The following is a 72,089-nucleotide window of genomic DNA, read 5'->3' as shown; positions in this document are numbered from 1 at the left end:
GACACAGTGGCTCATTCTGCAGATAAATCCACAGAGTGGGCTTTGACAATTAGAGAAAAACATTTGTAAAACAGAGAATCAACTAGAACTACTTTTTCTAATCAAATGATGATCATTGTGATTTGAGCTTTATTTAGCCCAAATTTTAGTCGACTAATTCCCATTGATACCCACATTGGCATTAAGACCATATGTCACTTATCCAATAACTTCGAAGGAACAATTGTGGCTTTTCATGTAAATCTTGCAAAGCTCATGGATCACTGACCTGTTTTAGGTGATGTGTGGCATATCAATTCATCCTCAAATATACACAATAAACCCACCCATTCTGAGATTTTATTTATAAAGGAATTCATGAACATACACTCACTAATTTTGAACCAAGGTAGCTTGACCATTTTGATTTTCTTTCGCCTGTCAAGATGCCAAAAGCATTTAGAGCACTTTACTAACGTCCCCCTTGCCAAATTTCCATTTTAACTTCAAAGCAATAGGAACCCAGAGACAAAACACAAAGCCCTCTTAGCTACCCAACTCCTATTGTTCTGCTTTACACTGGTTAAAAAAATAAGTAAATGAATGGTGAAACAGATTGTTTTTGAAACTGATAACACAATTTGTTCTCCTGCTTCATATGTTAGATTTCTGCCTGCAGCAAATATTTACAGCAGAGTTTTAACCCTCTCAAAATCAGCTTGGTTATGTAAGGGCTGAAACTGTCTTTCATAGAATACCCTTGACAATATGGCTTTACAAAAGAAAAAGTAGTGACCTCAGACACTGTCCTATGTGTATGGTCAATGTTTAGTTACAAGGAGACATGCAGATAGAAAACAGTCAAAAACTTGTTGTCAATTATTTAGCATTCCCATAAACCATTAGATGGTCAAAAATATCTTTAATTGATTCCATCGCTACCTATGCTACTTATTATTTATTACTATAACAAACTTCTCCATGGGAACAGCTAATTGTACCTCCCTGGTGGCCACTTCAAGTGGAATAAGCCCTGCACAGTGCAGCCTAAGATATGCTGAAAGGTCTTCAGCTTTGGGGATTTGATTAAAACTGTATTACATGAACACATCAGCAACCATTGCCAAAACAAAACACTAATTTAAAAAATCCTTCTGCTTTACTGCTTAACACAATTGAAAGGAGCTTTGTGTGCATGTGTGCATGCATTTGTGTGTATGTGTATGTGGGTGTGTGTGCGTGTGCGAGACAGAGAGACATGGGGAGTGGGAGCAGGAGGACGGGTTGCATATGTGGTCTCGTTTGAAGACAATCATATTTAATGGAAATAATGTGGCATTCTGTGGCATAATAAGGCAAAAGAAAAGGGCAATCCTGCCAGCTGCATTGTGGGTATAGGCAAAATCCCTGACCTGGTGATAAGACTGCAAACTATTGTGCCAGAAAGAAAATAGTACAAGAAGCAAATTATCTTGCCCAACTCTCCCTACACAAACACACACACACACACACACACACACACACACACGCACACCTTTAAAAGAAGCATAATTGTTAATCTGCTCTTTAGTAGAAAAGACAGATGTTATGGAAATAGTAAGCCACACTCTGCTAAGAGTGTTCTGTGGAAAGAGATTCCATAGGCAGCACTCTACACGGAAAGATTTAGACAATTAAGCAACCGTTGTGAGGCATGCAGATGAATAACACATGCTAAATTAAATCAATACCAAACACTGTGTTGGAAATAGGTTAATTGTTTATTTTAAACTTCATGGAAGGAAAAAAATAAAAAAGAAGCAACAGTGGAATTTGTCAACTACTTGGAGCAGTATACTGGCCTAGATTAACCACAGCAGCCCAAAGCACAGTGTGCCCCATAAAGTCATGTGTACGGGCCTTTTAAAACATTGTTTCTACACTTAAACAATAATTCCAAATTCATTTTAAAGAAGGTGGTGAGTGCATGTGGGATTTATATAAATTTAAATATCAAGATGTTGAAATATTGCCCGGTAATTATGGATATTCAGGCTGAGTCTAAGCCCTGAAAGAAATTTGTGCCAGTTTACCACATTTATCCACGTAGACTCAGAGAAGAACAGAGGACCTTTCCCATTTCTCGTCTAAACTGATTGATAAGTAAGAGTCTGCAACATTATGTGAGTGAGTCAAAGGCAACAGCTGTCAAGAGATATCTTTATGTCATTTCAAAGAGTTAGGAATTTTAAATATTGTGAGGTACAAAAGGGCTGATAGCTGATGAATTTCTTTAGTGTAATGTTTACATGTGCAGAATAAACAAATGCAAGCTCTGCTGTCAAAACAACAGAGACAGCAACAAGGGGATAGCCTATAGGTTTTAGTTTGTATCCCATAACCCCAAATGCTCATTTTTGCATTTGGAAGATGCAGAAAACAAGTAAGAGAAGAAGGCTCTCTTACTGAGTGTGTGAAGACTGCTACCATGCTACATAGCTGTACACAGTTATTATGCTTAATTCTCTTCACAAGTTTGTGAGAAGTGAAGTATTAGTCTCATTTGTACCACTGAGAAGACCAAGGCTCAATAAAGTTAAATGACCTGACCAAGATCACATGCTGGTCAATAGTGAAGTTAGGCTACGAAACCTGTGTCGGACCAACTCCTAAGCCCAGGATCTTTTCATTACTCCAGCAAGCTGCTTAAAACAATCTCAGGAAATGCTTATAATTAATTACAGCTCTGAGCCTGTATCATGATCATCTATATGCTGTGTGACCTTGTATTAACTATAGGAAGGTAGTTCTGCTCTAAGATAATCTCAGGGTAAGTGAATATGTCTCATATACCCATCTCATCACTTCATTACCAAGATAATCTGGCCAAATTGAAATAATGACATTAGATTCATTAAGCACATATGTATTAATTTTGATTCCTTTCTATATATTTTTACAACATCAATTAATGCAGCAGACTCATCAAGACATAATTAGTAACAATTGCAAAATGATTTATATAAAATAGGACTATTCAGATAAAAGGTGTAAGTACTACTGGGCATCTAAGGTGACCTGCTTACAGGATTAGGGCCTTGAGTGCCCTAGCAGTAAAGTGGAAAAGGGAAACATGTTGTATTACTGCTAGAGTTCCACCTCATTGACCATAATGAAAAGAGCCACCTGCAGGTTCAGTTGCACCCTGGCTCTCGGCCAATGACAACTGAGTTTGAAGATAAATTATGTATGTCTTCACCACCAGCAAATGTCAGGAGAAAGGGCGTTGTGGAGTTACTATGTCCTCTTTCAGATCCCTCATTAGTGGCATAAATCATGGTATTAGTCTGGGGTTCCCATGTTAGGTCTCCTGACACCAGGGTGTCTTTATGGGTACCATTCATCATACGTCTCCTTTGTTCTTGCTGAAGCAGGAGATGGGGTGGAGGAGTGGGTAAGTGGGAGAGGATTTATTTCTTTTACCTCCAGTCTGTGATGTCCTGGCCTTGTTTCTATCTTCTCCTTTCTGCATCAGAAGTTCTCCCAGGATAACACTCAAGTAGGGCATGGCACTTGCAGTTAGTATGAAAAATACACATTTTTTGCTGGCAGAGATAAACTTTTCTTAGAACTCAGGAAAGTATCACATGAATTCCTGAAAATATGTATTTTATTTAATAGTAGACAATATATTCAACGTGGATTTGGGCCACCAAAAAAAAAAAACACCCGAAAAAATAGTACAAAAATAAATGGCACTTCTGTTCCTTAAAATGACTAAGGATTTCATTCATCATTACAAGTTTCAATATAAAATTCCATACGTAGGACATTAAAGCTGGATCATTTTAGTTCTTTACCAGTTTCATTCTGTCATAGCTTATACGTATCCTTTGTCTATTTAAAAGTGAAGGTAACAAATTCTGGAACTGTGGAAACTTAGAGCTAGAGAAGAATTCAAAGGTCATTTCATCCAGCCTTGTCACTGACCAGTGAGCCAACGAGAAATAACAAACAAACAAATCCCCGCAACACTAAGAGTGTGAAGGAGCCAGAATGAAAACAAGGAAACCTTCCTAACCCCACAGGTCCACCTGTGAATATACTCTTTTAGCACCGTGCTGTCAGGAGGCAGTGCCAAAGATTACATTAATGAATGGGTAGACTTGGAAACAGATTCCTACTGTGTATTAGAAAAAAAGTTTGATAAGAATTCTTTTTTTTTTTTAACTAAGCCCTTCCAAGAGTGCCTGACGCATATAAGAATCAAATATTATTGTTACCTTCCACCCGTTGTAACTATTGCTATCTTACCACAGGCTGTGTGATACCTTGACAGGGATATGCCAAGGAGATTTAAGCATCAAATGAGTAATTGGAATCAATACCATGCCAGCGAAGAAATATTCAGTGGTGATGGTGTCACACAGTACCAGTGACATCTTTGCTGATTTGCGCAAGCATCTTACTTGTAGAACGAGATCAAAATATTCCTTCAGAGACCCTGCTGTTCCCGTGTGTGTGTGTGTGTGTGTGTGTGTGTATAATATATATGATTGAATTTTAAAATTATTAATATGAGGGATGCTTTTAAGATCTTTTCTTTCTTTGTATTCAACTCCTTTGTTGTCCCTCCCTCCCAAATCTACCTCCCAACATCCAGGATTTTCCATGTCAGTCAGTGACAACAATGATTATCCAATTTCTCACACCAGAAATTTGGAAATTGATCTGGATTGCTAATTTTGTCTTTCTGGCATTTTCAGGCCATCAACAAGTCCTATTGATTCTACCTCCAAAATTTATCTTTCATCTTCTAGTTCCTCTTCATTTCCATTGCCACCACCTAATCACCATCATGTCTTACCCAGGCTATCGGGACTGTCTCCCCATTATGCAACAGTGTTTCAGCTTTTTTTCTTGCCCTGCTCCAGTCCATTCTATTGCAGCAGCCAAAACTATATTCTTAAAAATCAAATTAGATCACGTCTCTTTTCTGTGTAGAAAAACACCTAGTTCATTTCTACCTCAAGGTCTTTATGTTCTGCTATTGTACTAAAATGATTTTACACTCTTCACATGGTGAGTTCCTTCTCAGCTTCCATATTCCAGAATAAATATCACCTCCCCAAAGGCCTTTACTACCCATCCCTTCTGAAGTTGGTGCCTCTGTTATTCTCTCTCATATTTGTTTCTTTTATAGTGTTTGTCACAGTTAGTAATTGTTTGGTTTCTTTGTTTTTAATCTGTCTATTCTACCAGAAAAATTAAGGTACGTGAGAGGGAAGGACTATGTTTTTTTATTCATCACTTTATCCCCATAGCATATAATGAGGGTACACAAATATTTACTGGACAAATGACTGAATAAATAAATGAATGAAGTGGGTCAGTGGCCATAAGCACTTGGAGCTACTTTTAAAAAGATGATGATAAGACAAAATGTAAACTGAGAAACATCCTGTGAAATAATATTGAAGGTTTCTGCTTTCTTGTGTTGAGGAACAGTGACTTATTCATTTATTGTTCCAGTACTTAGCTTAGCACCTAAAACAGCACACAAACTTCAGAAATATCTACTCCATGAATGAATGAAGTAACAAATGATGGGAACTTAAAGCTAAAGGAAATGGTGTACATCCTGCCCTTTGGATGAACAGCAATGTGCAAAAACATGGAAGTTGTTTTGCAATTAAGGGTATTGTTGAATATGTCATTATGCAGACAGTGATTAAGAGTTCTTTTATTAGAATTCATTGTGCCAATCAGTGGTAGGTTAAATATAAATGGATATATTTTTATATCCCCAGGTTACCTGAAACGTTTGGAAGAGCAACAGATTCCAGGAATCTTCTGAGTAGCAAATGCCAATTTCAGCATCCCACTCTGGAAAAAATAGGCTAAGAGGAATTAGAACCGCCCCGGGGCCTACATTCTGCCTCAGTACTTCCCAAGATGGATCTTCCTGGTTGCTGTTTGCCTCCCACTCAAGAATCACCACTCCACCTCCATCCATGTCCCACTGTTCTCCATTTGAGAACAGGGAATGGAATGAGAATGGAAACCACTCACCAGTGATGCTACATTTGAATTTTCTTTATGACCAGGGCTGTGACTATAGTGTTGTACTAACTACATTTTCTCAGCAATTTTTAAGTTTTGTAATATATGTTTGGGGTCATATTTGTTGCTGGAATTCTCAGTCCTCATTAACCTGAAAACAATCCAGCCTCAAAGCCTTTCATAAAATACCTTAATACCTTTCATAAAAACAATTATTATATCACAATTTTTGACAATGCATAGAAATTCGATCATTGATATGCAACATTTCTCGGGATTAAAATTATGACTTGTATTAGAGTATTACATACCATTGTTGAATGTTGCTATGGTACAAAGTGTGTGTGTGGCAATAAGGATTTGAGGATGGGAAAGGAGTTCAGAACAGAGAATATTCTAGGCATAGGGAAATATTACACTTCACTATATTTCTTTGCTTATTTGGCTCTTTTCTTTGTAAGATTATAAGCTTGTTGATGGTGGGACATCATACCATTTCTTTTTTTTGAGACGCAGTCTAGCTCTGTCGCCCAGACTGGAGTGCAGTGGCACTCCAGCTCACTAGCACTCCAGCTCACTGCAAGCTCTGCCTCCGGGGTTTATGCCATTCTCCTCCCGAGTAGTTGGGACTACAGGCGCCCGCCATCTCGCCCGGCCAGTTCTTTGTATTTTTTAGTAGAGACGGGGTTTCACGGTGTTGGCCAGGATGGTCTGGATCGCCTGACCTCGTGATCCGCCCGTCTTGGCCTTCCAAAGTGCTGGGATTACAGGCTTGAGCCACCGCGCCCGGCCTCTTTTTTTTTTTTTTTTTGAGATGGAGTCTCCCTTTGTTGCCCAGGCTGAAGGGCAGTGACGCAATCTCGGCTCACTGCAGGCTCTGCCTCCCGGGTTCACGCCATTCTCCTGCCTCAGTCTCCCGTGTAGCTGGGACTACAGGCGCCCGCCCCCGCACCCGGCTAATTTTTTGTATTTTTAGTAGCAGGGTTTCACCGTGTTAGCCAGGATGCTCTGGATCTCCTGACCTCGTGATCTGCCCGTCTTGGCCTCCCAAAGTACTGGATTACAGGCGTGAGCCACCGCGCCCAGCCCATTTTTTTTTTATTCCTTGAGTGTAGTTTAGTGTTTCACACATAGTGTACTCTCAAAAAACTGGTTGAAGGAATACATTATGACAAAACAGAACACACAATAATGTGTAAGGGAATGGAATGCAAACAGCTGTCAGAGAAGAGAATGTGAGCGACAGAGAAGCTCCATTTGCTCACCAGTTGTTTGGCGTTTGTGTCTTATGTTTCTTGTTTTCTTTCTTTCAAAAAATTAACTCCAAGGGCAATATCCTCAGGCTGATCAGTTTTATCATGCCCGGGTTGAAAATTTTTCTCAAAAAGAGAGAGAATTATATCAGTATAAATTATATAAATTATATAAATATATAAATTATATAAATTATATAAATTATATAAATATATAAATTATATAAATATGTAAATTATATCAGGCCAAAGTCTTGCCTGAAAATGAAGGTTAATGCCTAGCCAGTCATATTATGGTTCATGCACCAGCAACATGGGCACAACCTGGGAGCTTATTAGAAATGCAGACTGTTGGGCCCATCCAAGACCTCCAGAATCAGAATCTACATTCATACAAGATCCTTAGGTCACTCACATGTGCTGCATTAAATTCTGAGAAGTGGTCATTTAAGGACTCTGTTGGCACATTAGGTATGATATATAGCATCATGATGAGGTCAGAGAAGGCTGTGGTTTCAAGTCTGGCTGACTGGGAGAAGGATAGTTGCCTTAACTAAAATACGGAAGGGAAGATGAGGAACTTGTTTGAAGTGGCATGACAGAGAAGCAGAAAGATATTATTAGGGACTGGAAAAGAGGAACTATGTTGCTCACACTTTTTGCCAATCAAATAACAATAACAATGAAATGTAGTTCACTTCCAATATCAAGAGTTGGCAAATGTCTAGAAAAAACTGCAAGAGAGGAAAAGCAAATGAAATATTTTAAGTTGAATATACATAAAAGGCAATTTCTTATTGTTTAAAGATATTTGAACTGCTAAAAGCCCAGAGAGGAAGTAATTGTTACACCTTCCCTCTACACTGTGTGGCTAGGTCATTTTTCTGAGCTGAATTCTATCAGCCAGCTCTCTATCTTTTTCATTATTTTTCTTCACACACTTAATACCTTGAAAAACAATCCTTTTAATATCCTCTGAAACCCATTTTGGATACCTACACGGTGTAAAATGAGTGTAAAAAGCCTCTTAACACAATTGTTTTCAAATGACACTGTCAATGTATTTTTCCTCATTTTTTGAATCATTATTACTCACTGTTGCTTATAATAACCCCATACAAGCCTAGAACAGAAATCTGTTTTCTTATGGATTTTTACAAGACTTTAACCTTCATAGTCAGTCACTACTATTCTTTTTATTTTTTATGATTTTGTCAGGTTCTGGAGAAATATCACAACATTAATTTTTTAAAAATCAAACAGCCTGGAGTCATTTACACGAACTTTGCAAAAATATTCATATGATAGGAGTATAGATTATCTGCTGGGGGTAAGGGGACGAGGAGAGAAGCAAACACTACTTAGTATAATGCACCTTTTATCATCAGATCTCAAAGTGCTCCACAAATATTAATATATCACATTACTTCCCTGGGAAACAAGTCAATATGATTAAACACATTTCACAGATGAGAAAACTGAAAGCACAGATTGGCAAAGTGATCTGCCTAAAGCCGTAACAAAGGTCACAGTGGAGTGGGGCCAGAACTTAGTGTCCTGATACTGGTAATTCATATCACTTGTCATTAGTTACTTGGCTCTTAGTATTTTTTTAAAAGGGGGGAAAAAGCTTCTAGTCCATCAACCCAGCATAGAGTGTTTGTTGCAAGGTGTGGTTTTTTTCCTTGCTCTTCCCACAGCCCCAACTCTCTATCATTTTCTGCTAACCAGACTCTTTAGCCCCAATCTCTTGCTGCCTCTTCACCTCAAAATGGAGTAGAATAAATGTAGTTTCACTTGAGAGAAGGTAAAATAAATATTCTGACTGTGTGAGTGTGAGTGTGTGTCTGTGTGTGTGTTTATGGAGAGAGGGAGAGAGAGTATATGTGTATTCATTCAATATCTAAAAGGATAGTAGACATTTCTACATTTTTCGAGTAAGGCCAATTTTAGAATTATTGTTATTTGGGTTAAATATCATTATGAAGACAGAAATGCTGTTCTAAATTTTATTAAAGGCAAAGGACAAACCCCAAACAAATTCTGAAGTTTTTGTGCTTAGAGAAAGGCTAGCAGGGCTCCAGATGAGAGACTAGAACTTAGTTTTGCTTTAGCCTTGCCCTGACTAAACCTCTCCCAAAATGCAGCCTTGTGAAAGTAAAAGCAGCTCACTTGGGCTTCCCTTCTCACAATGTCCTCTGCAGCCTGCCCCTGTCATCTCCTCCCAGCACTGTGCCATGCCCCTGGGGAACTAATATATGTTTAGGTCACTTGGAAATTATGGTAAAACTGCTCTTAATGAGTTTGTGATTCAGACTGGAAGAGATAGCACACAGAGGAGCAGAAGAAAGTTTGCATCCGCAAAGATGGCCAATGAGGACTAGAATAACAGTAGACAACTTCCATTGAAAATAATCTATAAGAGATTGTCATCATTCTTTGTAGACTGTGTTTTCCCCCCTATAATTTTGTTTAATCCCTACTTGAGTTTTTATCTATTCATCACCAACATTTCAAGGAACGTCTTGAATCTATCTTGACTTTTCATCTTCTAGTGAAAAAACACATTCATGGTCAAGAAGTTCTCTCTTCTCAAGTCACTGAAGGATCAGGCCCCAAACTGTCTGCTCTACTGATGTCTTTCCAAGATGTTGAGCAAGTGTAACCACGCTAGACCAGCTGTCCATCCCATTTTCAGGTGCAGTTTGGCACAATGACCACAGTGATATACACACTGAGCCTCAGATTCAGTCCAAATCTTATTGTCTGCCCTGAATTGTTAATAATAATAGCTATCATTACAGCTGATTATAACAATAACTCTCTGAATCTTGCTAATGATGATTATGAAAATACAAAGAATTCTAAACTAAAATAACAACATAATTTCAGGTTTTAATCCTCACAGGCTGGAAATTAAATGTGGGCCCAGAAGTCAGAGGCATAGTCTACATAATGGTCCCCAAAACATTATTTCTTTCTCATGCTGGAAATTAAGTGGCAAACAGATTCAAGATTGCTATTGTGACTGGAATTTGGTGATATGAAAGGTTTTTTTTTTTTTTGGAAGCAATTTTCAGAGGATTCAATTCATCGAAAGGCTACAAAAAGTCCTACGGTTTCTTATTATGGCACGGAAAACAGTAAGTGTACTAAAATCATTGAAGAGTGATTAAGGTCAAGCCGTAAGGTACACTTTAACAATAGATGTTTCTTTGCATACGTTTAAAAAGTGTTCTGTACTTTTATGTGCTCTTCTTTAAAATAAACAAATAAATAAATTTAATATAGTAAGTAACATTGAGGTCTGAAAAATAATTCCAGTTATCTTTCACTTCCCAGTATATGATAATATACAAATAGCAAATTAAATAATGTCAGATGACATTGAAAAGGTCAAGATAGATACATTTAAAGAATGTTAAATTGCTTCTAAGAGCATATTACTCTCCTTAGTTTCACCTGTTCTCCCTGTTTCCCTTCTTTTCTTTTAACAGAGGTGTTAAGACAGACTAAATGAAAAACATAAAATCAGATAAAAGAGGGATACATTAGCTAAATAAAGAGCATGTTAAAGGATAAAATATACAAATAACTTGTGTATGTAAAAATAACTTTGCAATATAATTTTTTCCTCCTCAAAAAATCTGTTTTCCAAAGTATCTCCTAATGCTACCGTACTGTCATTTCTCTCCATCTCTATTTGTAAGATGCATATTGGTCTCTCTTTCCTTTAAATTTTTAACATTCACCCCCACACAGACAAGAGTCAGTCAAGAAACAGGTGAAAATGTCGATTTCAGACTCCCCCTTGCCAAGAGTTTCTGATTTAGTAAGCTTGGGATTAGACACAGAAATATGCATTTCTTAATGAGCACATCTGGAGACCTATGAAGCAGTTGGTCCAGGAACTCCAACTTTAAGAAACACAGTACCTTAAAATCAAAACAAAGACATTTATGATCTTCAACAGGCCACCAGTCAAGGGAGACAAACCTGTAGAGTAGAGAATAAACCAATTCGCAACTCAAAATATGTCACATATGGATCTTTCTGATTAAATGCTTCATTGAAACTGTTATGTAACGAAACAAAACAAAGCACACCAACACTCTCTTAATGGAGGGGATACAGAGTTTACAGCACCAGGGAAAAAAAGTGACAGAAATGATTGTGTAACGAGGTGGGTGGGCTTGGGGATATCAATTTTTTAAAAACATTTTTCAAAGTCTGAGAATTATGAATTCTGAAAGATTTTTTTACCAATTATTTTTCATCAAGTCCTAGGCTATGGAATTATTTCAGCAAGTAATAACACATCATGTAATTTCATCATGTAATAAATACATCTGAGAAGAGCAATTTAATGCCAAAACCACTATTCTTCAGTTCATTTAAGGCCTTCCTCTTAAAAACAAGAAACAGCTCTCTCCTACGAAGATGACCATGGTTCAAAGGGTTCACATTTAGCCTCAATTTAAAACTCACAATGGTAAAATGTAATACCCAAGGAAGGAAAGGAAATTTACATCTCTAGGAGCTAGTGCTTAACGTCTTTTTGAAATTATTTGACTGATGCACACTCATATTATTCTATAAAGACTCTTTAATGAGGCATTTCCCAAGAAATTTTGATGATAATCTGTGGTGGACTGATTGGTAGTATTTACGTACTTCTGAGGGACCACAAAGTTACATTTGTGTGAAAGAGTTACTTCCTATTAAATGACTCTTCTTTCACATGTTTAATAATACTCAGACTTCGCTTTTTTCCTTCTGCTCTCCCAGAGAAGTTTCTGTCTCTCCCGTCAATTGTTGTTATGGTGGTAAAGTTATTTTTCTTGACAAGTTCCACCCACTCACATTTAACCTGAAGGTCTTTTCCACTGTAGACACGCTGTGAATGCGCAAAGAGGAAGCTTGTTATCTCAAGATCAGCAACTCAAATTACAGCGTGATCAGAAGTGACATCACTATGTGGTTTCATTAATGATATTAGAGGAGAACAAACTATTTTCAGTCATTTTTTTAGTGTTGAAAAACTATATGCATTTTCTTCACTTCATTCTATATCTGTTCCCCTCCCTGAACTGCATCAGGGGTTTCTTCACAGGATCACTTTTTCTTCTTTATTCCCAGTCTACCGTGAAAATGTCTACCTCCTCGTGTTTTGCCCATGTAGAATAGAGCAAAAACAAAACAAAACAAAGCACATTAACACTACTGACCTGATAACTTTCTTTTCCCAGAATAAGATCTGAAAAGAATTCAAGAAAACCACAGATAGTAGAACTGCTGAAGTCTACTTCCTGTGAATCTGTGTGGCTTGCTCATCAAGTCATGCCCCTTTTTCTATTCTTATTCTTTATTCTGTAGTCACAGTATTTCTGCAGTTGCCTGTGGACCTCACTGAGCACAAAGCCATGATTATGACTCATGGGAACCTTGGCCCGGTTCTAGTCCTACAGCAACAAAGACCTGTACATTGGTCTGCCTTTTCACCCAGGCTTCTGTTTGGGCTATGTAATAGAATCGGTTGGTTTGAAACAGGTGTGCCCAGGAGAAATAATTTGCCTTTGCTTCTTTAGTGAACTCTCTCTGTATTACTTTTCCATGATGGAACTGTGTGCACATATGTGTGTTTTGGTGAGCTGGGGACAGTGGGGTGAAAGCTGATCTGTGGAGAAAATAGAGATTCTATACACTCAGAGTAGAGGGATTTGGAATGCTGAGAAAGGAGTGTAAATACTAAGCTGTCTTCTGGCTGCTGGGATGGTTTAGGATGTCATGATAGATCAACTGGAGCAAGAAATAATGTTATCAAATCCTACAACCATAGACAAGTAATTTAAGCCTCTCTAAGCTTCAATTTCCTTAAGTCTAAAATAGAGGGTTTTTTTTAAACCTCATAACTATTGATTTTCCTGGATGGATTGTTTCTTGCTGTAGGGGACTATCCTATGGTCTGTAGAATATTTAGTAGCATCCCTGGCTTCTACTCACTAGAAGCCAGTAGCACCTACCACCGGTTGTGATAGTTTCCAGACATTGCCAATTGTTCTCTAAGGAAGAAGCTGAGGGCACAGTCACCCTCAATTGAGAACCACTGATTTAAAATAAAGCAGTTAAAATTTATGATAGAATTTATGACAGATAAAGTTTCTGTTCTAAAATTTCATAGACATAACATTCTGTGACTCTAGATTTACAGGCAATTTGTTAATACAAGAGATCTCTTTTTTTTTCAACTCCTAACTCATGCCAGTAAGGAAAAGGAGAAAGAAACTGAAATTTTTCTCACTTGTTATTAAAACAAGTACTAAAAAGTTAATGGCAAAAGAAGTTTCATCATTAGGATGATGAAATTGAGATTTCATCAATTAAGATTTAGCCCCAAATATTTGTTGACAGCCTATCTCATGAAATAATGGCAGTAGGTAAAATTTGTTGAACAGTTACTATGCTAAATGCTTTGAGTGAAGTATCTCACCTAATGGATGAAGGTTAAAGGAGGCATAATTATTAGCTTCAACTTACAGAGAGGGAAAACTAAGGTTTAAGGACAATGGATGTTTACAATTTAGGATTACGCTGCTAGTAAACAGAAAAATGAAAACTCAGAGTCAGATATGTCTTCCACAGCAGAGCCTTTTGACAAGCACTTTACATTGCTTTTTAGGTTGTTGTGCCAGATATTGTTTTAAGCTTTTAATATGAACAGATTTTTTCCTCGTCTCATGGTGCCTATGAGGTAAGTACAGTCATAATCTTCGTTTTTTAATATATGGGCAGAAAGGGCTTATGGACAGAAAGAAATTGTGCTACTTCCCCTAGGTCACATACTAGTAGGTGGCAAAACTGAGATTTCAACTCAATCCGTGATCTCAGCCACTACTCTCTGTTGCCTTTCAACATAAAAAGCTTCGGTATCAGTCCTTGGCACCCTCTGAGTCAATGCAAATGAGTATTCTTTTGGGGTTGTTCAATATGTGGTGAGAATTTTTAAATGGCAAAGGGTGTCATCGGTCTTTTTTCTGTAAAGGAGTTGATGCTATGGAATAAGAATAACACTGAAATTATAGTTGTTATAGTAAAAGAAATTCTCTCTGTATTTCTACATTTAAAAAAAAAAAAAAAAGAGATTTGACCCGCATTTCTCCCACTCAGTCAAAGGGTGAGATCTGCGAAACACCCTCGCTGGCAGTGCTAGCCAAGGTCTGGCCATAGCCATCCAGGTACTTCCTCGTCACAACTCATCACTCACTGTGTCCTAGGCACTGTGCCAGTTGTGGGAATGCAGCCACAACTAATCTTCATTCCTGAAAAGCTCAAACATGAGTAGTAAGAGAAACACACAATAAGACATTTATAAAGGGCTGGAAGAATCACAAATAAGAGAGCAAAGAATTCTAACTTTGAGAAAGCCTGGCCAGGACACATTTCTAAAGAAAGGAGACACTCGTGAGATTGTAACAGATCATCAACCATCCCAGTTGAAGAAACAAGTATGAGGTGTGAAAAGAGGTTGCAATGTCAGAAAAACATTGTTCAGTTATGGCTTGAGAAAACATACTGCAGAGGGTGAAAGGTAGCTAGAAAAATAGATTACGGTAAGAAAGAGAAAAGCTTTGCACTTTATTCTAAGAAGACTGGGCCTTTTTCTAGGCAACACAAGTTTATCGGAGGGTTTTAAGCAAGAGAGTAGCAGAATCAGACTAGTATTTTAGAAAGACAGACTGCTTCTTGCTCACCTATGTGGAGGGTAAATGAAGTTGACAAGTACACAAACATGAGTTTATCATTGGGTAGCCCCATTTTTTTCATGGAGTTTATAGTTTGTCAGATAAACATGATGGTCTAAGATAGAGCAAAGTACCAGTTTGGCCCCAATTTTTCTGCTACTGTTCTACCTTAGGGCTAATTAAACTGCCCTATAGGAATCTTCCTGGGACAAATTTCTTTAAGCAATAGGGTCTAGAAAATGCAGTTACAGCTTAACCTTCTTGTTCCTCAAAAGAAGTCTCCTGCATATAAATGGAAAAGCAAACATCAAATGTTCTCACTCATAAGTGGGAGCTAAGCTATGAGGATGCAAAGGTATAAGAATGACACAATAGACTTTGGGGACTCAGGAGGAAAGGGTAGGAAGGGGATGAAGGATAAGAGTACAAATTGGGCCGGGCGCGGTGGCTCAAGCCTGTAATCCCAGCACTTTGGGAGGCCGAGATGGGCGGATGACGAGGTCAGGAGATCGAGACCATCCTGGCTAACACGGTGAAACCCCGTCTCTACTAAAAACTACAAAAAACTAGCCGGGCGAGGTGACGTGCGCCTGTAGTCCCAGCTACTTGGGAGGCTGAGGCAGGAGAATGGCGTAAACCCAGGAGGCGGAGGTTGCAGTGAGCTGAGATCCGGCCACTGCACTCCAGCCTGGGCGACAGAGCGAGACTCCGTCTCAAAAAAAAAAAAAAAAAAAAAAAAAAAAGAGTACAAATCGGGTTCAGTGTATACTGTTCAGGAGATGGGTGCACCAAAATCTCACAAATCACCACTAAAGAACTTACTCATGTAACCAAATACCACCTGTTCCCCAAAAACCTATGGAAATAAAAAGGTCTAAAATATAAACAAATAAATAAAAGAAAGAAAAAAGAAGTCTCCTGAGTTTAGTACTCTAAAAAGTCTTGGTGTTGGCGAAGGTAAAAGAAACTAGTGCCAACAGCATTAATATTTTACACCCATGAAGCAGCTTTATAGCCAGAGTTCTCAAAGCATTAATTAGCATGCAGTTTTAAAATCCTTCTTCCTATGTGGTGAAAACACAGAAATCTGGAGATAATGATTGAACTTGCCGTACTCTTACAGTTATGTGAACAGAATCTGGAAGTGAGTCCCTCTCTTTCTCTCGTGCTGCCCATTAGGCTGAAGAAGAGTTCAAATGGGTGGAGTTGGACCTCTGACTAGAGAAGTGGAATGTTTCAAGAGAAATATCCCAAATGCATAGGTCTTTATGGTCTCACCATTAATTCACTAACAGTATTGAAACAGTTTTCCATCCTAGATGGCTGCAAGAGACAAAAAGAAATTAGACAATTGGCATAAACTAATGAAGTCAGTCCAAAAGAGTCATCCCATGAGAAAAAGGAGCTCTGCAGTTTCCTCATCTGAGTACCTTCTCACCTTTGGTAACCACCAAAGCAGAAAGGAGAAGTCAGGTGGATGCACACTTGGTTTCTTACACTCACCAGCGTCATATCAGCAGTCAGGGAAAAATATGTTCAGTCCCCAAGAATTTCCAGTGTATGCAGAATTAATATAAGTTCTTTCATTGATAACTCAAGTAGATCTTCTCACTGTCAACTGCAAAGAACTCTCCCAAACTCTTTCCTAAACTCAAACTCATGGTGGAGCTAGTATGCTGCTCCATCCATAACGATGGTTTAATTGATGTATGGCTTTTTGTCTGTACAACTTCTTTCATATGAGGAGAGGCCCTGTAGCTATGCAATGAGAATGGGTCCTGGTAGTTCAGTCACCACTGTATCCTCTACTTCATTGGACTCTTTTTGTGCTTCTAGGAATGTATACAGTCTGCAGTTTCCTTCCTCACATCTTGTCTGTTTCTCCTGAGTTCTCCAGAATCCCTCTGAATTCTCTGACTTAACATGTTCAGTGTCTACTGAGTATACTAATACTGTATTGTGAATCTAATCAACAAAACACAATGCAGTATACCAGGAAGAGGAACTTAAATGAGAAGACCCAGTCTCACTCTCAGCTGCCATTTCACTGAGATCAGTGGGTAGAATTTCTTCACATGTCCAAGATTCCTAGAATATTAGTTCACTGAAGTCATTCTCTCAAGTTTCCATGGCCTTTAGCCATGCAAGGAATCCTGTCTCCCACCCCTGTTCTTTATCTGGGAATGATGGGGTAGAGAATAAGAAAATCATGGGAAAAGGTTATTTTTCTGATAGGATAGCAACATTTTGTTGCTATAGAACTGCATTTCCATTCTGTGTTTTAGGATGCTCACATCAATATGACATTTGGTTAAACTATGGTTATCATTTCAAGTAGAACCACCTAAGAGGTAAGTGAAACCCACTGAAATTTAAGCAGAGCTCTATCAGTAAACAGATGAGTGATTTTTGAACAAAGCACTCATGTCCGTTTCTGGGCTTGGATTTTCTCAGTTATGAAATGAGGGGGTTTGACTATAAAAGGAGCCATAGGGCAAAAAAGTCATGATTACTTCCATCTCTAATGCTCCACTGTTTTTAACATTTTGGAATCATTGAGTTCCTTTGAGAATCTAATGAAAGCTATGGAACAAATCATAATGTTTCCAAATTTGAGACACAATTTAGGCATTCACAGACATTTTCTTCTCCCCTGACTCCAACCCCTCTCCCTAATCCTGAAACTGCTCCCCTGTTATTCTATAAGAAGGGGAAATTTTTCAGTGTGCCAAGGATGAGCACACAATAGGTACCCCAAAATGCTCCTTGAGCGAGCAAATGAACTGCATCTATCACATGATATATATATTCTCTGTCTTCACAAATGCAATCATGCCACCATAAATAATTTATAAATACCCACTTGCTTTATTGTTCAGTTATATGCGAAGTATGTAGTATTATTAATTCTAAGGACTGATTCATGCTCTATAGAAAGTAGATCAAGGATGCACAGAAGTGAGAATGATCTGGAATGTCAATCACTTCACTGATCACCCGGCTTTCTTTAGCTATTCAGGCTGGTATGTACTCGTTCATGAAGTTCTCTATTAATTCAAAGAGTACGCTCTCTCCTGAAAGAGTGGAGCCCTTCTTACTCATGGATATCTGAGCAGATTTCCTCAAGAATCCCGACTGAAGCCATTACTTTGGTACAGTTTTCCAGAAGGCATTATGACGATACCTAACTCATTCAAATTAATTAGCCCTTTTTAAGACATTAGGCCATTTTCCTAGTTATCTTTCTATTTTCTTATTATTTTTATTACCTCAAACACTATATAATTTTAATAGAATCCAGTATCATTTGAGGGAAAATAAAGAGTAAACCTCCTAAAGTACTTAGCACAAGTGATAAGGAATGAGGGGTTTTTGCCCATGGATTAAAAATTGGCTGTCACTGTAGCATTTGATTGTAGTTATGATCCTGTTTATTGCCAGGTGGTTTGGGTGGGAGGCTTTTTTTTAGCTGTATCAGTAATACCAACCAAATGCCACCTTGGTTTCTCATTACTAAAGTCTGGCTTTTGACTCATCTCAGAAAAATCTGGCATAAATTGTGTATTATACAACTGCACTCCAAACTCTGACTGCCTTGTATAAGCTAATCCAAAACATCTGTCCTGCACTTTGTGCTCAAAATCCCTAAAAGAGGATATAAGATAATGGGAAATAGAAGGTCTGCCTTCTGCGCTTTAGTTATTCAAAACTTAGGGCCTTAAACAAACATTCAGAAACAAATTTGTCTTCTATAATCATTTCCAAGCACATGTTGAAATAAATAAATAAGGGTGCATAGCCCTTCTCCAATACCCACTGAGTTGGAAGCAGTCTAGTCAATCAATGTGTCTTCCAGAATCACCAAATTCTTATTATTCAGAAGATATTGCTTGTGGCTGACTGGTGCACTGGTAACCCCCAACAAGCAACCCTCCTGGTATTCATGTCCTTGTATATGCATGCTCCTTAACCCTTGACACTAGGCTTGGGCATGTGACTTGCTTTGGCCAAGCAAGTCTGTCTTTAGCAAACCTGATACAAACAGAAGCTTCATAAGTGTTCACACTGAGTATCCTCTTAGAATGTTCCATCTTGGAAGCCAATTGCTGTACCAAAAGAAGTTCAGTTTGACTACTGAGTGATGAGAGTTGGTGGAGGAAGGCCCTGGAAGAGGGGAGAATGTCTTGGAAATCTTAGCCCCCCAGCAAAGCTCCAGGTTGAATGCAATAAAATGGGTGACTTCAGCTAATCCAGATGAGATAGAAAACTGCCAGTTCAACTTAGTCAACCCACAGAATGAAGAGTAATAATAGAGTATCATTGTTTCAAATCTCTAGGTAAAGTGACAGAAATTATTATACAGGTTTAACTTCATATTTCAGTTCATAAAAAATGAATGTATCTCATGTGTCATATACTACAACATATAATATAGTATATATAAATAATTTGATATGAATGTCATTTCTTGTCTTTTCTTATTCCCAAAAGTCCAAACTCGAATGTCCATAGTAGGGAAAAAAAAAAAACTGTCAAGTGTAAGTTGCACTTTAATTCCAAAAGTATTTTTCTCCATGTTTGTAGTCAAAGTAAAAGCATCAACTAAGAATTCTTAAATTATAAAGTACTGACAGATTGGCTGGGAGTGGTGGCTCATGCCTGTAATCCCAGCACTTTGGGAGGCCAAAGCGGATGGATCAATTGAGGTCAGAAGTCTAAGACCAGCCTGGCCAACATGGTGAAACCCCATCTCTACTAAAAAATTACAAAAATTAGCTGGGTGTGGTGGCACGTGCCTGTAGTCCCATCTACTTGGGAGTCTGAGTCATGAGAATCGCTAAAACTCAGGAGGCAGAGGTTGCAGTGAGCAGAGATGGCACCACTGCACTCCAGCCTGGGCAACAGAGCGAGACTCTATCTCAAAAACTAATAATAATAATAACAATAATAAATAAAAGAATTGACAGATGAATGGACATTTTTGTTTATTAGTTGGCTGTACTCAAGACTAAAGACATTAAACATACAAACGTGTTTCAAAACTGAAGTGTAAATCTAAATACATTTCACTACCTTGAAAACTGTGTTTTCTAATGAAAGACTGCAGGACTAAACACTTTCTTTAGCCTCCACCAAACCAATGAGTTTAGTTGATAAATCAGGTAATTTTTTTCTACTTTTGTTCAGATTCAAATACAAACTAAGAGTAAATTTTATCTAGTATTGTCACAATAATAGTAAGTACCACTTACTGAGTGATTGTTAAGCACTAGGAATTCTATTCTTGGCTTTGCATGTGCTAACTCATCATCACAGCTTAAAAGGTGGATATAGTTATTCTTGCTCCATTTTGAGGGGAAAAAATCAAGATCAGAAGGAAATTTTCCAAGGTCACAAAGCATATAGGTGGCAGAGGCACTTCTAAGTACTTGTCTTGGAACCCTCTGTTCCCAGAGTTCTCTAAGCCAGGATTCAGAAAATTTTTCTGAAAAAAAGGTAGAGATAGTAAATATTTTTAGCTTTGCAGGATCACATAGTCTCTGTTGCAACAACTCAACTCTGCTATTATAACACAAAGGCTGCCTTAGGCAATAAGTAAATGAATGGGTGTGGCTGTTTATCAACATAAGTTTGTTTATAAAAATAGGTGGTGCTAAGGTCAGGAGTTTGAGACCAACCTGGCCAATGTGGTGAAACCCCATCTCTACTAAAAATACAAAAATTAGCCAGGTGTGGTGGCACACACCTGTAATCCCAGCTACTGGAGAGGCTAAGGCAGGAGAATTGCTGGAACCTGGGAGCTGGAGGTTGCAGTGAGCCAAGATTGCACCACTGCACTCCAGCCTGGGTGACAGAGCAAGATTCCATCTTAAAAACAAACAAACAAAAAACAAAAACAAAAACAAAAAACAAACAACAACAACAATAACAACAACAAAAACCAGGTGTTGGGTTGCTTTTAGCTTGCAGCTGTAGCTTGTAAACTGCTTCCACCTCCACAACTTCAGACAATGATTGTCAGACTTGAGCATGAATTAGCATCAACTGGAGGACTTGTTAAAAGAGATTGCTGCGCCCTCCTCCAGAGTTTCTGATTCAGTAGGTCTGGGATGGGGCCAAGAATTTACGTTTATCACAAGTTCCCAAGTAATGCTGATGCTGCTGGAACCAGGGCCCACACTTTGAGTACCACTGCTCTATTCATACAGGACATAAGTTGCTGACTATAAGGTAGAACACCACTCTAATGACAACTTTTATTTTGCCACATTTTTAATGAACTAAAGCATTCTGGGATGAGAATTTTTACTGCATGAGAATTTTTACTATTATTATTCAGACGGGATCTCACTCTGTTGCCCAGGCTGGAGTACAGTAGCACAATTTCAGCTCACTTCAGACTCAGCCTCCCAGACTCATGTGATCCTCCCACCTCAGCCTCCAGAGTACCTGGGACTTCAGGCACATACCATCACACTTGGCTAAGTTTGTGGGTATTTTTTTTTTTTTTTTTCTGTAGAGACAGGGTTTCCCACCATTTCCAGACTGGTCTCAAACACCTGAGCTCAACCAATCCAACCACCTCAGCCCTGGCAAAGTGCTGTGATTACAGGCATGAGCCACCATGCCCCACAGAGAATTTCAATTGAAGTCTAATTTTTATTCCTGTTTCCTCTGTCTTACTTTGGATCATGCTTGGAGGCAGTTGTGACGGTCAGGAACAAAGGGAGGGGGAGATGTGATTAGGAGTGCTAGAGTGAGTTCTGAACACAGATTTAGAATTCCTGTCTCCACTCTGTAGAGTAAATGCCCCTGGCTGCAATAACTGAAGCATACCCTCGGGATGACCTTGTTTTGTATGGCAGACAGATCTGAATGTGTGTTCAGAGCTGGGGAATCCGGCGGGCCCAACGGGGAGGTGTGTCCCTCTTCTACAAGAAACATCTGAGCCCTGTTTCGTGGAACACAGGCAGTATAGGGGCTTGAGACCCTGAGTTTTGGGTTAAATAAAGGTTGGCAGGTGGAGGTCGTTAAGGGGAAGAGTGAAAATGCTACATAAACTTCATGCTCTTTGCCAAGTGGTTGCAGTTTTCCTGCCAAGCCTGCTGCCACTGGACCATTTCTGTAGGTAAGCCAGTTCTCCTGTCCAGTTTGCTGCCACTGGATTCTATCCCCTGTATGTGTCTCCTTGTCTGACTCTGGGTCTCTTCTGTCTCTTGAAAACTGGTGACTTTCCTATGGAGGTTAATAGGTATTCAGTAAAATACACTCCTTACTCCATCCCTTCATGACTGTTCCTTCTTCATTCTTGACGATACCTTACTTGTGACAAGCTTTAACCTCATCTTAGACAAGATTTACACATATTCGTACATAAACACATATTTGTGTATGATATTTAATGTGAACTTTGAAGGTTATGGGCTTAGGATAACATAATCTTACAGAATAACCAACTAAGCTTTCTACAGAAGAAACAAAATGCCATAAGTCTCAATGTTGGAGTGAACCAAGAGGCAGATGAAACAGTGATTATAAACCTGAGTGTCTAAATCAAAGAAAAATGACACACTGACTGTACGCTTTCTCAGAGCCAAGTTCTAAACTACTGAAGACATAGCAGAATTCATTTCTTTATTCTTCATAATAACCTTATAGTTTGAAAAACATCATCACAGGTAGTAAAAGAAAGGACTCCTGAGTCATCACATACATGAGTGAATTCCAGGTGTTCCCTTACTATGTCTGTGACCTTAGGCATAATTTTGCCCTCTCCTGTCTTCATTTATAAAACAGGATGTTGATTACATCTCTCTTGGAGGGTTATATCAGGATAAAATGAGTTAATACATGGACAGGAACTGAGTATATGGTAAATACTTATCAAAACGGTGCATACAGCTGACTACATATGGTAATTGAAGACACTGAGTGTAAGAAAGATTGAATGATTCATTCTAAGCTATTTTATATACATAGGAATCAACCAAGCAAGAGTTGAGCCTGTCTATGGCTGATTCCAAAGCTTCAGAGCCTAAGGGATAAAAACACAAGCCAAAGAAACGGAGCATCCAGTCTCTTTTAGCAGGACAACAGGCTTAAGAACACACACCAAGAGATAATCCCAGTATCAGAAATACAGAGAATTACGCAGGAATGTTGGTTCAAAGGAGAATAGACTTTTTGAGTGTGGGCCAAGGAAAAGAGTCCAGGTGGAGCCATATTTGTGTGAGGCGAGGAGAGGGCGCTGGTACAAGGCAAAGCTCAACTGCCCTGGATATAAACGATGTTGCTGGAACCAGAATATTCCTGTGGCATAACGAAGGCCACAGACTCAGGATGACCCACCCCGAAAACATACCCATAGCACAGATAAAATTACAATGAAGGAAAAATCCCTAAATCTGAAAAGAATGCTTTTAAAGGATTTTTTTAAAAATTGAGTAGAAAGTGTTATTAAAATGATTTGCTACCCGTCAATAATAATAAACAATAAATGGGGGGAAATCACTATTCCTTTGCCATTGCTTCTCTCAGACTCCAGTTATTCAGCTAAGTAGGGCAGAGGGGAAGGAGTGCCTGAGGTAGCTGGGAAAATATTAAGAAAAAAATTTGTGAAAATAATTTTACAAGCCCTTCTGTTTTCCAACAAGGGGCATATCTGTCCCAGGAGCCTTGCAGCTGTGCCTTGAATAGAGCAAGCTATTAGGTTTACAGCTCCCCGAAAATAGTTTCACACAGCTCTGATTGCACAGGGCCCTCTGAGGTCCTGCTGCAGGTTTGGTTTGGTTTCATAGTGATTTTATATTTCCTGTTCAAGTTTTTATTAGTTTTATATAGATACATAAGCATGAAGGGTCAAGGGGAAAGGAGAAACACAATAAGACCAAATGGAGGTTTTCAGTTAGTAATAGGAATTTAAGGAAACAGGATGTTGCTCAATTCATAGGAGGTTGATGCTGGAGTCTGGAGAGCCAGGCCCACATTTAGTCAAGGATCTCATGTCAAATATCTATGCAGAGTGGACCTACTGCATCTCTCAACTTGTATTCCCCTCCCCTTCTTCTATGGTCTTCTGTGTGTGAAGACTGTCTTGCCAAAGCTATTTCATTGTTGTAGACATTAGGAACAGAGAAAAAAAAATACACTTGTGGACCAAGGGAATTCTAGATCTATTTCAATTAATGTTTAAAGGCAGGAGTCCAGAAGCCATACTGCCTGGTTGTGAGTCCTAGCTTCTCCACATTCTAGCCATGGAATCTAGAACACCAGTATCCTCATACCTCACCTGTGAAATGGGGACAATAGAACTTACCTCACATGGCTGTGTGTATGTGGAAAGTCTCATTTAAAAATAAATGGGAGCCAAGGTAAAACTTACAATAAATTCTTCTATATATCCACATACACATATACTTAGAAAACTACTAGGCATACAATGACTGAAATAATATATGTTAAATATTTAGAACAGTACCTGTCTCATAGAAACAGCTCAATAAACATTATCTCTTAGTATTATGTTTATTATTATTATTGCTGCTGTTACATGTTTAATGAAGTGTTAATTTACACAACCAACTATCTCATCTTAGTTTCCTGAGATGCTGCTATATATGCTCCTGGTCTTCTAGTACCCTTGGGTCATGGTGGAACCATGCATGTGATTTGGTTGCATGAAGAATCAAGGCCAGTGGACAAACATTCATCTGTGGTAAACCACTCAATACTTGTGGAAGTGAAAAAGTATCCTCTAGAACCAGGCTTGTCAAATGTTAGTGTGCATGGGAATTGTCTCGGAATCTTATGGAAATGCAGCTTCTGATTTAGTAGGTCTTGGGTAGGCCTACGTCTTTGCATTACTGCTAATCTACAGACCATACTTTGAGTCAACAGAGAATCTATGAATGAGCAAACAACCTAGGCTCCAGGCCCACCTCTCCGGCTGAATTCAAATGGTATTTTTCACAATTCACTTATTTCCTTCACCCTGTCAGCCAGCCAAATAAACACTGGGAGCGTACAAGAACTGCAAGAAATGTTTCAAGGAATGCAAAGGTGACTGTGACATGCACATTCCTGCTTTTAAAGGATTTACCATCTAATGGTACAGAAACACACATACACACACACACACACACACAGGAATGCCATCCAAGACTGCAAGGAGGAGCCAAAAGTGTCCAGGAGAGGAAGGATCATACTGGCAACCTAAAGAAGCCAGGGCAAGTAACACATATAATGTTGTTTTGCCTCAAGATTTGCCCCTCTACAAAATGGAACTAATTTTTTTTTGCACTTGGCTCCTAAGGCTACACTGAGGGCAAAATGAACTCATCAAGATTAGAGTGCTTTTGCAAGCAGTATCCTATGTAATTGTTGTTAATATCAGCAGTAATATCAATATTCCAGTTATAAATAGATAACTCACTTGGAGTGATTCTATTTATTATTGTACATAATTCTAAGTATCACTTTTTGTAGTGGGAAATGGCTCTCTTTGCTGACTTCATGACTGTAGGGAAAACGCTGTGTTTTTGACATGGGAGAGGAGGAGTACCCTGCATGAGGACTCTACATTCAGCTCATAAGTAACACAGTGGGGTTGTGGAGAAGGCAGTTCCACTTCTGTCTCACAGCCTAGGATCCTGGGTTATTAACGCTACGGAATAGTTTTATTCATTATTTCAGAAATTTTCTTCTTTGCTGGCTTCTTCTGAGCATTTTATCACTCAAGCCTCGCCCCCACTCCACATTTAGGGGGCCACTGACCACCAACAGGTATTATTCCCTTAAATAATGGGGGCTGTGAGGAGTATGCAGGTTGGGGAGGGAATATTCTAAAGAGGTGTGGTCAAATTGTTCAGAGAACAGCAAGCATGGGAAATAGAATAATAGAAATTATTCCATTCTTCTGATTATGGCAACACATAGGAAACCTACCCATCTCTTTTCCCACTTCAAGATGAACTGGTTACCATTTTTAGGGTTCATTTTTTTGTTCTAAACACAATGAATTTTAAGTTGCTGGCCACCCACGATACAGAGCTCTCTGTGGGTTAGCGGCTCAACTTCTGCCTCGGCCCAATCTACTTACCCCTCCTGCATTTCCACAGATGTTGATCCTGAGGGCACTCCTTAATAAATACTCTGCTTGCTAATCCTCCCTTAGAGTCTGCTTCCTAGGGAAGCACAACCTGTGACCTCTTTGACCATTCCTCTTTTTACCTTGTGGCACATCTAAACAAAATTGGCTACTCTCAGTTCCTTGAACAAGCCACAAACTCTAACCTCTATGTTCATTTGCACATGTTCTGTGTCCATCACATAATACAATACCTAGCACATGGTAAATATGAAATAAATAGTTATTGTTGAAAAAATATGTGTCCTTGTATCCGGAAAAGTCCTCCTTACCCTTCTTCCTCTAATCTTCCTTTCTTAACTACTTCATCCTCATCTCTTCAGATAATTCAACCTGAATGTCACTTCCTCTACCAAACATTTTCTGATTTCCTTTTTCCTTTCTTGGAATTGCTATTGTTCTCTTTGCTCTATAAGAAATTTTGTTAAACTGTATCATAGCAGCTTATATGCCTATTTCCCTTCATCCTATGCAAACCTTGAGTTGTTTTTGAACACCTTGAAGTCATGGCTGTTTTTTTCACCTCTGTTTATACAGCAATAGTTGTCTTTTTTTTTTTTTTTTAACTTTGTTTATCCAGGCTCAAGAGGTGTTTAAAAATGAAACTTAGATCTGTGATCTCCTAATACAGATCTGCATTAGAATCGCCTGGAGAAATGTTAGAAATGTAAATTCTCATTCTTGACTTCTGACTCAATAACTCCAGCATGAGGGCCCATTTCTGCCACCTTTGGGAACTGCTGACAAAAATCTCAGCTTGACTGTCCACTATTTCTACTGAGAACAGATCCATTTAGTTATATTTTTTAGTATTTTGACATTACAGTTGATCCTTGAACAACATGGGTTTGAACTTCTGGGGTCTACTTACACGTGGATAATTTTCAAACAAATACAGATGAAAAATACAGCATTCATGGGATGCAAAACGTGTCTGCATGGACAGCCAACTTTCAGCATTTGCATGTTCTGCAAGGCTGAATGAGGGACTTGAGTAAGTGCAGGTTGTGGTGTACATAGGGGTCTTGGAACCAATCCCTCACGTATACCAAGGGGTGACTGTAGCTTGATCATTTACTTTTAAGCATGACTAAGCTCTTGGTCAGGAATACACCACCCAATTATTTCTTTGTCCCTATGGAAAATGATACTGTGCCTTCCAGAGATCCAGTTTGGTAACAGTATCAGAGCACCACAGACAGGCTGCCTGGGTTGACCCCTGGTCCCACCCTTTGCTGACAGTACAACCTTGGACAAATTACATCTTTCTTTGTGCCTCAGTGTCCTCACCTGCAAAATGAGAATAATAGTAATTTGTACCTCATGCGGTGGTTGTAAGAATCAAATAAGTGAATGCATGGGGAGTGTTTAGAACTGAACTTGACACAGGGAAATCTCAATAAATGTTACTTATTTCTGTTACTATAATGATTACTGTTTTTTATTATGATCTTAGGAAATTACCTTCTAGAAAAACATATAACTATAAGGGACATATTGACTAACTGTGGATGTCTAAAAGTTTGGCAGAGGAATGTATAACAAAATTCACAATTTGAGATTCTAGTCCCATGACATACGTTATCTTCCCATTGTTAGTTGCTTTTCCATGATCTCCTGGTTCCTGGTGCCTGAAGATTTTTCTCACATCTTGTTGTTCTGGTAAGGCTTTCCAAGCTTAAACAATATGCTCTATAGTTCAACATTCTACAAGAGACTTGGGTGAAGGATGTTTTTTATATCTCGGAAGTTTAAAATTGCGCAATCCTTCAGGCATAGTGTTTCAACTGAGAGTGGCCTGTTTTCTGAAAGCAGTCTTCCGTACAGACAGTAGTATATGAATTTGTTACCAACTTGGAGATCCCGGCAGAAAACTGTGAAAATTACATACCTGTAATTTGGTTTTCTCATTATAGGGACCTTGGCCAGTCTGGATGCTATAGAGTAAGGTCATTGACATTTAAAAGAGAGCAGCTGGACTTAAGAATTTGATGCCAAAACTCAGCAACCCCTCCTTTCCCCTCCGCCTCCACATCCCCCTCTGGCAGGAAATTACACCCAAACCACAGAAAACATTGCACATGCTTTCATCCAGAGAGAAATAATAAAGTTGATCAGCTTAAATTAAAAGGCTGTAACCTATTTTTTACTGTGTGTAAGTAAGTCAGGTGTAATAATCTAGTTTACTTGCCTACAAAAGTGTTCATCCACCTAAAGGCAACAGAAAGCTGAGATTTCACAGAAACAATTTAGGGTGAACTTGAGGAGAGGTTTGCACATAAAAACTCCCAAAAATATTACTGTGAAAGTCTGTGAACTTTTTTCTCATTGAAAAAAATAATTGCCTCTCAGAGCCCCCAATTCTAGATAAAGACACGAAGGATGCTTGACCTGTAAAAGATTAGAACTATGTGATAGATTTGAAATCTGTCTTGTAAAAGATAAATTCATTTTTTATTATTCCCCAGTGTAGAACTTGGGCAAATGTATCGAAAGATATTAAGGCAGTGACTGTGGGTCAACATGAGTTTAGGGTGTAGAAATGTCATTATATTAACAACTGGCAGCCTCTTTACTCCTAAAAAGGGAAGAACATTTGCTTACAGATATACCCTGACAATGTCTTAAAGAAGATGAGTATTATGCTGAATTAGGTTTGGAGAGTATGTTCTTTGTACAGTGACATCTTCTTTGACCCCTCAAATTTTCAATAAAATAAGTAAACCAGCACAAAGCTAATTTCTAGAGGATCTTTCAAGAACTGGTGGAGGGATTCAGTGTTGCCTCCAGGACAATGCAGGATGAAAACAAGGACTAACATGACAGCTGGAGTGTTGATGGACAGATGCATGAGGAAGCAAACTACCAGGAATTTGTGAAAATTATGGAGGGGGACTCTGAATTTCCAGAGAAGTTCACAGTGTACTGACAAATCCCTGACAGACAGGGAAGCCCTGGTTGACAGCTTATTTTCAACAGAAAGAACTTTCCTATAATGCTCTCCTAGCTGGTAAAGTGACTCCCTAGCTCCTATACTTACTTCCTCCCTCAGGGCTAACAAGCCCTACCATGGCATCCTCACAGGGCTGGACTCTGATCCTCCTGGTCAAGGAGTTGAGAGTCCATTGAGGGAGATGAATTAATCAAGAGATTTACAGCTCAAAAGGCGTAATGGAAGATGCAGCCCTGTTTATTGTGCCTCATGAATGCAGAGAAGAAGTCCCAAACTCAGCTTTGGAGGAAGACGGCGTTAGAGAAAGTTTCTCAGAAGAGGTGACGGTGGGTTGGGGCAGGGGTAAATTTAAACAAACAGTAAGTTCAAAATGTAAAATTGTTTGTACTTTGAGGGAGCAGCAAGCCCTTGAGTGTGGCTAGCTCACGGGGGCTAACGTGGGAGATTCCGGGCTGCCTTTTAAAACAAGCATAGGAAGGTAGCCAAAGGCCACATCTAGAAGGTTTCTTAAGTCAGTCTAAAGAGCTTGGATTTTCATCCTGGAGACAGTAGGAAGGCACTGACAGTTTTTAAGTAAAGAAACACTGTGATTACATTTGATGATTGAGAAAAAATGTGTTGAGGATCTCTACACAGCTATTTTGTGGAGTTTAGACATTTGCTTGTCCAATGCCATCCTCCTAGCCTGAAGGCCTATGTGTCCTTCCAGACATACCTCCCTTATGAAAAATTATGTGATCATTGATCATATCAACCCCCGCTTTGATCTTTGTCACATTTGTTTTTCGCTCCTGTATCATTTACCTCCTTGTATATTTTTTAAAATGAAGCATTCTTTAAGTGTCATTTCACATCTAAATCTTTGGAAATTTTTCAGGACAGACACTCACAAGCCTACAGGACACAATCAGATAAGTGAGTAAAGCAAACCAGGAATAAGAGGCATTTGTCTGCATGGTGCTGTGGGTTGAATGTGTCCCCCCAAAAGTTTCTATGCTGGAAATTTTATTCCTTAATGCAGCAATGTTGGGAGGTGGGGCCTGGTGGGAGGTTTTTGGGTTATGCGGACCTAGGCCTCGTGAAGGCATTAATGCACTTCCCTCAGGGTGGGGATAGCTCTCACAAGAGCAGGGTTACAGAGCAGTTAACACCACTTTGTTTTCCTTTTACATGTGCTCACTTGTACTTCTGCTTTTCTCTCCTGCTGTGAAGCCCCACAAAGCCCTCACCTAAGGTAGCCACCTGATCTTGGACTTCCCAGTGTCCAGTACCATGACCTAAATACATTTTTCTTTAAAAATTACCCAGTGCCAGGTAATTTGTCATGGCAACAGAAAATGGACTAAGACACATGGTAAACATGTAGTAATGCTCTTTACTTCCACACAAAAAAAGAGGTAAAACAAAAAAACAAACCACACATTTATGTACCATAAGAAAAGCAATAGCACAAGGGCAGTGCTAATAGAGATGTGTAATTAACCACAGTATTCATGAAGCAATAGGGAGTGATGAGATCTGTAGTCAATCAGAGAGACCATTCACTTTTGTAAGAAAGGTAGTCGCTACTTCTCCCAAGTAATTGTTGACATGTAGAGTTAGAGATACGGTGTGTAAGATGTCTTGATTAAAAAGGGGGAAAAAGTCAAACTCCAAATTTTTATATGAAATATCCTTATACTTAAAAATTGTTTGAAAACTTTTCTGAATATTACAGACTAATATCAGCATATCAGTGGCCCAGATATATCCCACATACCCTACAAATTACAACTTCTGTAATACATTTTTATATGACCATGAAGTCTAGAAACTTGCTTAATATAAAATATAATTTGAAAACAAGGTGCTTTTGTTTCTGTGATATTTGATACCCTTGTCTTTATCATTCATTGAGCTCTGAGTTTGTGTTGACTTTCATTGCTGTTTATTTTTCATGTTTATTTTTAATGTTTTCAAAGAGATGAGACCTCCCAGATATCATAAATCACCACTTCAGCATCTTTCTCTCCCCAGCCCATAGCATGGTCATTTTTCCTTTGATTAGGCTCTGTAATAATTATAAAAACTAAAATTCATTAATTGTTTACTACAGGTAAACAATTCATATTATCTCATTTGTTTCCTAAACCAATATTATAAAATAGTTCCTGATATTTTGATTCATACTTACAGATGAAGAATTCAAAGATTGAAAAGATTAAACAAAGTGTCCAGGCTTATGTAGTTAGGAAGTTGTGGAGCTGGGACTCAAACATGGCAGGCTGGTCCCAGGAGGTACTATTTTACTACTAAAAATGCCAGTGATGTTGATGATGTCAGAGAACTTGAAGCAGTTATTTCTTTTGGCTCACTCAAGCTCTATGATTCCTCAGGGCTATTCCTTGAATATAAGTCATTTCAAATAACTTTCAATGCATAATGTCCTGTACAGAAAAGGAAACTGGGATAATCTTTTGATTTTATGAAGATATTTTTCATGTGGTGATTTATAAACCTTGGAAAAGTAGTTTTCCAGCCATGGATTCACAAAGATGTGTCCTGATTCCATTCATATTTGATTTGAATATAATGGCTTCCGTATGCATCCAAATATTTCTAAAACATTAATTAAAAAAAAATAAAAAGACTGGGCGCGCAGTGGCTTACACCTGTAATCCCAGCACTTTGGGAAGCAGAGGCGGGCAGATCACAAGGTCAGGAGTTCAAGACCAGCCTGGCCAATATGGTGAAACCCCGTCTCTACTAAAAATACAAAAATTAACCAGTGTGGTGGCGTGTGCCTGTAGTCCCAACTCCTCAGGAGGCTGAGGCAGAAGAATCACTTGAACCCAGGAGGCGGAGGTTGCAGTGAGCTGAGACCGCGCCACTGCACTCCAGCCTGGGTGACAGAGGGAGACTCCATCTCAAAAATAAAAAATTTAAAAAAAAGACCCAGCAAATTCAAGTGGCAATTCAACCCATTAGCAGTCTCCAATGTGCTAACTAGTAGTGTCACTAACCATTTAATAAATACATATATATTTCAACATGAAGTGCATTTATACTAATAAAATACCACTTTTCTCTGCTTTGCATATTGGAGTTCTATGTCAGATTTTGTTTGCATAGTGCATTCTGCTCTGTGAAAAAGTTGGAAAGCCTCTTCCCTAAATATAGCTTCTAACTAAGTCATTCCCCACTCTCCCACCTAATTACACATGCTTGAAGAGTCAGTAGAGGCCGATTAGCATTGTATTATATTTATGGAGTCTAAGACGCAATGAATTGTAAGATGTACCATTATTTTATGTACCCAAAAGGGAGAAAAACACTCCCAATAAAAATATGGTATGCCATCAATTCGGAGATATTAAATTTTAAAAAAATAAGTTATTGAATAAATAGAATATAGTAATTAAGACCTTGAACTTTTAGCTCAGATTACCTAAATTTGAATTCTAGGACATCTTATATTCTGTGTCCTTTGGAAAACCATTAAGTACCTTCAGCTGCAAAATAGGAATATTATTACAATCTAACTTAGAGAGCTATTGCGAGAATTAAATAAAAGAGTAAATGTAAGGTCAGAGGTTTGGGGTGTAGTAGGTTCTTCATAAATGTTTGCTATTGTCATTATTATGAACCCTAAGAAAGCCCTTGCTATTGGGTTTTGTGTTCCTGCCAAGATTTATATACTGAAAACTAATCCCCAATGTGATAATATATGGAGAGGGAGTTTTTGGGAGGTGATTGGTCAGGAAGATGGAGCTCTTATATATGGGATTAATACCCTTATAAAACAGGCCCCAGCCTTGCCTCTTCCAGCCTGTGAAGACATGGTGAGGAGGTGTCATCTATGATCCAGAAAGTAGGGTCCTCGCCAGATACTCAATCTGCTTGTGCCTTGATCTTGGAATCGCAGCCTCCAGAACTGTGATAAGTACATTTCTGTTGTTTATAAGGCGCCCCATTTATAGTATTTTGTCATAAACCAAGAAAACCCTTGATCCTATGACCTGACTGTATAACGTTTTTCCCATTAGGGGCAGGGGCGGAGTGATCAGACTTGTGTGATACCCAAATAAATGCCGCCAGGAATCTATGCTTCCCCTTTTAATCTCCTTTTCAGAAGCTCTTTTCTTTTAGTCAGAAGGGTGAACACACATCTGATTGAACGGGCTTTTATCGCTAGAGGAGGAGGTTTGCCTGATGATATAAAGCTCTGTTCAGATGCCAATTTAATCTTTTCTGATGGAGAGGTTTTAGAAGCTTTTAGCCCTCCTTGGTGACCTCCACATCACACAAATAGATTTCTCCTGATCTTATGTCCTACCGTCCCAGAGTTGTAAGGATGGGGTAGATTTTCCTTCTAAAGTTTTGGTCTTGAGTGCAGTGGTGGGGCAGTTTATTTAGATAAATGATGAAATAATGGATATGTTAATTAACTTGATTGTGGTAATCATTTCAGAATATTTTCTTACATCAAACCATCACGTTGTATACCTTAAATATATACATTATTTTTATTTCTCAAGTATACCTCAATAAAGCTGGAGGAAATAAAAAGAAAAGTAAAACGTAAAGTTTTTCAGAATACTTTTTAAAGAATTCTAGTTTGGGAACTAATTTCAGATGCAGTTTTTATTCAAAGTAAAGAAAAGTTCTTGGTCCCTTTGAATTGTGTATACTAATTATTTATGTATGGAATTCTTATGTGGATAAATTTGGTGACAACTCTAGTCTATTTTTTTTTTTTTTTTTTTTTTTTTGAGTCTCACTCTGTCACCCAGGCTGAAACACAGTGGCATGATCTCAGCTCACTGCAACCTCGACCTCCCAATCAAAGGTCAATCCAACTTAGCCTCTTGAGTTACTGGGACTACAGGCATGCCCCCCGCATGCCCGGCTGATTTTTGTACTTTTTGTAGGGACAGGGTTTCACCATGTTGCCCAGGTTGGTCTTGAACTCCTGGACTCAAGTGATCTGCCCACCTTGACCTCCCAAAAAGCTGGGATTACCGTTGCGAGCCACTGTGCCTGGCCTGACAACTCTAGTTTTAACATATTCTTGAACTCCAACATGTCTTTCCAGCTGCCTGATAGGTACTGCTAATGCCTCAGACTATGACTTCATCAACTCATCACACTGGAAGCCAAATTCATAGACTTCTCCCAAAACAAATGTATGAGCTAGGCTATGCTTTAGTAACAAATAAACCTCATGTCATAGTCCAGTGGAGTATCTGGGCTCCTTCCATTGTGTGGCTACCCCATCTGGTAAAATTTCCAAGGTCATTTCAGAAGGGAAAAGAGGACTTGGAGGTTACCAATCATGTTTAAAAGACCAGAACTATCCGTGGTCTATCTCATTTCTATCCACATTACGTTGGCCAGAATTCAGTCATTGGGAATCCCAAACCTATTGATTCTATCTCAATGGCAACTCAAATTTTTTCCTCTTTTCCACCCCCATTGATATTGTTCTTTTTCAGATATTTTAAATATTTTATCTGTACCACCAAAGTAGTTCCTGCAGAGGTATTCTTGCCTAATGTCTTCTTTCTTCCCACCCTTGTAGATATATCCTTTATGCTGCTCCCAGCTTATCTTTCACAGACCTTATTTATCCTCGTGATTGAAAAGGGTTTTCTTGGAAAGCCTGTGGGGTAGGACTGTGTTCTTTGCATGATGTTCAGGTGCTGTCAGGTGCCAGTGCACCCCCTCATATATAACACTGTTCAGCCTAACCAGATCTCTTGTTTTCCTAGAAATGTCCTTATTCTATGCATAGTCTAACTAGTCAATATTTTTCTGTTTTTTGAAAGCCTACCTATTACGCAAGACTCGACCTAGGTGTATTCCTTTCTCTTTCAAGTATGTCTCCATCCACCTGGTTGGAACGAAATGATAATTTCAAAGGGGACCTAAAGCATATTTTAAGAACTCTTTTTTTCAGACTTTTTTTTCCCATTCTGATGGAGACTTAAAGTTAATGACTTATGAACCATCTCCCTGACTTGACTACTTGCTCCTTACAGGACTGCAGTAGATACTAATCTTCTTGTATTTACAGCATTAACCTCAATGCATTAAATATCATAAATACTAAATATATATTTAGTATATTAACTAACTTTCTAACACTTTTAGCAATGACTAGGACCAAAAGATACCACAAAATTTCAAGTATACGATTATTTGTTTTATTTTCTTCTATAACATGACACATTTTTGAAAGAGGAGTTTTGCTGCATTAATGCTTACATTATGTTCTTTATATTAGACAACTTATAAAAGTATGCTCAAGTTGGAAAATAATGTAGGTCTTTGTCATTTCCTTTAAAGTCTGAAAGCCCTAATGATTGATGACATCTGGGGCATTAGGTAAAAAAAAAATAACAATAGCTTTCACATACAGTATTTAATCCTGCACCACTCTCTTCATCTACCTCGGATCTGCTCAATACATTTTCTCTATTCTCTGTTTCTTACCAAAGAAAAACTCTGGTTTTCAGATCTATTGGTTACTTTTGGCTCCACTTCTGTTACTCCATTCTCCCAAACTTGTGGCCTTCTCCTTGAGTCCTTAGCAAGATACTTTCTTGGATTTGCCTACTAACCATCTGGCTATATTTCCTTAATAACTTACTTTCTATTTGGATGCAAATATGTTTTTTTGGAACAAAATAAGGGAGAAATCATGGAATAAAGGTGTATCAGAATGTTTTGGCCTGCAATCAGGAGCAAGCTGTAGCTCAAACTGATGTGAATAATATGGAGATTTATGAACTCTCATAATAAAAGTCCAAAGGTTGGGATAAGCTCTATAACTGCTTATTAGCAATTATCTTTGCTCAGTTCTTCTTTGTGTTTGTTTCTTTCTTGGGCCAGTAAGAAAATGGATGTGGTAATTCTAGGCATCACACTAAGCAGAAGGAAACTATTCTTGTGTTTCCTTTTCAAAGAAAGAAAACCTCTCACAGAAAGTCCCTATAAGACTTTAGTCATGGTTCATTGGCAGGATTGGGTCATATGCTATTTATAAAATCAACCATTGGCAAGGGAAATGGATTACCCTGACTACAACAAATCATTTGGAATAGAATGAATTTTGAGGGGTTAGCCTCAATAAGTACTGCAAAAAGAGAAGGCAAGAAGGAGGGAGAAAAGGAAGGAAAGAGGAAGGAAAGGAAGGGAAGGGAAGAGAAGGGCAAGCTAGAATTAAAAGTAGAAGTAGTCTTTTCGTTTTACAAGCTCACCCTTTGTAAATAATTGTAGTACTTCAAAGATTTCTGTTAGCTCTCTAGATTTCAGCAGATCTTAGTTGCAAAACTTAACTTCTAGGCCCTTCCTCACAGGGGATTATATCTCTGGAGGTTCGTCCGACACTTGAATGCACCAGTCTGTAAGGCATTCATGTCCTCTCTGCTCACAAGTCGTTGACCAGAGCTAGTCATAGGGCTCAACTTAACCATGGATATCAGATGGCAAGACATTCAAATCTACCATATGCATGGAAGTCAGAAAGCTAAAAATATTTGATGAACAGCATTAACGACTACCATAGTCCCCTAAATATTCAGCCCATTCAAACAATCAAAAAATCCTAGTGACTTATCACAAGTTTATTTCTTACTCTGATTGCATGTCCATCATAAGTTGGCAGCAGAATTTTCCTCCTCTGAGTCACTCAAAGGCCAAGCTAACTGAGACATGTATCACAACACAATTTTTCACAATCATCATAGCAGTCGCAAGAGAATGTGGCAAACTATGCACACTAGCTTTTAATGCTTCTGTCTGGAATGACTCTTGTCACTTCCACCCACATTTCATTGGCAGAGAAAGCCATATGATTATGCCAAAAGAGGGAGCGGAAGTGAAATTCTTCTCTGTGCCCAGAAAGCAGAGAACTGAACTCCAAACTCTGCCTAGCTTAAAATCTCAGCACATACTCAGTTGTGTCCTGGGTTGGATTTGGAAGACTTCCAGGGGTATGCATATACGAGGGACGGGGGCATGATCAGCTTTTTCTCTTTCTGGATAAACTTCCACTTCCACTCATTACTGAGTCATTCTTTGAACAAGGAACTATTAAGCACCTATTCTACCAGACACTGACCTAGATGCTTGGGATATAGCAATAAACAAAATAGACAAAGGTTTCCATCTTCACTGAGTTTGCACTCTACTAGATAGATAAATTAAATATGTGAGAGAGATAAGCTCTAGAGTAAAGAACATAGTAGGAAAAATGAATGGAAAATATCAGAGAGGTGCTATTTAGGTAGGGGTGTCCGGAGAAGGTAACAGTTAAGTAGAAATGGAGGTAAAGGAGTGGATAAATGGAGGAAGAGTTTCCAGGCCAGAGAATAATAAAAGTAAAAGCTCTAGAGCAGGATGTGGCCTGGCTTATTGAAAAACAGTAAGGAGGACAGTTTGGTTAGACAAGAGTGATAGGTGTGGGGTGGGGGAAGAGAGTAGAAAGACATGAGGCCAAAGAGAAAAGGAAGAGCCAAGATCTAGTGTGGGTTTATCAAGATTTACTGCGAGGCGAAGCACTACAGATTATTCTCTTTAAGCTCCACTCACTCTGAAGTGAAAAGGAAGCATGACTCTTACCTATTATTGGGGGAAAAAGAAACTTGTAGCATGTTGACAATTTCATGAAAAAACGATTCTTCCTACTAACCTCTCCAAATTCTAGTTTATTCCTTTCCTTCTCTTACACAGGCTGGAAGAGAGTGATGTGTTCATTTTGGAAGAACCCAAAGCTAGTCCTGCAGAAATATTTCACTACTTAGCTTTGTGAGACAGACCACTCATCACTTATAACCAGAAACTCCAGGTATTCAGAAAAGTTGGATTTCATAACTTCATATCATTGCAAGCACAAAGCTGGATCTCGAATAAAGTAAGTGAGGCACTTAGGGCACAAAATTTAAGGAGGCATTCACTTTCAGAGATGTGCAAGCACAAGGTTGAAACTTCATAACAAGATAGTAAATAACAAGTGCCTTCTCAAATTTTGTGCCTGTGTGTTTCAGTCTAGTCCCAATTTTGAAAAGCAAACATAAACCAATGAAAGTTAACTTAAACAGAAAAGGTATTGGTTAAAAAAGAAAATAAAAAGCATTTGTTTGCATAACCCATAGAATCACAAAGAGTGCTAAGAAAACAGGATTGGATACTACACAATGAGGAACAGGCCCTCATTCATGCCACAGATCCAGTGATTGCATCCCAGTTGCCACTGTTGAACATACATATCCAGCCTTGAGCTTCTCACCACATTAGAACTGGACAGTGTACCAATTTCATCATAACCACAGACTCTGCAGTTTCTGAAAAATGGATTTAACTGCTGTTGTTGCTGCTGCTGCCACCTCTCTCACCAAAATTCGTAACAACACTAGCTTCTAAGTCAAAGTTGGGGAAAAATGATCTGAATGGTACAGCCTAGGTCATGTGTCCAAGATGCAGAAGACTGAGAAAGTTAGTATTTGCATTTGTGACTTCTATATTGAGGATAAGCTTAGATTCATTATATGGGAAATTCTCTAAATATATGGGAATTTAGATCCTGGATGGTCAAAAACTAATGGCAAGTGGCAATCGATACTATAAAATAATTGGAAGCTGTGATAAGTTCTATGAAAAAATAGGGATTAATAAAGAATAAAATAAGAGGAGTCTACTTGAAATACAGTGGTCAGCAAGAGATACAAGCTGTGACCTAAGAAAGGGAAGGATCTAGCTATGCAAAGTCTGATTACAAGTAGAGGAAAGAACAGAGTAAAAGTCCCTAGGATGGGAAAGAGGTTGGTATGTTCCTGTAACTAAAAACAGCTGGAGCATAAGTGAGGCAATATGGACAGGATCATACTGGGTCTTGTAGGCTGTGGTTAGATATTTGTATTTTACCCCAAACACAAAAGGAAGTCATTGTAAGCTTTTAGCAAGGAATAAAATTATCTAATTTCAATTTTTAAAGAAAATTGCTTTGCCAATGTCTGGAGAAGGAATTGGTATGGAAAGAGTCAAATCAGAGATATTAGTTGGGAGGCTGTTGTGGTATTCCGGAGAGAAGATGGTCTGAAATAAGAAGGTGACAGCAGAGATCGGGATAAAAGTTTGGATCAGATGCATATGTTTGGAGGCAGAATCAATGACTTGAATTTGGTAAGTTGGGGGAAAAAAGGAATCATGGACAATTGCTAGATTCCTGGACTAAGTAATTGAATGAATAGTTGTAACTTTTACTGAAATGGAGAAGTGGAAACCAGTATGGTAGTAAAAGTTCAAGAGTTCTATTTGGGACATGTTCGGTTTGTAATGTTAGTATGTCATCAAACAGGCAAGGCTTCAACTCAAGCTGTGAAAGTACCACAAGACTTGTAACAAACCAATTTACAAATATTTCAAGTAAAACTAGTATTAAACATTCCATGACTCTTGGAGTCCAGAAATATTATGTTGGCTTTTCTCTTTGTTTTTTTTTTCCTTTATTTTTTTTTAAAAATAACCAAATGTTCTGACATACAGAAAAGCACAGGAATAAAAACTTGCAAGACACCTGTATATCCACCATCCAGATTTAACAAATGTTAACATTTTATTATATTTGCTTCAGATCTTTTTTTAAATACATAATACCGTACACACACTCTACTCCCTCACCCCATTTCTCTTAACAGTATGATGTCATTTATATAAAATTCCAAAATACTCAGAACAATTCTATGTATTTTTAATGGACCACTGCACATCTAGTAAAATTATGAAAACAAGCATGTCAGGACATGCCAACAGCAAAATATAGTTTTTGTTTTTCTAATTTACATTAAAGGTAGTGTAATACCTACACATAGGGGTTCTGAGAAATCACACCTCAGTCATTTTGGAGTGTGGCTTTTCCCCTCACTTGAAATCTTACAAGAAATCTACTGCTATGGCAACCCAGGGACATTGGAGGGAACCTCTAGCTTGCAGTTCATTGGAGTCACATCTGAAATGCTCTTTGCCTGAATTGACAAAGACCCTTTGGGAGCAGAAAGGCTGAATATTTGCAGCATCTGCTGCCTCATGCCAAATGTGCCTCCAGAACCTGTCACCGCTCCCAGTGCCACCACCACTTGTGTTAAGGCCCAGCATCCACAGTGCCTCCTCATCAGAAGTCCCAGAACTTGGCACACATAGTCTCCAACCTCCCAATTCCAGGAAATGTAATTCTTCCTAAAGTTAGACCTCCCCGTTGCTCCTTCAACATTGCCAGCCTCTAGCTTTGGAGCAATACAGTCCTCAGTCACCAGCTTAACAAACTAAAGGTATCTTATTTCCTCTAGGGTAAGGGAAGCCAGCACTCAGAACAGTAAGCTCTGTCAACCTTCAAACAAAAATGCAAAATGATCTCTTTTTTTTTTTTTTTTTTTTCCCCAATGAACTTATAAGCCAGACTTATGGCAAAATGCCATTCATTTCTCAGACAGGTTATCTTCTCCCACTGAATGCACTTTCCCTTTTGCACGTGGCCCTGCTGACCACACTCTCCAATGGAGCTCACCTAGAGTGTTCCTAGCAGTAACTTCAGTAGGTTCTTTTCTCTACCACTGTTCCTTTGCCCTCTTAAGAGATGGCGTGCAAACACTGGACATTTAACTGTTTTCATCACTTACTACTCTGACTTCCTCCGTAGTTTCTTTCTTTCATCTTGATCTCTTAATTCCAATCATTTCCTATTCTTTTCAGAGAGGCTTTCCCTTTTTTCTTATTTTTCTGCCTTTTATTTCATTGGTAAACCAAACATATTACTTGATAAATAAAAAGGTATTTCTACCAACATAACAGAATAAAGTAAAGGAAAACGAAGTACATTTTAAGGTAGAAATTCTAGTGTCCACTGATCCCTCACAAAAAGAATATGAAACAAACAAATGCTCTAATCTACTCAAGCCAGTAACAGCGCTGAAAAATCCATTTCCAAATTTCTGAATTCATATGCACCTATACCTTCATATACTTCCTAATTAAACTTGCTTTTCTCAAGTAACTGTTCACAAGTAATAGTTAAGTAAAAAAACAAACGAACAAAAAAACAAAAAACAACAACACCACACACACAATGTTTTTTACTTAACTTAAAACATACCCATTTTGTGGGAAAAAAAAGGACTTAATACATTAAACAGCAATATTACAGGATTTTCTGGAATAGATTAGAGACCTAACCACCACTAATAACATTGTTTCCCAGACACAATGAGCTCCAAGTTCCATTTAGAAATTTTTTTTATTATTATTATTATACTTTAAGTTCCAGGGTACATGTGCACAACGTGCAGGTTTGTTACATATGTATACATGTGCCATGTTGGTGTGCTGCACCCATTAGCTTGTCATTTACATTAGGTATATCTCCTAATGCTATCCCTCCCCCTCCCCCCACCCCATGACAGACCTTGGTGTGTGATGTTCTCCTTCTTGTGTCCAAGTGATCTCATTGTTCAGTTCCCACCCATGAGAGAGAACATGTGGTATTTGGTTTTCTGTTCTTGCTATAGTTTGCTGAGAATGATGGTTTCCAGCTGCATCCATGTCCCTACAAAGGACACGAACTTATCCTTTTTTATGGCTGCATAGTATTCCATGGTGTATATGTGCCACATTTTCTTAATCCAGTCTGTCACTGATGGACATTTGGGTCGATTCCAAGTCTTTGCTATTGTGAATAGTGCTGCAATAAACATACGTGTGCATGTGTCTTTATAGCAGCATGACTTATAATCCTTTGGGTATATTCCCAGTAATGGGATGGCTGGGTCAAATGGTATTTCTAGTTCTAGATCCTTGAGGAATCACCACACTGTCTTCCACAATGGTTGAACTAGTTTACAGTGTAAAAGTGTTCCTGTTTCTCCACATCCACTTAGAAATTTTAGCAAAGTAACCCATTGGTGACTCTGTACACATACAATAAGACAAGGAAAACAATTCCTACTTTCAGTATGGAAATATTATGTTTTCTATGAATATTTTATTTATTTCAGCACAACTGTTTTATTTCAATTATTAGAGAATTATCTAAATGTCTGTCTTTCCCATAAGGTTTTTAAATACAGGACAAATACTTATTAAGGGAATACTAAAGGTGTCTGGAACTAAGTGAACAAGATAGGCAAAACTTCAGTTTTTTATAAACTGTGTATTTTCCTTCATTCCTATTTTCAGGTCCAAAGTTGCTAAATAATACAAGTAGGGTATTTAATTACTCCTAGATTGAGTTCAGAAATTACTGAAATTCTTACATATCTGAAAGCTTTCAAAAAGTAGGATAAAATCATTTTTGTATCTCTCATGCTGAGAATATGTATGGCACACAATGGGCTTGCAATAAATATTTGAAAATGGAAAATTATCTATCTAGAATGCTATTAGATATAGCCCTGCCCAAAGGGGAAAAAAGATAATTCATGATCTCTTTGAATCCTTAGGTTGTATTTTCTCAGCATCGTGGTGGTATTCCATGTTCCCTTCTTCTCACACTCTCCCAACCCCAAATCCCTAAATGGCTGAATTCAGGGAAGCAGGACTGGACAAATCAAATGCCTCATTAAAGATGCCTGCAGAAATATGCCTAAAGATGAAATTATAGCTCTTAGACCAGCACTCAAAACCCTGGAATAAAATAAAAGAGAGGAGGAGGGGGTGGAGGCAAAATTATGTGATTTGACTGTGGTTACTTATCCAGCAAATGTTTCTGAAAGCTACTAACTACTAATTGTGGTAAAGGTTTTTAAGCCTGGAAATGGTGAGTCTCTCTCTCTTTCCCTGATGCTCTGTAATTCATGTGCAGTTTGGGAATGGCACTATGTCTTAAATACAATAATATTTTAGAAAAATTTGAACACTGTAAGTTAATAGGTATACCAATTTGGAGCCATAAAAGAGATGCAACTCCAGAGATTTCAAATAATTTAATAAGGCGTTACCATTTTTCTAAAGTTCTGTGGTACTTTTTTTTCACCAGCCTAGAAAGCTCTACCATGTGGCCTAATTCAAGGCAGCAAGCAGGAAAAATTACTGACTTCATTATGCCTGCCAGGCGCTCTCCAGTAAAAGTGTTAGGCATCAGGCATTGTCATTCTAGGAGGTTCTGTAGAAAACTTTTGCCCTGACAGATCTCCACTGGCTGCTTATAAAAATCAATGGAGAGAGGGAGGTTATGTTCTATTGTGTATCAAGCTTAGAGGTTTTTGCCCCCCACCCCGCAACTCCTTTGCCTTAGAAAAGGCCCACAGCGGGGTCTAGTCACACTGGAGTCATAATGGCCTTTAGGCCACTGAGCGACATTTACGGCCTGCTGAAGAGAGATTAATGTTTATTATTATTGCCATTAATGGTATTACTGTTATTGTTGTTATTATCCATTGCTTATTGGAAATGAGCATTCTGTGGTCTTTTGAAACATTCCACTGCTTTCCCTGCAGTGCTCAGAACAGCCAGTTGCTTATCTACCAGGGAACAAAGAGTCAAAGTAAAGTCATCATTTTTCACTATACTTCTTTTGGTGCCACTGGACTTAGATTTTTCATTGCTAAGATGAATAAGAAGGCAGGAAAAAATGTTGTATTAGCTAAGGCGAAGCTAGGTATTTCTAGGAAGCAGACAACATCCTTCCAAGTGCTAACCAACAGACTCAAGTGCCTTCCATCTTGAAGCTCCCAAGTCCAACTTGGTGACTGACTCCATTCCAGCCAGCTTGATGGAGGAAAGGCCATGCATGGGAGGTCTTAAAATTGCACAGACTGCTTCTACTCACATTAATTGGCCGAACTTAACCATAGAGAATCTGAAAAATGCAATATAGTAAGCAGTGAAGACAGGATTGGAACCTGAACAGGTAGACTTCAGAGACTTGGTTTTCAAGTGTTGGAGTGTTGGGTCAAAACATGTGGGGGGCCTTGAGGTACCATTTCCCTGAGAAAGTGACATTTATGTGCAGACAGAAAGCACAGGGCAAGCAAATCAAACAGCTCCTTGCCAGTTGGACCATACATGGAGGGTTGAGTTTTGTTTTTTCTTTTGGTGCTCCTTATTGTTTCAGGAAAGTCAGTATGAGCTCTCTTCAAGCAGCTTTTGCATTTCTGGTAGTGAATCATAAAATGCTAGACGCAGAACAGACAAGCAGATGCAAATATCTTTTATCTGGGACTACTGAGTTTCTTCAGAGGAAAAAGCTCCAGTATCCAACCTAGAGATAAACAGCTCGCTACCTGGGATCTGCTTGCTCCAGTGGGAGGTAGGGAGGTTAACTCTTCCAAACAGATTTTCATCCAATTTTCTCCTGCTTTTTTCCTTTTTGTTGTTGTTTGTTTGTTTGTTTGTTTGAGACAGGGTCTTTCTCCTCTATTGCCCAGGCTGCAGTGCAGAATGCAATGGTATAATCATGGCCTACTGCAGCCTTGCACTCCAGGGATCAAGTGATTTACCCACCTCAGCCTCCCAAGTAGCAGGAACCACAGACATACATTACCATCCCAGGCCAATTTTTGTCTTTTATCTATTGCTTATTGGAAATGAGCATTCTGTGGTCTTTTGAAACATTCCACTGCTTTCCCTGCACTGCACAGAACAGCCAGTTGCTTATCTACAAGGGAACAAAGAGTCAAAGTAAAGCCATCACTTTTCACTGCACTTTTTTTGGTGCCACCAGACTTACGTTTTTCATTGCTAAGATGAATAAGAAGGCAGGAAAAAATGCTGTATTAGCTAGGGTCAAGTTAGGTATTAGCAGACAAGGTCTCACGATGTTGCCCAGGCTGTCTCGAATTCCTGAACTCAAGTGACCCTCTTGTCTTGGCCTCCCAAAGTGGTGGAGTTACAGGTGTGAGCCACCATGCCCAGCCCATTTCCTCCTGTTTGTAGTCCCACAACTTGCTCCTGCTTGCCCACCTTATTGATGCATCTGAGCTTATAGTGAACTTCTTCCTTCTTTTCTGTATCTCCTACTACAAAAAAGACTAAGCTGTGTCTTCCTCCACTTTACCTTACCAATTCCCACACTTCTATATGTTTTCTGTCTGGAGAATTTTTCTGTCTAAAGAATTAGCATCTTTTCAAGTACAACGGAACATTTTCCAGGATAGACTATATTCCAGGCCACATAACAAGCTTGAATACATTTTAAATAATTGAAATCATACAAATTATTTCCCCCAATCTCAATGTAATAACATAGAAATTAATAACATAAATAAATATAGGAAAATCACAAATATGTGGAAACAAAACATATTACTAAAAAAATGGGTCAGGAAAGAAATCACAAAGGACGTTAGAAAATACTTTGAGATGAATGAAAAATTAAGATACAATATACCAAAACTTAAGGAATACAGCTAAGGCAGTGCTTAGAGGAAAATTAATAGCTGTAAATGTTGTATTTAAAAAGAGGAAAAAATTATTTTATATTTTTATTCTTTTTATTTTTAATTTTTGTGGGTACATAGTAGGCATATAAATTTATGGGGTACATAGTAGGTATACAAATTTATGGGGTTCATGAGATGTTTTGATACAGGCATGCAATGTATAATAACCACATCATGGAGAATGGGGTATCCATTCCCTTAAGCACTTATCCTTTGTGTTAAAAAAATCCAATTATACTCTTTGAGTTATTTTAAAATGTGTAATTAAGTTGTTATTAACTATAGTCACCCTGTTGTGTTATCAAATAGTAGTTCTTATTCATTCTTTCTATTTTTTGTACCCATTAACCATCCTCCCCTCCCCTCCAGCACCCCACTACCACTTCTCAGCCTCTGGTCAGCATCCTTTTAATCACTGTCTCCATGATTTTAACTGTTTTGATTTTTAGACCCCAAAAGTAAGTCAGAATATGTGATGTTTGTACTTCTGTCCCTGGCTTATTTCACTTAACATAATGATCTTCAGTTCCATCATGTTGTTGCAAATGACAGAATCTTATGCTTTTTTATGACTGAATAGTACTCCATTGTCTATAGGTATCAATTAATCTGATGATAGGCCCTTATGTTGCTTCCAAATCTTAGGTATTGTGAACAGTGCTGCAAGAGACATGGGAATGCAGGTATCTCTTCGATATACTGATTTCCTTTCTTTTGGGTATATACCCAGCAGCACTGGGATTTCTGGATCATAAGGTAGCTCTACTTTTAGTATTTTTCAGGAACCTCCAAACTGTTCTCCACAATGGCTATACCAATTTACATTCCCACCAACATGGTGCCATGGGTTCCTTTTTTCCAGATCCTTGCCAGCATTTGCTATTACCTATCTTTTGGATAAAAGCCATTTTAGCTAGGGTGAGATGACATCTCATTGCAGTGTGATGCTCTTTTCTCTGATTATCAGTGGCTTTGAGCACCTTTTCATATGCCTGTTTGCCATTTGTATGTCTTCTTTTCAGAAGTATCTATTCAGATAGTTTTCCTATTTTATTCTGATTATTACATTGTTTTCCTATAGAGTTGTTTGAGCTCCTTGTATTCTGGTTATAAATGAATTGTCAGATGAATAGTTTGCAAATATTTTCCCCCATTTTGTGGTTTCTCTCTTCACTTTGTTGATTGTTTCCTTTGGCTATGCAAAAGCTTTTTAACTAGATGTGATCCCATTTGTCCATTTTTGCTTTGGTTGCCTATGCTTGCTTTGGTTCCCTATGCTTGTGGAGTGTTGCTCAAGACATTTTTGCCCAGATCAATGTCCTGGAGAGTTTCCCCAAAGTTTTCTTGTAGTAGTTTTATAGTTTGAGGTCTTACATTTAAATTTTTCATCCATTTTGATTTGATTTTTGTATGTGGCAAGAGATGGGGCCTAGTTTCATTCTTCTGCATATGGATATCCAGTTTTCCCAGTACCATTTATTGAAGACACTGTCTTTTCCCCAGTGTGTTTTCTTGGTACCTTTGTTGAAAATTAGTTCACAGTAAGTGTGTGGATTTGTTTCTGGGTTCTAGATTCTGTTCCTTGGTCTATGTATCTGTTCTTATGCCAGTACCATGCTGTTTTCGTTACTACAGCTCTGTAGTATAATTTAAAGTAAGGTAATGTCATTCTTTTTGCTTAGAATAGCTTTGGCTATTTTGGGTCTTTTTTGGTTCCATACAAATTTTAAGATTGTTTTTTCTATTTATGTAAATAACTTCATTAAAATTTTGATAAGGATTGCATTGAATCTGTAGATTGTTTGGGGGAGTATGGGCATTTTAATAATATTGATTCATCCAGTTCATGAACAGGGATATTTTTGCATTTGTTGGTGTCCTCTTTAATTTCTTTCCTCAGTGTTTTATAGTTTTTCTTATAGAAATCTTTCACTTCTTTGGTTAAGTCAGTTCTTAGATATTTAACTTTATTTATGTCTACTGTAAATAGGATTACTTTTTAAATTTCTTTTTCAGATTGTTCACTCTCAGCATATGAAAATACTACTGATTTCCGTATGTTGATTTTTGTATCCTGAAACTTTACTGAACTTGTATATCTAATAGTTTTTTGTGGAGTCTTTAGGTTTCTCCAAACATGATATCATCTACAAGCGAGGATAATTTGACTTCTTCCATTCCAATTTAGATGGTCTCTATTTCTTTTTTTTTTTTTTTTTTTTTTTTTTTGGTCTGATTGTTCTAGGTAGGACTTGTAGTACTATGTTGAAGAGCAGGGTAAAAATGGACATCTTTGTCTTGTTCCAGATCTTACAGGGAAGGCTTTCAGTTTTCCCCCATTCACTATGATACTAGATGTGGTTCTGTCCGATATGATTTTTATTATGTGGACTAAGTCTGATGTTTCTTTGTTGATTTTCTGTCTAGAAGATCTGTCCAATGCTGAAAATGAGTTGTTAAACTTTCCAGGTATTATTGTATGAGGGTTGATCTCTCCTTTTAGCTCTAATAATATTTGCTTTATATATCTGGGTACTCCAGGTTTAGATGCATATTTAAAATTGTTATATCCTCTTGTTGAATTGACCTCTTTATGATTATATAGTGACTTCATTCATCTCTTCTTAAAGTTTCTGTCTTGAAATCTATTTTGTCTGTACTTTCTACTGCTCTCCTTTGGTTTCCATTAGCATGGGATATCTTTTTCCACTCTTTTATTTTCAGTCAATGTGTGTCTTTATAGGTGAAGTGTGTTTCTTGTAGGGAACAGATCAATGGATCTTGTTTTTACATCCATTCAGCCACTCTATGTTTTTGGAATGGAGAGTTTAGTCAGCTTATGATCAATGTTACTATTGATAAGTAAGGACTTATTCCTGCCATTTTGTTATTTGTCTTCTTGTTGTTTTATGGTCTTCTCTTTCTTCTTTCTTTCCTTCCTGTCTTCCTTTATTGTTCTCTGGTGATATGACTTAGCTTCTTGCTTTGTATTTTTCTGTATCCATTGTATATTTTTTGGTTTGAGGTTACCATGATACTTGAAAATACTATTTTGTAGTCCATTATTTTAACCTGATAACTACATAACATTGTTTACATAAACAAACAAACAAGCCAAAAGAAAACTAATAAAAACTGTACACCTTAACTTTGTCTCTCTGGTTTTTAACTTTTTGTTTTTTCTATTTATATCTTATTGTACTGTCTATGGCTTGAAAAGCTGTTGTTATTATTTTTCACTGGTCACTGTTTATCCTTCATATTTAGGATAAGATTAGTTTACACATCACAGTTACAATGCTATCATATTCTGTGTTTTTCTGTATATTTACTATTACCAGTGAGTTTTGTACCTTCAGGTCGTTACTCATTAATGTCCCCTTTTTTCTCATTGAAATACTCCCTTTAGCATTGCTTATAGGAAAGCTCTTGTGGTAATGAAATCCCATAGCTTTTGTTTGTTTGGAAAAGTCTTTATTTCTCCTTCATGTTTGAAGGATATTTTCAACAGATATACTATTCTTAGGTAAAAGTTTTTTCCTTTTGGCCCTTTAAATATGTCATGCCATCCCCTCCTAGCCTGTAAGGTTCCCATTGAAAAGCCTGTTGCCAGACATATTGGAGAGCCACTGTACATTGTTTCGTTTTCCTTGCTGCTTTTAGGATCCTTTCTTTACCCTTGATCTTTGGGAGCTTGATTATTAAATGCCTTGAGGTAATCTTTTTGTGTTAAATCTGCTTTATGTTCTATAACCTTCTCGTACTTGGACATTAATATCTTTCTGTAGGTTTGGGAAGTTCTCTGTTATTATCCCTTTCCATAAACGTTCTACCCCATCTCTTCCTCCACCTACTCCAGTAACTCAGATTTGCCCTTTTAAGGCTACTTTTTAGATCCTATGGGTGTGCTTCATTTTTTTATTATTTTTCCTTTTGTCTCCTCTGACTGTGTATTTTCAAATACCCTGTCTTCAAGCTTACTAATTCTTTCTTCTGCTTGGTCAATTCTGCTATGAGAAGACTCTGGTGCATTATTCAATGTAACAGTTGCATTTTTCAGCTCCAGAATTTCTGCTTGATTCTTTTTAATTATTTCAATCTCTTCATTTAATTTACTAATTTATTTAATTTAATAAGTCAGATATAATTTCATTTACTAATTCATTTAATTTAATAATTCAGATATAATTCTGAATTATTTCTTTATGTTACCTTGAATTTCATAGATTTTTGTCAACACAGCTATTTTAAATTCTTTGTCTGAAAGGTAACATATCTGTTTCTCCAGAATTGGTCTCTGGTACCTTTTTTAGTTCATTTAGTGAGGTCATATTTTCCTGGATGGTCTTGGTGTCTGGACATTGAAAAATTAGCTATTTAATGTGTTCTTCACTCTCTGGGTTTGTTTGCACTCATCATTTTTGAGAAGGCTTTCCACATACTTGAAAAGACTTGGGTGTTGTCATCTATGCTGTATTTGCTTTAGGGGGCACCCCGAGCTCACGAACACTGTGGTTCTTGCAGACTCACAGAGGTGACACTTTGATGGTCTTGGACAAGACCTTGTAGAATTCTCTGGATTACCAGGCAGAGCCTCTTGTTCTCTTATCTTACTTTCTCTCAAACAAACAGAGTCTCTATCTGTTCTGAGCCACCCAAAGCTGGGGGTGGAGTGACACATGCACTACTGTAGCCACCACCACCACTATGACTGAATTGGATCAGATCTGAAATGAGCACAACACTGGGTCTTACCCAAGGTCTACCGTAACAACTCCCTAATTGCTGCCTACATTCACTCAATGCCCTGGGGCTCTACAATCAGTAATTGGCAAAGCCAGTCAGGCCTGTGTCCTTCCCTTTAGGGCTGTGAGGTTCCCCAGTCCCTGAGTGGGTCCAGAGGTGCCATCAGGAAACAAGAACTAAGGTCAAAAACCTTAGGAATCTATGTGGTATGCTATTGTACTGCAGTTGATCTGGCACTCAAACCACAGACACAGACCTTTCCACTCTTCCCCCCACTTTCCAAAGGCAGAGGAGCCTCACCCCATAGCTAGCATTACCAACAGGCCATGGGTAGTACCACCAGACTGCTGCTGATGTTCTCTTAAGGCTCAAGGACTCTTAGGTCATCTTGTGGTGAATGCTGCCTGGCCTGGGAATTATCCTTCAGGGCAGTGGGCTCCCTTCTGGTCCAGGGCAGGTCTAGAGATGTCATTCAAGAGTCAAGTCCTGGAATTGGGGACACCAAGAGTCCACTTAGTAGTCTATCCCTCTGTGGCCATTCTGTACCTAAGATACAAGATAAAGTCCCCCTTACTTTTTCCTCTGCTTTTCTCAAACAGTAGAAGTTTTGCCCCACAGCCACCAAAGCTAGTAATACGCTGAGTCTCACCCAAAGCTGGCAAGTCTCAGAGGCTCACCCAAGGCCCTCGATGTAGTACCTGAGTATTTCTCCTGGTTATTCAGGGTTCAAGGGCTCTTCAGGTAGCAGTTGATGGATGACGCCAGGACTACGTCCTTCCCTTCAAGGAAGTAGGTTTCCTTCTCACCAAGGGTGTATGTAGAAATGTCATCCAGGTGCTAGGGCCTGGAACAGAAGCCTGTTGACTCTGACTGGTGCCCTATCCTGCTGTGGCTGAGTTGGTATCCAAGTTGCAAGATAAATCTTCCATAATCTTCCCTCTCCTCTCCTCAAATGGAAGAAAGTGGTCTCTTTTAGAGACATGAGCTGTGCAGCCTAGCAAGAGGTGATGCCAGCACTTTTAACTAGCTGGTGTCTCAGTAGGTTGCATGCTTCCCAAGTCCACTGTCTCTGGGCTCAGTTCAGCACTAGGACTCACCTATGAGTTGCAGTCCTTATGGCCTAGATTGCCTTTCAAGTTTACTTACAGACTCAGAGAAGTTTAGCTCATAATGACAAGGTTTGCAGGAATTTAAATTTGGGACTGGAGATTCCCCTCCGGCTAGAGCTGGTTTAAATTCTACATCAGCTGAGTTTGGTCCGGTTTTCCTTTCTGCCCTGACAGAACATCAGTGAGTTTAATGCCTCACAGTTGACAGGCTCTCCCGTACCCAGTGCCAAGCAATGCTTTCCACACTATGCAGCCACCACTGCTGGGTGTCGGGGAAGTGTGACATCAATGATTCAAGACAGTTTTTTCTATCTCTTCTGTGCCTCTTTCAGTGACGCAGAGTTAAAACGAGGTACCACAGGGATTACCTGATTTTTTATTCCTGTGAAGGAATGTTTTATGTGTAGATTGGTGTTAAATTAGTGTGCTGATGGTGGGGAGACAACTGGTGGAAACTTCTATTCTACCATCTTGCTCGCCAAGATATTCCTTATTCCCTAATTCATGATTGAATCAGAGGAAAGTTTTAAATCATAACCTAACCTCTCACTTTAAGGCACTAGTAAAAAAAAAGGAAAGTACACTTAATGCAAGGATACGAGATGAAATAATAAAGATTGGAGTGAAAATTAATGAAATAGAGAATAGAAAAAAGTAGGAAATCAATGAAACAAAAAATTGGCTGTTTGAAAAAACTTAACAAAATTGACAAAACTTTAGCTAAAAGTCTGAAAGTAAATGAGCAAAGATTTAAATGATTAAAAGCAGGAATGAAAGAGGAGACATCACTACTCACCTTACATAAATAATAAAGATGATAAAGGTATGCTGTAAATAACTGTATGGAAAAAATAGGTTATGATAAAATAGGAAAATTCCTAAAAAGACAGAAACTACTGAAACTGATTCAAGACGACATAGAATATCTGAACAGGTTGATCACAAAGAAAGAGGTGGAATTAGTAATAAAAAATTCCCTCAGAGAAAAGCACAGGCCCACATTGTTCCACTAGTGAATTATACCAAACTTTTGAAGAAAAGTTTGATAACAGTATTAATGTTATTTTTCCTGAACAGCAATAAGGTTATGTAAGAGAATGTTTTTTGTTCATAGGATATACATACTGAAGTATTTAAGGGTAAAGAGACATAATATAATACTCTGAAATGGTTCCCAAAACTCTGTGTGTGTGTGTGTGTGTGTGTGTGTGTGTGTGTGAAAGAGAGAGAGAGAGAGTTGGTTTGTGTGGGTAAACAACTCTATGTGTGTGTGTACGGAAAGAGAGAGGGACAGAAATAAACAGAAACAGAGAGAATGATACAAGAATGCAGTAAAATTGTAACAAATTGAAAATTTTAATTAGAAGTAGAAAGATGTTTTGCACACTATTTTTACAATAATGCAAAGTAATTTTGAAGTTATTTTCCGATAAAAAGTTATTTTTATCGGAAGTAAATTTTGAAGTACTTTTGAAAAAAATTACTTCGAAAAGTAATTTTGAAGTTATTTCCGATAAAAAGTTATTTTCCGATATATTTTTTTTTTTTTTTTTTAAATACATGTGATCAAGTGAGAATTTCATTCCAGGAAAACAAGGATTGTCAAATATTAGGAAATCTCTAAAATAATGTATTACAGTAACAGAATTGAGGAAAGCAATTATATGATCATATTCATATGTGGAAATTTGACAAAATTTAAGTCAATCTTGAATAAAGGTTTACTGAAATAAGAGCCAATGGATATTTCTTTAACACAATAAAGAATCTATATAGGACTACCAGCTCTGCCAGATATTAAAACCTTAAGTAAATTTTTAAACATCTATATTTAAAACAGCAAGTAAATATTGTTGAATAAATATATGGAAAGACAAATAGAGAAAAATATACAAATAATAGTGGGAATTAAGTGTTTTCTAAAAATGTCAACATAAATCAGTGCAAGAAACATGGAAATTTTTATAAATAATATTAGGTTAACTGAATAGTCATTTTGAAAATAAGCAAATATAAAGTAGACATTGTCTCAAATTCACATAATGCATACATTTAGATTACAGTATTAAACATAAATTTTGAAACTGTACCAACAACAGAAGAGAATTTTATGATTTAGGAATGGAGAAATTATTTCTATGATTCTATGATTCAAATCTATAAATAACTGAAGATAGGTAAATTTTATTACATAAAATGTTTCTAAAGGCAAAAAATAAAGACAGCAAATATAAAAAACAAAAAGCCCTGAAGAAAATTTAGTATGCGAAGGGCTCCTAAAACCTGAGGAAGAGAATGAACAACCTAATAAATGAGGAAAGACATGACAGACAGCTTACAGAATAAGAAGTAAAATCACCTCCTTAAACATATGAAAAGATACTCAACCTCACCTAATCAGGGAAGTTAAAATAAAACTACACGAGGTTCTTCTCACCTACCAGTTTGACAAAAAAAATAATAATAATAATAATTGACAACCTACTCCCCTTAGAAAGCTGTGCAAAAATAGCAGTTTTATATTTTGTTGATGGGAATATAAAATGGTAAAAGCCCAATGGGGGGAGAAAAATTACATATAAATTACCTTTCTGATCTTGTAACTCCACTTCTAAAAATCTATTCCTAAGGTAAGCTGGCAAAAACAAGCCTATTTATGCACAAAGTCTTTCCTTGCAGAAAATTTTATAGTAGCAAAAGACTGTAAACAACCCAGATGTCCATCTTTAGGAGACATCTATGCAATAAAGTAATAGGCAGACTTTAAAAAGAATGAGAAAAATAACTATATGTTGAATGATTTTTAGGACATATTTTTAGACTAAAAAAATTAAATATGCCATTTTTGATGTAAAAAAATTGTGCTATATGAATGTATCAAATAGAACAAATATAATAAGGAAGAACTGACATCTTTATCATACAAAAGGAAGGTAAGTTGTGACTTCCAGTTAAATCAAAAGGATGTAAAACATAAATACATACATAGACATATATTTTCAGGTGGTCTCCAAGTTACAATGGTTTGACTTACAATTTTTTGACTTTACAATGGTGCAAAAGTGATAGGCATTCAGTATGTTCCTCGACCTGTTTTGGAGTTATGTCCCAACAAAACCATCGTAAGTTGACAATATTGTAAGTTATTTGGTTTTATTGGGATATAACCCTATCATAAGTCAAGAAACATCTGAAAGAGGCAGAGGAGAAACAGAGAGAGACTTAAGGCATTGGCTAATACACTTGTGGAAGCCGGAGGATACTCTGGCAGGCTGAAGACTCACAAATGAACCAAGGTTGCAGTTTGAGTCTGAAGGCAGTCTACTGGCAGAATTCCTTCTTGAGGGAAGGTCAATCTTTTTTCTTAAGGCCTTTAACTACTTGGATGAGGCCCATGTACTTTACAGAGGGTAATCTACTTAACTCAGACCCTGCTGACTTAAATGTTAATCTTCTAAAAATACCTTCACAGAAACCTCAGAAACCTAGTAAAATTTCTGGGTACCATGGCCTGGAAAAGTTGACAAAATTAACCATTACAATATTTATTTCTGCTCCTTCCAAATTAGTACCACATAAAACAATAGTAAAGGAGAAAAATAAAATCTATAAACTCCCAGTAACAAAAAGTATTAAAAGAAAGCAACAATAAAATAGAGATGGCACCACTTGGAAACAACAAATGGAAAGTCCATGGAGGAGTTGTGCATTAGTCTGCTTGGACTAACATAACAAAGTATTATCCACTGTAATATAGTTTGGATATTTGTCCCCTCTACATCTCATGTTGAAATTTGATCCCCAGTGTTGAAGGTGGGGCCGGGTGGGAAGAATTTGTGTCATGGGGGTGAATCCCTCATGAATGGCTTGGTGTCCTCCCTTGAGGTAGTGAGTGAGTTCTTGCTCTCTTCATTCACAAAAGAGTGGGTTGTTTAAGAGTGTGAGTTGTTTAAGAGTTGTTTAAGAGTTTAAGAGTTAAGAGAGTTGTTTAAGAGTCTCCTCACTCTTGCTTTCTCTCTTGCCATGTGACATGCCTTCTCCCCCTTCCCTTTCCACCATGATTGAAAGCTTACTGAGGCTGCCGCCAGAATAATATACCAGTGCCATGCTTTGTGTACAGCCTGCAGAACCATGAGCCAAATAAACCTCCTTTATTTATGAATAAAGGAATACCAGTTTCAGGTATCCCTTTTTAGCAATGCACAATGGACTAAAACAAACTGGGTGGCTTAAACAACAGAAATGTATTTTCTCACATTTCAGGAGGCTAGAAGTCCAAGATCAAGGTTCTGGGAGATTTGGTTTCTGGTAAGGGCTCTCTTCCTAGCTTATAGATAGGGGTTTTCTCACTGCATCCTCACGTGGTTTTTCCTCAGTGTGTGTGCTCTCTAGTGTTTCCTCTTACAAGGACACTGATCCTACTGGATTAACCCTATGACTTCTTCTAATTCTAATTACTTTCTTTGAGGCTATATCTTCAAATATTTGCTTCATGTATGAATTTTGGGGGTATACAAATAGTCTACAGCAAGTTGTTATTAATTGAGCAGAGAAAAGAAAAATGAATCCTTCAGGTATAGGAGAATACCAAAGAGAAGCAAACAGTTTTGCCTTGCAGAATCCAAGGAAACTCAGATTTGGAGGTATAGGTGAAAGTAAGGTGAGAGACAAAACTGAAAATAAGAATTGATCCAAAGTCTCAATACTATTCAATGAGATCCCTGGTTGCTCTCTCCCCACCTCGTGTAACCAGATGAACACTGTAGAAGACCAGAAATTAAATCTGTGAAAAAATTGAGACTGAGAAACTCCAGATTCAAAAACCTATGGGATGAAGCATAAGAATGAAAATAAAGAGATTAAGATAAACCATAGGCACAAAATCTGTCCACTAGCAACCTTCTCCTACCAGGCACCAGAGTAAAATTACCTACCCACTACGCAATCCAATGAATGAAAAATGATCCAAGGCAAGGTACTCACCATAAGGTTCTAGAAAGAACAAGTCACATATCAAAGACTGAAAATCATAATGACTCAGGACTTCTCATTAACAATACTGGAAGCAGAAAGACAATGGAACAATACGTTTAAAAACCTGGAGAATAATAACTCCTAACATAAATTTTGTGCTCTGTCAATCATCAATCATGTGTCAGAGTAGAATAAGCATGTCATCAGAAATAGAAAAAGTTGTAAAATATACTTTCCATATTTTCTTTATACTTCCTCTATTTTCTTCTCCATCAAAACCAAGAGAACACTTGAAAATAGTGCTACATCTAAAACAGAGCATTACATTCAAGAGAGAAAAAATTTTCATTGGATGAGGGTGAAGGGAAGTCCCAGGATGAGTGTGTTGGTACTAAAGAAGACAAATCAGAATTAGAGAAACATGATGAAAGATTCCCAGAGAGAGATAAATATTATATAAACAGAATAAGAAAATTTTAAAAAATCAAAATAGATACAAACACTTGATTCATTTAGCTAATGGAAAAAAGTACTGAGAGTAGTTGTACATTTCCACTGGCATATTGAAAAAGAATTACTGACAGATACAAGCAAAGCAAGAGTGCGAACATATTATACAATTATTTTCTTGAGAAAATAAACCTGATACAAGTAAGAAAATTGAATTATGTGATACCTTTTCGTCTTGCAGTGAAGAATATTTAGAAAAACACTAACATGTAACAATTATGAACATTGATTTGATACCTCAATAATGGAGAAAGGAAGCACAGGACATAAATCCTCTTTTATGACAGTATAAACTCAGTAAATAATGTCTAAAATTGAAAAATTGGGAAATATGTGTATAAACATGTTATCTGAACATATGGAATTAAATGTAAAATAACAACTATTAAGGGGTGAAAGTGGTTGCTTTTGAGAGCAAGTGTATTGGTAGAGATGAGATAAAAGACTGTTGGCTTTTGTTATGAGCTTTATGGTTTCATTTATCTTTAAAAATTATGTGTAAATGTAACAAAGAAAATTTGAGCTGCAGTTTACAGTGACCTCTCAACACTGACTGTGAGGAACCTACACTAAGGGTTCTTTTCTGCTTGAAATGGAGTCTGAGAAAAACCAGGAACATAAGAAATTGCTCCCTTGAATGAAGCCACTTTGAAAATGTTTAGTGCAGTCAGTGGGGTTGTCATCAGGTCTTTGGAAAGGGTATGTCCAGCATGGCTTAGAGGAGAGTGAAGCAAGATCAAGACAGAGCCATAAGTCTGCTGGATTTACGAACACCATTTGGTGGTCTTGGTGGCAGAGGACTTTAATGTGGCAGTAGAGGTGAGAAGCTGATCACTGTGGATAGACATGCAAATAAGAAGTAAGACAACAAGGATAGACTTGTTTAAAATAAAGTGTAGGAATGATCAAGCATGAAATAGAAGAGAATTTAAGGTCAAGTGACATAGTTTTGCTTGCTTGCTTATATATCTTTAATATGGAAGAGGTTTGAGCTTATTTCCATGCTGAGAGGGAGGAAAGATAAAAGGAGATTCTGGAGAGAAGATAACAGAAGGGGCTATTTTACAAGGTAAGAGGTGGTAAAATCCAGAGTTGGGGGAAATGATTCCTTTTTAAGTAGTTGGTAGCCATGGAAGGGTTTGATCACCTCTCTCTCACACACATTTTCTCTCTCTCATATTTTCTCCTTTAATTTTGATTGTATCTTCAGTTTCCTAATCTGAATTTACCAATAATTTCAGTATCAGTATTGAATAGTCTCAGCCAACAAAAGTGTCTGTTCACACTAGTTATGAAGACTTTTGTTTCTGTCCTACCACAATGGAAAAATCTTAATTTAAAAAAAAAACAAAAAAACTTTTTACTAATGTTGAAATAAAGTCCTGTATTTTCTTTGTTATGCAATCAGCAAAAATTCTGAAACAATTCCAGACCTATGTTAGGTACTTACAAATATTATTAGATTTGAGAAGGTTATTAGTAACACAGCCATTTAAAAACAGAAAAGTCTCATCAGAAACAGGAGCTCTACTTGTACTGAGATCTACAGATGACAAGCTATTTGATTTTGAAATGTGATGAATCAATTTTCAACAAAGATAAGGTAGACATATCCTGATCGAATACTGGTTGATTTCTACTGTAGAGTAATCAAGTTGACAACACCTAAGTCAATGATACTCAAATTTTTCGTTTTCTGATTGCCCACTACCATTACCATCATTTTCCTATAAGTCTTTCCTTAGCCTTTCTCCCAATCACAGTTAATGGCATCTCCCAAAAATGCAACCATACAAAAATTTTACTAGATATTACCTCCAAAAGTCCATGGATAACTTCAAAATCCTCATTTATTTTTCATAGCAGATCTTAAGAACTGAGAAGAAGAAAATATAGAAGACAAATGGAACCAGATTGTACTATCCATGCATGGTACCATCTAAAACATTATTTGGCTGCTTTACCCTTGATCTGATGGCCTGCTGAAATTCCCTAATAGGCTCCTTAATTTTTCCCTTTAATTATTAAATCTATTCAAATACTAAAACCTTGCAAGCTTCAAATAAAATGTGTCAGGAAGACTCTGCTACTCACCTAGTCTGGAACTCCGAATCAAGAACAACATAGGAACAATCCAATGACTATTCTCTGAAAGGTTCAAAAGAATCAGGAATTGGGTTGTGGTTGAACAAAACACAGCATATATGCCACTTCAATCCTCACTTTCCACATTATCCAAGTCCAATACATCACAAAAAAGTATAGCATGCTTATCCTCTGAGTCTGAACAAGAAGTCAGAAACCTTCTCAACTGAAGACTATAGTCAACTTCTTCCAATTAACTGGAGTTAGTACTTATGATAAAACTTACTTGCCATCACTCTTCTAGAATTTGAAAAGAAATGATTTGTTATTTCCATTTTCAGGTACACAGAAAACTGAGAAAAAGGACTGGCACTTCTGCTGAAAGCAACCAAAGTATGATGAGTGAAGAATAGAAAAGCATCCATGATGTAGCAAAAGTGTGAAAATTCCTGGCTTAAAACTGACAGAAGAGAGACCCCAGAGAGGTAAGAAAGGCACCAAAACCAATTTTCTCCTCAAAATCATTTACCAAACCAGACACACTTAACCACTGGCTTTTCACAAGCTAGGATGACTTCAGGGGCAGAAAACGAAGCCTAGAGCCTACCCAGGAGGAGTCGTCCACAAAAAGATTCCCATACTGATTCCACCGAGGCTTAAACACTTAATGTAATAATAATCCCATCTACTTCAAAGCATCTAAAATATTGCCTGTCTTGAATCTTCATGCTAAGCAAAAAGGGAAAATATATTGCCTGAGAATTCATAATCACAAGTCAGCTGCTAAAAGTTTATAGCCTAAATTCTTAGTAACTGGGTAATCTGAAAATTTTCGAGTGAAGATTCAGCTTAAAGTGGTCCCGGACTGGTAATAGCATCAAGCACCTAACAAAAATAAATACAAGTTCTTTACATAAAATACTATTTTCATCCAAGACCTCAAAACATTTCCAAAGATAAAGTTCCAAGGGAAATGAACAACTTTCAGTCAAAATTTACTAACCCTGCAAGGAAACCAGGCCCATAGCATAAGAATAATAAAAAAAGCTATATAATTATAGAAATATAGAAGCTTTAAAGTATAGCATTAGACATAAAATACATAATAAATATATTTAATAAGGTTCAAAATAAAAGGAGGCTTATAATATAATAAAACATATAATAGGAAGTAGATTTGTAAAGAACCAAATATAACTTCAGTAAACTGAAAATAAAATTGAAATTATATTTTTAATGGATACATTTAATACTAGAACCAATAGACCCTGCAGGTGCGTCAAGAGACAAAAGCTAAAAGATACGGCAAAATATAGTATCCAGAATGCAAACTAGAGAGAAAAATATGCAGAAAAAAGTGCAAACCAGAGAGAAAAATATGGAGAAAAAAAAAGACATTGGCATAAGTGGAAAATAGAGTAATTAATTACATTAATATCAGATGAAACAGACTTCAAAATAAAAAATATTGCTAGATTTTAAAAGGGTCAGATCATAATATTTAAAAGTTTCATTTCACCAAGGCATAGGATGTTAAATATGAAAGGATCTAATATATCACTTAAATAAAAAATCGATAGAAGAGTAAACCCACCCTCATAGAGAGATATTTCTATACTCCCCTCTGTAAATATAAAGCCATACAGGCAAGAAAAAATAATTTTGATGAAATAAACATATATTAAGCTCTGCAAGCAGCATATGTACTGACTACATTTTTTACCCTATATGACATTTATAAAATTTGACCATATACTGAACCATAAAGCAGGTATCAGCATAGTTCAAAGGACTGAAATAAAACAGAATATATTCTCTCACCAATATGCAATTCATCTAGATATCAGTAATCAAAAGATTACTATGAAAATTCCATAAGTTGAAATGTTAAGGAACATACTTCTAAGTAAACCAAGGATCAAAGAAGAAATAACAGTATACATTATAAATTATTAGAAATAAAGAATTTTAAAATACTACCTAATAAAAATTGTGAGATGCAGCAAAAGCAGTATTTAGAGGGACTTGTATTGTCTTAAATGCTTATGTCAGAAAATAAGAAAAGTTACAAATTAGCAAGATAAGATTTATTTCAAGAAGTTGACAAACACAAAGAAATTAAAAGAAAAAAGATAAGGTGGAAAATAAATCAGAAAACAAGTGATTTCTAGAATGGAATGGATCAAAGCAAGCAAAAAAGTGGCTATATATAAATCATAATACAATGTGAAAATCTCTTTTCAGATTTATTAATAAGAGAAGGCACAAATAAACACTATCAGAAAGGAAAAGGAACACATAACTACATATTCCACAAATATTAAATACGTAATTTATGTCAAAAAGTTAAAAAACAGGGAAAATTCCTAGAACAATTTAGAAGAATTTGAAAGCCTGAATAATCCCATAATTAGAAATATTAAATTAGTAGTTAAAAATATGCCTATAAAGTAACCCCAGTCCTGGAGTTGTTTTTTATTGGATTTGCTAAGGTATAATTTGTATAGAGTAAAATACATACTTTCTCGGTATAAGTTCAATAAGTTTTGTCATGCACAGGCAGTCATGTAACTATTACCACAATCAAAATACAAATATTTCCATCATCCCCCAAAAGTTCCCTTACATGCCTTTGTAGTACACTCCCTTCTCACTACTCCAGCTCCTAGTAACCACTGACTTGATTTCTGAACCTATAACTTTGTCTTTTTCAGAATTTCATACAAATGGAATCAGACAAATGTAGCCATTAGTCTGGCTTTTTGTCATTTAGCATAAAGGTTTGGAGATTCTTCCATGTCGTTTTGTATATCACTGGTCCATTCCTTTGTAATGCTGAATATGCCACTGTAGGGATGCACAATTTGTTTATCTATGCACCAGCGGATGAACAATTGGATTGTTTCCAGTTTTTTTGGCAATTATGAATAAAGCTTCAATAAACATTCTTATACAGCTCTTTGTGTGAACATATGTTTACATTTCTCTTGGGTAAATACTTAGAAGTGGGATTTCTGGGTTACGTGGGAAGTGTAAGTTTAACGATGTAAGAAATTGCCAAAGTGTTGCTCCAAGTGGCTGTATCAATTTGAACCCCCACTAGCAGTTCCCGTTGCTCCACATTCCTGTCAGTGCTTAGCATGTCATTTTGTCAACAACAAAAAAAAAAGTTATTTCTATTCTGATAGGTATGTAGTGGTACGATTTTACTGGTGAATTCTACCAAAGAGTCAAGGAACAAGTAATTTCAACAGTAAACAAAATCTTCTAGAGAAGCAATAAATGAAGACACACTCTTTGTTTTATGAAGCTAACGTGACCTCGATGCCCAAACATGACAAGCACAGAATACGGAAGGAAAATTGCATAACAAACTTTCTCATCATGTCAGATGAAACTACTCGATACCAAATATTAGCAAACTAAATCCAGCAGTACATAAAAGGATAAACAGATGACTAAGTTACATTTATGTCAGGCTTATTAAGGTGCTTTAATATTAGAAAATAAACTCACATAAATTAATACAGTAACCTAATTTTTAAAAAATAAAGTTTGGAAAACCTTTCCTAAAATTAACATTAATTCATATTAAAAAAAGAAACCTGGCAAACTAAGCATAGAAACAATCTTTTTTTTTTTTTTAACCAGATAAAAGGTGTTACAAACAAGGTACAGTGAACATCACACTTAATGGTAAATCATTATAGGCAATCTCTTTAAGATTTGGAACAAGAAAAGTCAGCTATCATTATTTCTGTTTGACATTTTACTGGGTTCCTGGCTATTAAAGAAAAGAAGAGAAAAAAATAAGGATCAGGAAAGAAACGTGATAACTCTTAATTATCACTTAAATAGTAAATTTTAATTAATTCATTAGTGTGCAAATGGAATGCTTAATCTTTCACTGTCCAAAATTTTACACAAAAAGAATGGGTTCTCATGTATGCTTCTGACACTAGCAGTTGTACCACGATGAAATAGTGATAAGTGATGAATAACACCAGGTTATGGGATTCTCTGTTCTCTTTTATTCCCTGTAACCATTGCAGCCTGACTTTGCTGCACCATTATTTATTATGAGGCACTCAACAGGTTGCTGGAGGAAATTCATAAATCAGACCATAAAAGTAACATAATAAAGACAAAAGAGGAAATCTTGCACGTAAAAGGTTAACAGAGGAGGTTTTCTTGTTGTTTGCTGTTACAGGTTGAGAATCTCTTATATGAAATTCTTGGGACCAAGAAGTGTTTCAGATTTCAGATTTCTTTTTGGATTGCTGGTCGAGCATCCCCAATCCAAATATCTGAAATTAAAAATGATCTTATGAACATTTCCTTTGAGCATCATGTCAGTGCTCAAAAAGTTTAAAATTCTGGAGTGCATTTCAAGTTTGGGATACTCAACCTGTATTTGTTTGCTTGTTTGTTTGCTGTACTTGGGAATTCTTGAATGTCTTAGAAAGCATTGAAGTACAAGGAAGTTTATAAAATCTTTAAAAATCATCAATGATTTAATAAACCACAGAAACTGCCTCTTTGCTAATCTGCCCAATTTCAATATCCATGTTAGGATGTTAGAAAGATTCTCAACCTCTAAAATGATGACAAGTTTCCAGCCAGAATTTGGGTTTCCAGGGTCTAATAAATTAAAAAATTGGCTATAAGTACAACCAACTATGTAGCCTTTCATATTTTCTGAATGTGTAGCTATGATTATTTTAACATGTATGGTATTCAGTATCCAAATCTATTCACTTGTTTATTCAACAAATATAGACTGAATGCTTCCTATGTGCCCTAGAAACATAGGTGTGAATAAAACAGACAAAAATCCTTGTCTTCATAGAGCTTACTTCTTGATTATGGAGACAGACAGCAACAAAATAAAAGAACAACATAGAAAATATCCGCTGCAAACAAGTTCTATGAATGAAAATGAGATGGGGAGTAGGGAGGACTGAGGATGGTGTGGAATTTAAAATTTTGAAGGTGTTTTCGGAAAAAGTTTCACTAACAAGATCAAATCTGAGCGAAGACCTAAAGAAGAATTTAAGTCGTGCATTTCAGAAAACAGTCAAAATCAGAAAAACTAGATACCAGTCAGTCATGCAAAGTTAACAATGTAACTGTGCTTTTGACACCCCTGTAATTCAATAATTTGTGACTCTAAAGTATTTAAATTGAAATTGTTGTACCCACTGACCCTCTCAGCCATAACAGCTGTAGCACAGATCAAGGGGAAGGTCTTGGGACCAGAAACAGGACATGGGGTGAGACTGGTAGACCGTATAGTACAATCAGGGTTGGGCGGTGGGTAAGGTGTACTAAAATTGAAACTATGCTCATTACTAGATCCCGTCTTGGACTGAAGATGCTTTATGCATCTCCTTCAGCTTTTTGACAGCAAACTGCTATTAGAATATATTTAAAAAAATAAGATTTAAGAGACCAAAAAGGCAGAAGCTAATACTGAAGTCTTAATGTCTATGCATGGACACACCTGTGTACATGTTTTCATTCACTGGCTTGACTCATTCAGGCTCTTTCTATGAAGAAAACTCTCTTAGTTTGGATTTTCCTTCAGAAGATATTGAGACATGGATTCAAGTCCAAGTAATTTATTACGGCAATGATTCCAGGAAAGTTCAGAAGGGAAATGGGGAAAGAGACAAAAGGTAGGTAGCCAATAGAGGGTTATGGAACAAGTTCCCACTAGGTCTATTGGAGCTTAATTCCACTGGGGAATTCTGGGAGCCAATGTGGGACATATTCTCAGAGTTATCCACCAACCTTTGCTGAAGGATGCCTAGAGGGGCATTAATTTCCAAGCACACTTGGTCACCCAACACTCAAGGGGAATGATCTTGACTAAAGAAAGTACTCACACAAATAGTTGCAGCTGCTGGAATTTGGATGTCAGATAGTGGGTCCAGAAATGTGCTGAGGGAATGTGTGTACAAACAGCAACTGATAAATTGTTTAAGAGAAAAGACTCTAGGATTAAAATATTGTTGGTCACCCTAATTCTTTAACTGATAATCTAATAAGTATGAGAGGAGTAACCATTATGCACAAGGCACTGAGTTTTATTTATTTATTATAAATTATTTTATTTTATTTTATTTATTTTTGAGACGGAGTCTCGCTCTGTCGCCAGGCTGAAGTGCAGGGGCACAATCTCGGCTCACTACAACCTCTGCCTCCCGAGGTTCAAGCCATTTTCCTGCCTCAGTCTTCTGAGTAGCCGGGACTACAGGCGACTGCCACCACGCCCAGTTAATTTTTTCTATTTTTAGTAGAGACAGGTTTCGCAGTGTTAGCCAGGATAGTCCTGATCTCCTGACCTCGTGATCCGCCTGCCTCAGCCTCCCAAAGTGCTGGAATTACAGGCATGAGCCACTGGGCCGGGCCTATTTTATTTGTTTTTTTTAAGTTCTGGGGACATGTGCAGGATGTGTGGGTTTGTTAAATAGGTAATCATGTGCCATGGTGGTTTGCTGCACCTATCAACCCATCACCCAGGTATTAAGCCCAGCATGCATTAGCTCTTTTCCCTAATGCTCTCACCCACCCTGCCCTCCCCTGACAGACCCCAGTGAGTGTTGTTCCCCTCCCTGTGTCCATGTGTTCTCATTGTTCAGCTCCCGCTTAAAAGTGAGAATATGTGTCCTTTGGTTTTCTCTTCCTGCATTAGTTTCCTGGGAATGACTTCCAGCTTTATCCATGTCTCTGCAAAGGACATGATCTTGTTCCTTTTTATGGCTGCATAGTATTCCGTGGTATATATGCACCACATTTTCTTTATCCAGTCTATCATTGATGTGCATTTGGGTTGATTCCATGTCTTTGCTATTTTGAATAGTGCTGCAATGAACATACACATGCATGTTTCCTTATAATAGAATGATTTATATTCCTTTGGGTACATACCCCAGTAATGGGATTGCTGGGTCAAATGGTATTTTTGGTTCTAAATCTTTGAGGAATCACCACACTGTCCTCCACAGTCGTTGAACTGATTTAAATTCCCGCCAACAGTGTTAGTTTTATAATGAGACTAAGAAGAGTTGGCCCCAGTACTCACTGCAATACTGCATATTGGGAAGGCAGACACATAAATGATCTCAGAAATAAATAATTGCAACTGGTGGGTGCTAAATAGAGTAAGACACCAAGAGGATGTATTATCATGTGGCCTCTAGCCTTAGAGAATCAAGGAAAGTAGTCATACAAAGTAATATGTGGAGAGAGATAGGATAAGGAGTTCATTAAGTAATGGGAGAAGGGGTTAATGAGAGGACGACAAAGAGTAATTTCTATCTATACCCAGCAAATGGAAAACAACAAGGCATTAATTTTGACAAACAGTAAAAATATAACACAGTTTTGTTTGGTTTATTCCTTCACCTTTTAACAGTGATGAAGAATTCCTCTTATCTAATTCCAGTGGTCACCTAAAAATCCTATACCTGCATATAATTATCCACCTGTCACCTTCAGCAGACCAGCAGAAAGCAAACACAGACACTGTCTTTCTCAGCGTCTGCCTTTCTTGCCAACAACATGCATCTTTGAAGCATCACTTCCTCCACTTGCCTGGGACAATCCTTCCCATTTCCGCTCCTCTACCATTCCCTCAATCTACTAGTATCATTGACATCCTATCTTCCACCAGTACAGTCTTCATCATTATTTCCCTGGCAATCTTTGAACAGGCTCACTTATTTCACCTATGACATCTTTGTTTGAAAGTTGAGACTCCTGGCAGTTTCCCAAACATCTGCTCACTCCGCTTTTTCCCTTAAACCATACAGGGTCTTTCTGAAAACGGAGAGAGAAATGTGGTGTACTCTTTGCAAATGACAACCTTTAACCTCAAACAACTCCTCAGAAAACTGTCTTAATATAACGTGAAAGATAAAAGGCATAAACATTCAATTTCTTACTAAATGTAAGATCATTTGAGGCACTACCACCACATTGCCCTAATAATCTCTGTATTAGGGTCTGTTGTTAATTGAGTCCTCTATATATTTCAGTTGATAAAACACCATATAAATTACTCATATTTAGGGATACGTGCGTTCCATCTTTCATTCAGCAGCAAATTCCCCCAGGCATCTGGGAGTAAACCTAGTAATTTAAACTTCATTTAATTGTTTTGAATGAAAAATAGTTGTTACTATAAATATTTGATAAATCTACCAGAAGTGCTTTTAGTATTTGGATGAGTATTGTATCTGATTTGTTAAAAATATTACTGATATACATATACAGTGGAATGCTAGTCAGCCATAAAAAGAATGAAATTCTATGGTAACATGAATGAGTCTAGAGGACATTTTGTTAAGTGAAATAAGCCAAGTGCAGAAAGACCAACACCACATAATACCACTCATTTCTGGAAGCTAAGCAAGCTGATCTCATAGATCTACAGAATAGTGGTGACTAGAGGCTGGGGAGGCTATGGGAGAGAGAGGGATGAAAAGAGATATGTCAATGGGTACAACATTACAGTTAGATAGGAGGAATAAGTTCTGGTGTTCTATTGCACAGTAGGGTGACTATAGTAAATAATATCATAGTGTATATTTCAACATAACTAGAAGAGAGGATTCTGAATCTTCTTGCCACAAATAAATGACAAATATTTAAGGTAATGGACTTGCTAAATACCCTGATTTGATAATTACACAATATGTACACGTATCAAAACATCACACTGTTCCCCATAAATGTGTACAATTATTCTGTGTCAATTAAAAATAAAAAATTTAAATAAAATGATGACAAATATAAATGACAAATGTTACTGAGAACTCTGATTCTTGAGCAGTCATTACATCAATTTTTAATGTCCTATTTTAATGACTATAGTTCATGTACCATACAATTATTGTTTGTTAGACTTTAGTCTATTAATAACAATATATGATCAATAATGCAACTTCTCTTTTATATATCATCTTTGAGTTTTAATATCAAAGAGGTAAAAAACTACTCAGCAGCATTCTGACAATTTTTAACTACCAATTTGTTAGTTTTGCTTGTGTTTTTAAGGTATACTAGTAAAATTGACTCTCAACAATGCTGTATATTTTAACTTAAGTTTTGCCATAGTGATCAATATAAAGCAGAAAAATTAGTGAATATGAAAATGTCCAGGGCATAAATGGGCTTTTTTTTTCTTTGTCTTCAAGAGATTCAGGAATTGTGGCAGAAAAATAAATGGAATATATAACACTAAAATTTGGGGATCACTCTCCTATGTAAAGTGGCTGCCTACCCAACACCTGGATAAATCTTACCTGAAAAGCAGTTAGCAAAGGCATGCAGATAATTGATCCAGTCCCTTAAATTACAAGAAGCAGAGACCCACCTTGCCATTGCTTATAACTTTGAATGATCTAAGTTGTCAAAGCACTCAGCCCCTTATCTGACAAGGGACTAACATCCAGAATATACAAGGAACTCAAACAACTTGACAAAATAAATAAATACATAAATAAATAAGCCCATTAAAAAGTGGGCTAATGACATGAATAGACATTTCTCAAAAGGAGATATACAAATGACCAAAAGTTATATGAAAAGTGCTCAACATCACTGAACATTGGGGAAATGCAAATCAAAACCACAGTGAGATATCATTTTACCCCAATTAGAATGGCTTACTATTGGAAAGACCAAAAGTAACAGATGTTGGTGAAGACAGGGAGGAAAGGGAACTCTTGTACACTGTTGGTGGGAATGTCAATTAGTACAACCACTATGGAAAATAGTATGAAAATTTCTCAAAAAACTAAAAATAGAACTACCATATGATCCAGCAATCCCACTATTGGGTATTTATCCAAAGGAAAATAACTTTGCTTTATTGTGCCTTGTAGTTACTGCACTTTTCACAGATTGAAGGTTTGTGGCAGTGCTGCATTGAGTAAGTCTATAGTACCACTTTTCCAATAGCATGTACTCACTTCCTGTCTCTGTGTCACTTGTTGGTAATTCTAGCAATACTTCAAGCATTTGTATTATTATTATATCTACAGTGGTGATCTGTCATCAGTGATCTTTGATGTTACTGTTGTGATTGTTTTGAGGCACCATGAACCATGCCTATATAAGACAGCGGACTTAATTGAAAATTTGTATTTGTGTTCTGACTGCTCCACTAACTGGCTATTCTCTCATCTCTCTCGCTCTACTCAGGCCTTCCTATTTTCTAAAACACAACAATATTGAAATTTGGCCAGTTGATAACCCTACATTGTCCTCTAAGTGTTCACGTAGTAGGAAGGGTCACTCATCTGTCATGTTATATCAAAAACTAGAAAAAATTAAACTTGGTGAGGAAAGATTGTCAAAACTGAGATAACTAGACCTCATGGCCAAATAGTTAGACAACTTGTGAATGCAAATAAAACATTCCTGAAGGAAATTAAAATCACTGCTTTAGTGAACACATGAATCATATGGAAGCAAAAACAGCCTTATTGCTAATCTGGAGAATGTTTTAGTGGTCTTGATAGAAGATTAAACTAACCACAGCATTCCCTTAAGCCAAGGCCTAATCCAGAGCAAAGCTCTAATTCTCTTCAATTATATGAAGGCTGAGAGAGGTAAATAAACTGCAGAAGAAAAGTTAAAGCTGGCAGAGGTTGGTTCATGAGGTTTAAGGAAAGAAGCTATCTCCATAACATAAAAGTGCAAGGTGAAGCATCAAGTGCTGATGGAGAAGCTGCAGCATGTTATCCAAAAGATATAGCTAAGATAATTGATGAAAGTGGCTACACTAAGCAACAGATTTTCAATGTAGATGAAACAGCCTTCTAGTTAAAGAAGATGCCATTTAGGACTTTCATAGCTATAAAGGAAAATCCAATGCCTGTCTTCAAAGCTTCAAAGGACAGGCTGACTCTCTTGTCAGGGTCTAAAGCAGCTGGTTACTTTAAGTTGAACCCAGTGTTCATTTGAAATTCCTAAAATCCTAGAGCCCTTAAGAATTATGCCAAATTAACTCTGCCTGTGCTCTATAAATGGAACACTAAAGTCTTAATGATAGCACATCTGCTTAGAGTATGATTTACTAATATTTTAAGTCCTCTGTTGAGATCTACTACTACAAAAAAGAGATTCCTTCAAAATATTACTGCTCATTGACAATGCACCTAGTCACTCAAGAGCTCTGATGGAAATATACAAAAATGTTAATGTTGTTTTTCTGCCTACTGATACAATATTTATTCTACAGTCCATGGATCAATGAGTAATTTCAACTTTCAATCTTATTATCGAGGAAATACATTTCATAAGGTTATAGCTGCCATAGATTGTGATTTCTCTGATCCATCCAAGCAAAGTAAATTAAAAACCTTTTGGAAAGGACTCACCATTCTAGATACCATTAAGAACATTTGTGGCTGGGTGTGGTGGCTCACGCCTGTAATCCCAGCACTTTGGGAGGCCAAGGTGGGCAGATCGCAATGTCAGGAGATTGAGACCATCCTAGCTAACACGGTGAAACCCCTTCTCTACTAAAAATACAAAAAAAAAAAAAATTAGTTGGGCGTGGTGGCGGGTGCTGTAGGTGCAGCTACTCGGGAGGCTGAGGCAAGAGAATGGCATGAACCAGGGAGGTGGAGCTTGCAGTGAGTTGAGATGGCGCCACCGCACTCCAGTGTGGATGACAGAGCGAGCCTCCATCTCAAAAAAAATTAATAAAAAATAAAATAAAATAAAGAACGTTTGTGATTCATTGAAGGAGGTGAAAATGTCAATATAAACAGGAGTTTGGAAAGTTAATTACAACCATCATGGATGGCTTGGAGGAATTCAAGACTTTGATGGAAAAATTAAGTGCAGATGAGGCAGAAATTGCAAGAGACCTAGAATTAGAAGTTGTATTATTCCTTTCTCACTCTGCTGTAAAGAACTACTTGAGACTGCGTAATTCATGAAGAAAATATATTTAACTGAATTACAGTTCCACAAGCTGTGCAGAATGCATGGCTGGGAGGCCTCAGGAAACTGATAATCATGGTGGAAGGCGAAGGGGAAGCAGGCACATCTTACCATGGCAGAGCAGGAGAAAGAGAGAGAGCATGGGGATAAGTGCCACACACTTTTAAAGCATCAGATCTCATGAGAACTCACTGTCACGAGAGGACAGCATAGGGGAAATCTTCCCATATGATCCAACCACTTCCTACCAAGTTCTTCCCCCAACATTGAGAATCACAATTCAACATGAGATTTGGGTGGGGACACAGAGCCAAACCACATCATTGCTCCTCTAGTGCCTCAAAAATCTCATGTCCTTCTCACATTTCAAAATCGATCACACCTTCCCAACAGTCCCCCAGAGTCGTAACTCATTCCAGCATTAACTCAAAAGTCCAAGTCCGAAGTCTCATCTGAGACAAGGTAAGTCCCTTCTGCCTATTACCCGTAAAATCAAAAACAAGTTAGTTACATCCAAGATGCAGTGAGGGTACAAGCATTGGATAAATGCTTCCATTCTAAAATGGAGAAATCAGCCAACAGAAAGGGGCTAAAGGCCCCATGCAAGTCTGAAACCCAGCGGGGTAATCATTAAATCTTAAAGTTCCAAAAACAATCTCCTTGGATTACATGTCTTATATCCAGGGCATTCTGATGCAAGGAGTAGGATCCCTAGTCCTTGGGCAGCTCTGCCCCTGTGACTCTGCAAGGTAGAGCCCCCTTGGCTGCTTTCATGGGCTAGCATTCAATGCCTGTGGATTATTCATGCACATGGTGCAAGCTGTTTGTGAATCTACCATTCTGGGGCCTGAAGGATGGTGTCCCTCTTCTCACAGCTCCACTAGCTGGGGCCTCAGTGGCGGCTATGTGTGTGGGTTCCAGCCCCACCTTTCCCCCACATACTACCATAGTAGAGGTTCTCCATGAGGCTCTGCCCCTGCAGCAGACATTTGCCTGGACATTCAGACAATTCTATACATCCTCTGAAATCTAGGCAGAGCACTTCCCAAACCTCAACTCTTGCCTTCTGCACACCTGCAGGCCCATCACCATGTGGAAGCTACCAAGGCTTGGGGCTTGCACCCTCTGAAGTCATGGCCTGAGACAAACCTTGGCCTCTTTTAGTCACAGCTGG

Source organism: Colobus angolensis, unplaced genomic scaffold (assembly GCF_000951035.1).
Source record: "Colobus angolensis palliatus isolate OR3802 unplaced genomic scaffold, Cang.pa_1.0 Scaffold129, whole genome shotgun sequence".
Classification (NCBI taxonomy): domain Eukaryota; kingdom Metazoa; phylum Chordata; class Mammalia; order Primates; family Cercopithecidae; genus Colobus; species Colobus angolensis.
Note: the sequence above shows the minus strand (reverse complement) of the source record.